Consider the following 72089-nt stretch of genomic DNA (forward strand, 5'->3'; position numbering starts at 1 on the left):
ATAAATGATTTAAACTAACAGTTTCGCCGGGTGTAATTATTTGTCAACGGATTTAATTGTTTCTTTTGAAATATGAATTACTTTGGCTTTGCAATAATTTGTAATTAATTAAGCATATAAATGGCTTACATTTTTATGGTGGATTTCATAGTTACTTTTTCCAATTTATTTTTAATCGATGCGTATAAATGTTTGCTATGCGTATTTTACGGTAAAATCTTATATGCGCCTCTTTGACCAATGATGAGCCAACAGCTTTACTGCAAAATAAAAATATATTGTCCTTGTTAAAGAATTGTATATTAAGCATACATAACAAACTTATTCAAGAAATTTTTAGAAAACATAAATATTGATGTGAAATATCGAAGAATAACTGTTTAAGAATGTGCAAACATGACGTATGGAGCGGATTGCACCGAAAAATGCAAGTGTCAGAAAAATACCACAAAGTCATGTGACCGGATGAATGGGACATGCACATGCAACCCTGGTTACTACGGCATTTTTTGTATGCAGGGTAACGTACACAATTTCCATATTAATACTTTGTATGATTGCTTTGGTTGGTTATAGGAATGTCCTACAGTAAATATGGCATATTTAAGACGATCAAAATTCAGGTGGTTCATGTTTTGTTAACCGGATAGATCGTTCAATGAGCATAAATACATGTTAAAAGAGAACATATTGACCTTTTCTATACCATAACAAAGCGAAAATCTTGAGACATTTACATTACATTGATGAGCTGTGTGTTTAAGATCATACTAAAACATGCTAATGCATACTGAATAATAAAGGAAGATGATGGTGAAAGTAAGATGACATTTTATAAGAATTTGTTTACACTGTGATACCACAAAAACATACTTCCGACATTCGATGTGCAAAAACTTCTATATACAGTCTTACAGCGACACTAAATATCCAACTTAAGACTCTATAAAAGCTCTTCAAACCACTTCAGGATGTACAGCGACGTGATCGGGCTTGTTTTAACAAAGGTTCTCAGAGCAATTGTATCTATTTAAGGAAGTCAAGATTGGATCGGTTAGTCAACACATCACATATATTTCCCTAACATAGTAAACAATCCCTAAGAAACTTAAAAAGGATAATTGCAGAAATACATGGTAGATGTTATGATGGAAAGGGAGAGTAATACTTGGACCGAGTGCGTACGCATAACTGCGCTGAATTGTGCGTTATTCCTGGGTGTTATCTACATCAAGTCTGATTTTTGCCACATGTCCTTACTGTTGTTGCACTGCAAAGCACTGTAATATTACCGTCAGTCCTCATATCCCACCGTCAGTCATTCCGTCCACAAAAATATTTTCTGCGGTTATACGAAAGGTACTGAACATGATTTAATGGAACTATGTATAACTCCATATTAACAACGGTAATAAGATGCTTATGCATGCACGAATTGCATTTGAAATCCGAAATCAAAGGTCTGGTAACTTTGACAAAAACACAACAACATTTAAAAGCTGTAAAAGCTTACAGTATTATGAACGTTTGTATGCAAATAATCATCGAAGACAGAGTCATGCACGACATATCATTTTCATAGAAAGGTGAATCAAATGATAACAAAACACGGTACACATTAACCGTAAATTTAACGTGTATTTGTATTTTTTAGCCCAAGTATGAAACATGTTTAAAAAAAATATTTAAAAAAACGCTTTTGAACGTAATGAACACGCTTTCATAATAAAAGTAACATTCACAATTTGGGTACTTTCTAAGTGTGAGCGTATTCTTTCATATTTGTGTTGTCATAGATGCTTTATTCATGATGACCCAGATATGATTGGTGTCAAAAGTAAAACCGATACCCAATGACTGCGTGTTGTTCAAACAATAATACATAAACATATGTCTAATTGACAGAATGTGACCCTGGGTATTATGGCAACAATTGCAGTATGAATTGCAGCGACAATTGTATCGGGACACATTACTGTCACCACGAGACTGGAGTATGTATTTGTCTGGGAAAGAAAGGAAAAAACTGCACTGAAGGTTGGTCAATTTAAGTTATAAAATATATATAATAGAGCGAGTAAAATTATAACAAAATATATTTAATCCTTATTGTAGGGAAGCCATTGAGGCCTAGTTAATGTTTGCGTTTTGACTTCTGACCCATTACTTGCAACTTGCGACTTATGACAGGAAATGAGCTACTTGCAACATGGCATATTACGCGCTGTACGAGTTGCTTTTTTGAGATGGTTAACGAGCATAAATACAAGTCTGACTGAGAAGCTATTTTTATTGTGTGATGTGTGTGTAATGCGTGCATGCGTGATATCATTAGTTTCGTTCGCATTGTTTACTAATCTTGTTTGACCAGTGTTTACAAACACAAACAAAGGATTGACCTCATCCGACGATGCACGAATAACATTTATGTCATTATTGCATCTAAATACCTTAAAGGATTTTAATGCAAGACTCGAGTATATATTTCCGTTAAATGTAGGCACGTGTGAATCAATTGCAATTAAAACGCATACACAAGAATGAAATGTGACGTTCTGGATTGTGCAGACATACATATTAAACGTGTTAATAAAGTCGACACATTTAGGATTGGTTTCCCAAATCCGATTGCAAAAATAAATATGCTCGCAAACGCGATATTGTGTTTTATTATTGTGTTATATTAAAGTTACCAAATACACTCATTTTACTCTGTTTGACAACCTTGGGAGTTAAGGTATGTGCACTGCTTTATGTATAATCATTTGATTGGCATATTCCTTCACAGAGTGTGATAGTGGTAAATACGGCGAGGATTGCAACAGAAAGTGCATGTGTCCATGTTCACATGACCAGAAATGCGATCCTTGCAGCGGGGTATGCGAAACAGAGTGCTCGAACGAAACCCACGTAAATGGTAAACTTCCAAAGTGTATTTGTTATACATGTTTTTTTAAGCTATAAAAATATATACCATTTGAGCACATGCTTTATTAAAGCTTATCGACAGTACATTTATTAGATGTGTAATTGAAAAGCTAAAATGTTTAAACGATACGTCATGTATAAGCTATCGCTGATACTGTTATTGAGAAGGTGCATTGGTTGCTTTTGACTTTTTGATAACAAAGGAAAATACATTCATTTGAAATTCAGGAAATTCAGGAACAAAACTCGACTCGTTGACACTGACTTGTACCGCGTAATAGATTTTCGTGTAGTCGCGTTATTCCTTTTGATATTAACAAGAGACATTCGACATCTATTCATTGAGAAATATGCGGTTTAAGTATACTGTATTTGGTTTCTAGTGTGCTTGATTCTATTGTTCCGATATGTATCAAAGCAAAATGATTATTTTCAGTGACAACACTTGTTCCAGACAAAAAAATGGTTAAAGAAGACTTCCTGCAAAAGAATCAACTGTCAATTGCCTTTGGTGTAGTAGGAATAGTACTGCTTATCGCAATCATCGTAACTGTGTGTTGCTGTTATTATAAAAGAAAAACATGCTGGTAAGGGAATTCCGTTTTTACAGTTAAAAACGACGAAACTACTCGTAAAACTACACAACCACTACACCATCACCACGACCACCACCGCGACCACCACCACGACCAACACCATGCCCACAACATCAAAAACCACCACGACAACCACCACGACCACCACCACGACCACCACCACGACCACCACCACGACCACCACCACGACCACCAACACGACCACCAACACGACCACCACCACGACCACAACATCGATAACTATCACGACCACCATCACGACAACCATCACGACCACCACCACGACCACCACCACGACCACCAACACGACCACCAACACGACCACCAACACGACCACAACATCGACATTTATCATGACCACCATCACGACCACCACCACGACCACCACCACCACGACCACCACCACGACCACCACCACGACCACTACCACGACCACCACCACGACCACCACCACGACCACCACCACGACCACCAACACGACCACCACCACGACCACAACATCGACAACTATCACGACCACCATCACGACCACCATCACGATCAAAACCACGACAACCATCACGACCACCACCACGACTACAACATCGACAACCATCACGACCACCACCACGACCACCATCACGACCACCACCACAACCACAACATCGTCAACCATCACGACCACCATCACGACCACCATCACGACCACAACCACGATAACCATCACGACCACCATCACGACCACCATCACGACCACCATCACGACCACCACCATGACCACCATCACGACCAACATCACGACAACCATCACGACAACCATCACGACCACCATCACGAACACCACCACGGCCACCATCACGACCACCATCACGACCACCATCACGACAACCATCACGACAACCATCACGACCACCATCACGACCACCACCACGACCACCATCACGAAAACCATCACGACAACCATCATAACAGCCATCACGATCACCACCACGACCACCATCACGACCACCATCACGACCACCATCACGACCACCATCACGACCACCATCACGACAACCATCACGACAACCATCATGACAACCATCACGACAACCATCACGACAACCATCACGACAACCATCACGACCACAACATCGACAACCATCACGACCAACAGCACGACCACAACATCGACAACCATCACGGCTACCACTACGACCACAACATCGACAACCATCACGACCAACATCACGACCACCGTCACGACTACCACCACGACAACCATCACGGCTACCACCACGACCACAACATCATCAACCATCACGGCTACCACAACGACCACAACATCGACAACCATCACGACTACCTTCACGACCACCATCACGACCACAACATCGACAACCATCACGGCTACCATTACGACCACAACATCGACCACCACGACCACCATCACAACCACCACTGCAACCACCACGACAACCACCATGACGACCACAACATCGACAACCATCACGGCTACCATTACGACCACAACATCGACCACCACGACCACCATCACAACCACCACTGCAACCACCACGACAACCACCATGACGACCACCACGATCAACACCACGGCCATACCACGGCCACCTCCACGACGACCAACACGACAACTTCACGACCACCACCACCACCACGACAACACCACAACCACCACAACCAACACCGCGACCACCACCACAACCACGACCATCACCATGACCACAACCACGACCACCACCACGACCATCACCACCACCACGACGACCACAACGACGACCGCCAAGACCATCATCACGACCACCTTAACCACGACGACCACCACGATCACCACCACGACGACCACCACCACGACCACCACAACCATCACGACCACCAACACCACCACTACCACTGCAACCAGCGCCACCACCGCGACCACCGCGACTACCGCCACCACCACCACACGACCACCACCATCACCACCTCCACCACCACGACGACCACCACCAACACCACCTCAACCACAACCACCACCTACCCTACTAGTACTACAACTACTGTTGCTACTACTACTGCTGCTACTTGTACTTCTACTACTACTATTACTACTTCTACTACTACTGCTTTTACTACTACTACAACTACTACACTACTTCTACTACTACTACTACTATTACTTCTTCTACTACTACTTCTACTACTACTACTACTACTACTACTACTACTACTACTACTACTACTACTACTACTACTAGTACTACTACTACTACTACTACTACTACTATTACTACTTCTACTACTACTACTACTACTACTACTACTACTACTACTACTACTACTACTACTACTACTACTACTACTACTACTACTACTTCTACTACTACTACTTCTACTACTACTACTACTACAACTACTACTACTACTACTACTACTACTACTACTACTACTACTTTTTCTACTACTACTACTACTACTACTACATCTACTATAACTTCTACTACTACTACTTCTACTACTACAACAACTACTACTGCTGCTACTATTACTACTACTACTACTACTACTACTACTACTACTACTACTACTACTACTACTACTACTACTACTACTAGTACTACTCCTTCTTCTACTACTACTACTTCTACTGCTTCTACTTTTACTACTACTTCTACTAATACTACTACTACCACTACTGCTACTACTACTATTACTACTACTATTACTACTACTATTACTACTACTACTACTACTACTACTACTACTACTACTACTACTACTACTACTACTACTACTACTGCTACTACTACTACTACTACTAGTACCACTACTACTACTACTACTACTACTACTACTACTACTACTATTACTACTACTACTACTACTACTTCTTCTACTACTACTACTACTACTACTACTACTACTACTACTACTACTACTACTACTACTACTTCTACTACTACTACTACTACTACTACTACTACTACTACTACTTCTACTACTACTACCACTACTACTACTACTACTTCTACTACTACTATTACAAGTACGACTACTGCCACGCTTACATTATTATACACAGGATCGCGATGAAATCAGCGGATGATGGAAAGAGGGAGCGGCTTACCTCTCTGGTCGTAGAAAATGTAGGATACAGCCCATGTAAGAAACTTCATTATAAGTTATGTTTAATAGTTTTTCTCGTTTTACTTATTTAAACATAGTTTTATTAATTCATTGAATCATAGTCTTTTTTTGTTTAATTGTGTTTTACGGAAACTCAATTCATATGTTAAATTGTGTCATAGACATATTATAATGTTGTTCAAATCAAAAGAAACATATATATTAGTTATTAATTACGTAGTTATCTCATTTAAATATTAAAAAATACATGTTGGCAAATAGGTGGAAGTAACGTACCCTGGATAGTATATGGGCCCAGGAGTCCAATATATTCAAATAAATGTATAAAATCATGTTTAATGAGAGAACATTGACAAAGAGCCATGAAAAAAACACACCCTCTGATATTGGAATCATAACAAGGTCATTAACTTGAATTTATCATAGACCTGTCTTCGCGGGCCGAAAAAATTTCAAAAATAGCTTTAATCCAAAGCATCCATTGGTCCTCTTGTGGGCAATCGGACAACCTTTCAAAAATAAATTACTTTAAAGAAATCTGTCCAGCCGTTTGCTCCCAGTCGGCCGATAACCAAGCAATATTTCGAGCCCGTTTGTTCACCCGAATAAATCTTGCACACACTTGCAAACAATATTTTTTTTTAGTTTTCTCCCCTTAATCGATAGCTTGCGTCCTAGTCCTTTAAAACAACGAGTCATGTCACATAATGCATGCATATGCAACCACTTACCACTAAAAACTAATTTTACCCTAAGGAAAACATAATATGAATCATTTCCTTTGAATATGTTTAATACATTTTCGCCCAGACTAAAACATATTAACATTAATCGAGATAGACCTGTGTATGGAGAGGGGCTGTGCTCATGAATAAATGTCGTTTACTTTTTATACTTATGTTTTATCCAAACTTCTTCGTATGCACCGTGTACTTTGCACCATAATCATCCATAGTTCACTTAATCTTTATTGCTTTGGGCACAACTGACTTTTTGAGTTCCTGTTTTTATATGTACTGTCTTTCATATCACGCCTAGATGATGATGATGATGATGATGGGCACATACCAAGCAATGTTGTTCTTGAAACGATTAAAGTGCCTGTGGAATCAAATTTGGAAAATACCATTAAAAAGACAGTTGGTGGTAATAACGTGGACAGGAAAAGCGACTCGCCAGCGATCAATAGAAACATCACAACAGTAGCATTAGAAGTAAAGCTTGGTAAAAGTCAAGAAGATAGTGAGAATGTAAAAGATCAAAGGAAAGACAAAAATGAACACATTGACGATGAATCCGACAAGATTAAAAAAGAGCGTAATGTTGATATGAAAAATAACGAACAGGTGGAAGACGACTACGCTATAGGCGAGCCTGATGACGATGCTGGTGAATCAGTCGTGATATACGAAGACGCTGATGTGTCTTCAGATGATGATAAAATGACCAATCAACACCCTGCTGTGCCTGAAAACGATTACGATTACGGTTATCATGATAAAGCTCCGTTAGAGAACGTATCTGCATATAATACATTTGAAGAAATAAGAATAAAGAGGAAATTGTCGGAGGCTTCTGGTTGCGTAGATGACGAAGAAGAGAATTACGATCACTTACAAACATCTGTCAGAAAAGAGAGTATGAAAAAAACATACCAAGAGGCTTATTCCACAATGAAATCTATGCGCGCGATGAGTGAAAGTGGCCACCCTCGAGGTGGACCATCAGATGTCGAAGAAGATGAAAATTACAACACCCTGGAAACAGAGCCAGGAAAAACCGTTCGATTTTCCCACCCCGATTATAACCGAGTAACAATTGCTGATAAAATAACTGTTGATGCTGGTAATTTTGTAACGGACAGTCAACGGACAAGTATGAAACGAGTAACAATAGGCAATTGTAAAGAACCAATCGTGTACAACAATCTTAGTGCCGTTCCAATCCAACCAGTCATTTCAATTGCTGATCAGTCTGTTCAGTCAGATGATAATGAGACTTATCCATTCTGTGAAATACCAGAGCATGAAGAAAAAGATGAAACCGACCATTTTTATGAACATTTTACTGACGACGAAAAACATGATACGACTGCAAAAGTTTCAAAAGCTATTGCAAATAATCGATCAGTAAATGATGAAGCTATAGCGAATGACAATTACACAATTTACGAAAACCTCAATGAGAGTAGTGACACACAGAGTTCAAATATAGATACTGTTGTCACACCACAACGATCTACAGATCAACATGTGAATAAAGGATATCCTCTAACAAAAGACAATGTTGAAAAGGTGGAGACAAATGTTAAATCTCAAAATTTTGAAACCGAAAATAGCTTTCAGAAAAACGGACAGTCAGGAATTCTCAAGGCAAAGGATAGAAAGTTACACGACTACGAAGATTTTAAATTGAAATTTTAAGGTGGCTGTTATGGCCCTATTCCACTACGAAAACAAGCCCACTATTCGCCACAATTTCTCACATTTATTGAAACGGGAAGACTCGTTACAGACTGCGATTCAGTTACGACATTGGTACGATTGAGTAACGACGAATCGTGGGGTTCGGTTGAAGTCTTGCGTATAGGGTCGCGACATCACTACGATGTGTAAGAATCTACTGCGACTGTACTACGAACGATGCAGATCGTTCAAGACTTAGCTAGGACCTCACCGAACGCACCCATGAATTCGGCGCCAATATCTACTGATATTGATTTTAACACGGCACGCGACTTGTTTTCTATAGACAAAGAAGAAAATAAAGTGTGGGTTATTCTGCATTAATTTATGGGCGGAGCTTATTGTTTCGAAAATAGTTCAGAATAAATAAAGAAAATATTGCAGTAAAATTTACGTGCTTAAATCCCGCTCTTAAAGAAATGTTAAAAAATGTAGCACGTATATAAATGTAATGAAACAACAAATTGTATATTTGGTGATAAGTGGCATGACCACGCCTGCTAAGAATTTGTTTGTTGAGAAACGTAATTAAGAAAACATTTATAGCAGGTCAGCCTTTCAGAAGAATTAACACATGTGACGTCATTTAGTTTCTATGAGTGTTGTTCTCAATGAAAGTGACGTAATTTGCAAAATATTTATGAATGAAAACGACGTCAAATGTTTGTACAATTCAATGACGTCACTAAATAGTGAACTTTGTGCGAAGAAGGGCGGAGTATTGAAAAATAAAGTTCACGTCCAAAAGCTTGAAGCAAATCAATCAGAATCGTGTAAGAATAGAAATAATATTTTTCTTTGATGGCTTGTTGTCGAATAACCCACAGTAAGGAGTATAGATTCGTGTTATCAAAGCACTCGTGCTCCGCATTCGTGATTTAATTCCTACGCATCTATACTCCTTACTGTGGGTTATTCGACAACAAAACATGATGGAAAAATATTATTTATTTATCATTCTTTACAAAATCGTAACTGTTTCGTAACTAAATCGCGATAAACTCAATCGGGGTGAACTCTTGAGAGTCTTGACAAAGTCGTAAATGATTCGTAGACAGATCACGTGATCACCGATTCCCCGATTGAGTCACGAATTACCTAAGATTCCATTACGACGCCCAAGAACGCAGTACGACACTGTTACGAGTCAACTGCGATTAAATTGAGTCTTGGAGGTCTTGGTCAAATTTTAAACACGTTTAAAAACTGGCCGCGAATTTTTAGGAGCTCACGGCTCGCCCGCGACTAGCTACGAATGAGTTAGGACCTTCGCCGATTGAGTTACGAATGTCCCCGACCTCAAAATATTGGAAATCGGGACAAATCGTGGGGAATCGGGTCGTAGTGGAATACCCATATTAGGAGCTATAACATAATTATAAAATTGTATGTAATTATATTAGTTTGTATTAGCTCATATTTAAGTTTGGTTATCATACCGTTGTGGTACAAGACTTGTGTAAACATGAAAACAAATCACAGTTGATATATCATGGGCTAACTATGCAATTTTTAAATGTAACGTTTTGTTTACTGACTTAATTGTATATGCCTGGGACGAATGCGATCAATTTTTAAGATGTATTGGCACTTTGTATTAAATATCTTATATATTATTTGCAACGTGTGATTTATTTATTTTTCGCTTTTATTGACTTGACATAAACAAGAAATTATGCTTTCACTCTTCTATAGTTTCTTGTGATGACTTCAGCCTATACCTATTTCCTTGAAATACTTTACGGTTATTGGAATTTTATATCATGTTATATTACAAAATTACTTTATACAATTTTTCTATTGTTATTGTTGTAAACTTGCATTATTACAAATAGAAAGTTAATAATATTTCATTGTATCATACAGACGACCACCTTTAATTTTGTTTTTATTTGTGTATATCATGTATACGCTTTGACAGTAGTTGTATTGTACATATAATAAACAATAAACAACCCGTAACAGGAATTCAAACATTAGTTTATAACTGGGTTTACTTTGCAATATTAATTGTGTATGTTTTCTTTCGTGCATTTGCATACTGTAGCCACTGAATATGTGAAACGGGTTAACTTTGCCATGCTAATATTGATCATTTTTCATAATATAGCCGCTGAGTTTTCAATTCATTTATACTACATTTTTTTCAATATGACAATAAATCGAGTATATCCAGTTTTTTAAATGTGTTGATTTCTTAAAAACATTAACAACGTTGATGAATACAAATCTAGAGTTAACGATCATGAAAAATAATAGCAGAAAATAAACGAAGAAAATCTGTTCAGTTGCAAACAGTGGTAGCTGTACAACAGATAATTCCTTCATCACCACAAGGTATGTGGTCCTCTGGGAAGTCCCCAATAGTCAACTCACTTTTATTCAGAGTAAACGTGTCTGTATCGACGATTAATTGCTCGTAAATTGAACTGACGTAACATTTATTTGATTAATGAGGCCAAGTTGTTGTCTAACATTCCTTGATCATATCCTTGGTCAGATCATGCATTGGTTTAAGTAAACAAGAATAAAGATATAAAGTTTAAAACTTTTATAGTCGCTTTCACAAAACCCGCAGTGGTTTCCGCAGGCCGAGGAAAGAGTATTTTGCTTGTCATATACAACTACTGCATTTATTGACGTCCAATACAATTAACTGTTTTAACCATAAAGAAAATATAAAGGTAGACCGATCGTGTTTACTTTACCTACTTGTATTTTTTTTGACAATGTTTTATGCCCATAACCAAGTTTGATATGCATGTGTTTAAATTATACTACAAAATGGTGCTTTTTATTCATTTACCAGAGGAATTCACATCTTCAGATTAGTTTCATCAAAATAAATTAAGTACACCAAAAAGTGTTCGGATTGCACTTGGAAAATGTACGAGAACACGTATATTTGCACATATTTTACAATCCTAACATCTATCATTTTAAAATGTTATTGTTTAATTGATTCAATATCAATACCCATTGAATAAGTAGTTTTTTTTATCTAGCATTGGTTTGTTCACCTGACACTTCATTTATTATTGTATACAAATGAGCACGGAAAGAGTTTTGATGACTTTTAAACTAGCAAACAGTGATGCAGAGTCTATTTGTTTTTTAAGTAAAAATTATTTCTTTTTAATACTTCGGGAGTCCCTTAAAGTGTTTCATGGCAAATCTAAGATCCATCTACCGTATTACTGTATTGAAACTTCCTGTTTACTGTTTTGTAGATAGCTCAATACCCCAATTAAAAATTAATGTCACACAACTCTGCCAAGACTTTTCAAAGGGAGGGTTTATCTCAATAGCGAGTGCAGCCATCTTTGTATTTCTCAGCCTACTTTTAGCCTTGAGTTCACTGTGACACTCAACCAAACTGCCAGGCCCTTTCAAAGTGCTGACATGCTTATTGCTTGCTTGGTTATCGGCACATTCTTCAACATTTCGATTATCGATGTGTTGGAAGAGTACGACGCTATTTCCGCTAAAATACTTGATCTTCAGAAGCAGCAACAAGGAAACTTTCGGCCTTATTGCCCTTCCACTAATGACTGCGGTGGTATTGTTTACAGTTGCTGAGCTTGTACAAGCTGGTCAAAAGCATAATACCCCACATTGTCATTTTATGGTGCAAATAGCAGTTTGTGCCTACTCTCAACAGCTTGCTTTATTCTCATCGCTGACCTCATATTGAGCAATGACCGTGGGCTTTCTAGAAAAATCAGACAAATGACATTGCCTCAAACACATATCGAACTATCTCAGACAGACGCAATTCTAAAATGTTGTTTTTCTGTACCCTTAACAATTGGTGTCCACTGCTCTCTGCCAAGTGTGAAAGCATTGGAATATACGTAGGACGGGGTACCAAGTTTTGGCGCCGTATGTTTATGCCTTTTTATCGTTTTTATCAATGGTATTGTATTCAACATATGGTTTGACGAAGCTCGATTGCATTTGAAAACCATCAGTATATGACAAAGATTTCGCCAAAATTTCAATCTCTGTTATGACTTTTTACTTGCGCTTTCTAAGTGTTACATGGACCTGTGGGGAGGGGAAATATGTGCTACATTCAACACGGCAGTTTATAACGGTAAAGGTTGATAAATTTATTTTTGCACAGACGTACAGACACAGGGTGTGACTTTTTTGAATGGGAGGGGGCCCAATATGGCACTTTAATGTGAAAAATTAATGTGTAACTCGGTTTCCTACTTCACGGACACTGTGTCACAACTTACGGGGTTCTTAAGAAGCCGTTACTAATATTTTATTATTATGTTTGCACTTGATTCACTACAAGGATTATAAACACCAACCCTTTGTAAGCATTGAGATGTGATGGTATAATTCAAGATGTTAATTAAAAACAAGCTGTAGTAATCTTACATGGTATTCAGTCGGAATAGAAACAACACAAATGCTTTATTAAAAATAATGCATTAGATATAGGCCTATGCAACTTTGGTAACCTACAATGGATATAGTTTCATACTTTATTAAAATGACACATAGTACAAGCATATTATAGTCATTATATACAATTTCAAATCAATCAGTACTACCCAGCAATGCAAATTGGGTGCAAGTCACTAATGAGACAAGGATAAGTGTAGCCGTCTAATGTCTGTTAATGAGTATATAGTAAATCAATCACAGATTTGATATAGGCTAGATCTTTTATAAGTGCCATGTACAATTTTTGTATAATAGCCATAATAAAGTCATATCGCCACACGCAGTATACTTTTTCGATGTAAATATCAATCATTTATAAAGAAAACAAATTTATATATCACTCGTTTGTCCGTCATTAAGCATTTTAGTCTGTCACTATAGTCCATACGAATTAGGTCTGGTATAATCGTTATGATGGAATGATGAAGCATAAGGTTTCATGAGGTTTGTATAACAGGAACATTCAAATAAGAAGTGTTACTCGGATTCGATTTGATTTGATTCCTTGCAGAGTAAACACAGTCTCTCTTCATGTGTCGGAATCTCCCGGCTTCATTGCGTAGTGACAAGGTTCCAGTTCTGATCTGTGCAATAAACGATCTGAGACGTTTCGGGAGGCACATTGTCACGGAGTTTTAGCACTCATATTGATGTTTTATTTGCCGATAGGTTCTCAGTTTCGAGGCCTTGCGTACATTTGTTGATGTCGTCGAGGCCCTGCATCCATTTGTTGATGTCGTTTTTCTAATATTGTTCGCTGGTCCGAATGAGAAGACTATATAGTGAGATGTTGCCCATCAATCTGGATGCAAATAAGTGCTGGAGTTTCAGTGAGTCAAAGATGTGTTTAATGAAGGAGTTCCAGCCCTTCCACCACAGGTATACCACTGATGTTTGGTGTAAACGGTCAACGTAAGTCCTTTTATTGTTTTAGCTTTATTTAAAATCCCACAAAGAGCCCTGCCCGCCGATTCCGCCAGTGTGTTTGCGGTTACGGAGAAGACAAGCGTGTATGATAAAATGCACCCGAGGTTTCTGTAGCTGTTCGTTATGTTTATAGCGTGCTCTCCTATGTTAAAGGTACGCATTGTTTGTTGTTGACTTTGTTTTCGGAAATGCATAACGCTCGTTTACGAAGGATTTATTTTCATGCGCCATCTTTTACACCATGTATCGATTCTTTTTTTACTCGCTTTCGCTTAAAATGTATGTTTCATCTCTAAATATAATAGTTACTTCTTAAGTTATCAATATATGCTATGACCCTATCTTTTACTCTTCCGATAGTCCCGTTATTCTTTTGTTAGGTCACTCCCTATAGAATTACCTTTTCGCCAATGGCTGTATATATCGATGTTCATGAATGCTGGAATGCATCATTGCACTCGGTATTTATGTATCGATTTGATATGTAATAAATTATCTATGATATTTATCTACATTGTTTCAGCTTAGTGCTTGTCATTATGTTTTGTCATTGATTATATTCTGTGGTTGTTCTAAGCTTGTATGATTAGTTTATTCAATAAGCTATACGTCGTTAATTATTCTTTTATAATCTATCCAAAAACATCAATGCACCTGTATTATATGTACTTGTTTACCTGTCTTATTTATTGTGGATGTGTATATATGTTTATATAATTTGATGATGGCGCTCAGTTTTTATGTTTCGATGTATACAAACATTATTTGATATGTAATAAATTATCTATTATCTAATAAATTATAAATTATGATATTTATCTACATTGTTTCAGTCTTCGGAGTTGCGATTTTAGAGCTGGTAACCAAGAGGAACCCACTTCTTCTACCTATCATTAATACTTGACCGTCGGGGCACGAGCTGGTCGGCAGCCACAAACCCCATAAGCATCGCCGGCGACACGTCTGTGAACTTATGTGCAAGCACAATTATTTTACGTAGGTTTATGACTCTCCTTTATAGTCGGAAGTTGCATATGGATTGGAGAACCCTGAATTCCCCTGGTCAAATAGAAAATAAAAAAGCCCTTAACCTTAACCAGTGAGGAAATGTATAACAACATCAAGGTTAGTAAACAAGTCAAGTATAAGCGCCAAGATATGTTATAGGGGAGAATCAGCTGATGAAATGTATCATTATGTTCTATATGAAACACTTAACCAAATGTTAAGGAGTGTAACTATGTCACTATTCCCTGTTTCGACGCAATATTGATTGACGGTAAAAAGATATTCAGCTATAACGATCCTTTTCCAATTGTGTGACCAATCAACCCTTCAGTAGTAGCATATAATATATTTTTAATTATACAATATAATTGTAAAAAAACAATAACAACGTTTGATACAAATTATCACCAATATGCGCACATTAATACATTTCTTCAAAAGCTTATTATTTAAAAGCAATAAAAAGTTGAGTTTTAATTCCTATTTACCAAGTCTACTTATATCTTAATTTTTAACAATTGGTGAATTACATAATTAAGTAAATATATCAATACTATAAACCTAGTAACGCTATCGTTACCATCATAAGTCTTTATTTTAGGCAAATTGTATAATTCCGTAATAAGTCTTCATTATTTTAATGTGTTCGTATAACACTGTTTTATCAAAAATGAGAGGTTCAAATGCCACTAAATCTTCGTTTCAAGTATAAACACTTCATGTTGTAAATAGAAATACAAAATAAACACAACCCATAAATTGACGAACAGTGAGAGACGAAGTGGCCCCTAACCTGATGGTTCTTGTAGATATCCGTGTGTGCTCCAGTTCTTGATGTTCATGTAGCAAGACTTTACGGAATACTGCCCTTGGTCCATCTCCTTGAAATAATCAAAGCGCTGAAGGCATTGAAGTTGTTCGCTATTGCAAAATTCAAGTCGCAAATCATTTTTCAAAATTTATCGCAAGTTTGTAATGAACACACGCCATTCAAATTTATAAAGAGTGTGCCATAACGCACGGGTCGAGATTTGTGTGCACTTGTTATCATCCTATTTATTTCATAGAGATAACTTAGACAAAATAACAACAACATGGCTTTTTTTGGACGTTCTGAAAGCATACAAAGTATGATGAAAATGGTAATGAGAACGGAATATAAAGACAATTTGCAATTACCATCATATTAAATGAATTTTGTTGGAATATCGAATACATTTCTCACTAAGAATATAATTTCATGATGAAAATTCCCTGTACAAAACTTCGATTTTTTCCACCATATACAAATTCAAAGTATACAACAAGATAATTGATCAAAATAAAAAATCAAAAAATCTGCGAGCAATACTTTTTACTCACGAAGGTAGTCATAAAGACAGCCCTGTTGACCCGTACTTTGCTTTTTATGCATTACTTGTTCCCTAGCAGTTCTCGGGGTATCAACAACTCTGACCTTAACATAGGCATAGAGCACTTATGTGCTTTTTCGGCATAGCTGTTTTACCCAGCTTTTCACCTAAAATGACTTTTACATAACGCCAGCAGACACGCATGAATATTTTCGAATATTTCATAGGCTAATACGAGATAAAACTTCTGAACTTTGGCTACATCACTATGTCTGTGCTCAGCGCAAAGGATGTAGCACTGTTCAGTGTAAGAAATGCCGGACTACTCTCTGTATGTTCAAGCGACACAGTTACAATTACGCGTTAAAATCAATCTCGAAGAATTTCAAGTCAGTACTCGTTCACTAAATCGTCCGGGGAATATATAATTGACCATCGATAAACACAGTTATTCTTTCAAGATGAGAAAACAAACATTACCGAAATAGTATAGTGTCACGATAAGAGGAAAACCGTTCCATTATCCAACAGCAATGTTTGCCGTACTCGGTCAGCACGTCTAGAAATCGTTTTTGAAAGCCTGGATAGGCTGCCCTTATTAACAAGTTTGCTATTTGGAATTCAATTTTGTCTCGAAAAGCATTATGCTTAAATGTGCCATTTACAATTCTCAATGTGATTTTTAATGACCCTCGTTATGCGAAAATGTGTCTTAATCCATATGCGCCCATCATATATATAGCCCACTCAGCCTGCGCATCTCTCAGTCTGGTCAGGAGATACATAATGAGACCAAACACATTAAGTGATTTTATAGCGAACAGCATCGCCTCTGACCAGACTGTGCAAATGCACATGTTGGGTTTAAGATACGCTAGCCGAAACGCATAAGACCCATTTTCGCATGACGCGGCTATGATTTAAATGTGTCGAAAGAAAACTGCGTTTAAATCAAATATAAAAATACGATATATTTCGATAGTGAAGAAATATACTGATAATAAGGCATGTGAGGACACATATGATGTGCACTCCCGTAGTATAATTTTTATCTACTAATGTTTGGTTTGTCAATGATAACCCACATTTCATGCGGTGAATATGCGACCTACAGAGTGAAAAAAAACCCACATTAGTTGAACTTTTGTTTTTAACTTATTTATTCAGAACCGGTAAATTGCAAACTTTATTTCAAAGTCAGCATTTACGCCGACTACCTTTTTAAAAGATAGTACTTGTTACATTTAGTTTTTTGTTTTTAATATTCGGTTTCAGCGATTATAAAGCATTTTTTGAGGTTGTCTATAGTATACCTGTCGTAACTGGTGAACTCATGTGCAACGTTTTATAAATTGAGAACTGTGAATGTAAACAAGCTTCACCTTCTATTATTGCGTTGTTAGCACCCGTTAATACATAAGATCGCCGCTAACTGTTTAGAACAAAAGAAAGTTTCCCAGAAATATCAACTTTAACCCCGCTGTAGAAGCATGAACAACCTTACGAAACAGATAATTCTTGTTATTTTTTTTTATATTCGGTTTAAGCGATAATGAAACATTTTTGTTGTTGTCTATCGTATCCCTGAAGTTATGGTTGAACAAATGTTCAATGTTCTATAAAATGCGAATATAAACAAGCGTAACCTTATATTATTACGTTGTTTTTCCCGAATCTATTAATAGCCTCAGGTTATGAATAACCTGTACTACGTCATAAAGACGCAGAAGATGGTGGACTATTTTAATCATTCATAAACAATCTCTGCCGCTACACGTAAAATACAAACATTGTTTATTGATTCTTTTCTATATAAGCTCCGTTAAAAAATTATTCCATTCCATACGATATTCACATATTTTTTCCATTCTTGAATGCATATAGTTGAAGAACTCAAACCTCTGGCATATTTTTTACAACTCTTTCTCGCGCGGATACGGCAGATGCGGCACATGAGGCGGGTAGTAGGCTTTCCGTAGATAACAGCGAACTGACTTGAAATTTTCGTCAACAACATATGCTGTTCGCTACGCGAACAACTAAAAACAAACATGTTTTGGTTTTTACTCTCTCGAAATTTGTTATTAATATGCAACATTTCGCGCATTTTAAGAATCAATGGTAGAAAGGCATGAATTGACAAAAAAGTGTTTATTTCGTATAAGATTGTAGAAATGTTACATTTGGTGCAATATTAAACAACTATTTCTATTCGATCACCATTTGTTTTATCGGGTATATACGATTTTTATATGTGCTGAATTGTTAAATATTGATACAAATATGTTATAATAACACACAATATGCAAGAAAAATGATACATTTAAGACGAATTTCATAAAATACAGCAAATACAAATTAGGGCCCTGAGCCGATTGTGACGAAGATAATTCGTAATTATTTTCCTACAATAACCGATGCATTCGTCTTTTTAGTAAGTGTTTGTGTGTCGTATGAATCGATATCGCTGCAGGAATTTCAAATGAACCGTTAAACTAAATTTAGATTCACATCGTACATGCATGATATACATGCTGGCGAATTCGGCTGTACAGCCTTTTTCGATTTCAGAATTAAATATCTGGCTTATTTAGCATTTTTCGACACATGTTCTTCTTAACTTTTATTTTAGTTCATATTGAAATATATGTATAATAAATTTTTACACATTTTATATTAATAAATAAATATTTGACAAGATCGTATATACCCGCTTTAATTAAATGATAAAACCTTATACTTGAATCAACAAATATCCTTAGTATGTTTCTATTGATTGATGTTCGTCTACTGGTTTATGTTCTTCTACTGATTAATTGTCACCCTACGTAACATGAGTGGTGGGCCCCTTGAATACGATGAAGATTGAAATAGTTCGAGCACGTGTTCCTCGGGCCACAGATGTGATTTCCCTGAGATATGGGTTCGGGTAACGACTGCTTGAAAAAACCTGTATAACAAGTAAGTTTCAAAAGTGTATATTACACATATGACACGTAACAACCAGCATTAATGTTTAAACAATAAATAGTTAGGTGCTAGGTTTGACAATAAAAAATATATATGTTCCAAATTATAAAGATAAAAAGTGATCAAAAACGTTTTTCTAATTTGAATATGTGTGGTGTTTTGTTTAGGTTAGTTGCAAAACATTGATCTCTTACATGTGAATAAAATAACAGTGTTTTTATTATACATTTGGGATAGCTAAGTGGGTAAGGTTTAAGTCACTACAGTATTATAATTTACACAAATTCGAGTCCTAGAAGTAAATTTGTTTTATCTTTATTAATCTTTACATCATATTTGCAGAATTAAAGGGGCCTTTTCAAAGATTTTGGCATATTTTGAAGTTTGTCATTAAATGCTTTATATTGATAAATGTAAACATTGGATCTTAAAAGCTCTAGTAAAAAATCAAGAATAAATTTAAAAAAAGGAATAAAAAGTAGCCGGTACCAGGCTCAAACCAGTGACCCCCGGAGACCTGGAGTTAGTCTGAAGTAAAAACGCATAAGCTCTCTCGGCTATTCCGCCGGGTATACACAGGGCAAGTATTTTATACCTTATATAAGCAATCTTCGTAGTTTCGTAAATTTAAACGACAACAACAGAACTCTCCAAATTATTCAAGGTTACATTACACTAAATCATTGTGAAAGTAGTGCCTATTTCTAAAGAGTTCCTTTTCTCTTCTTGAATATAAGCCATTTAACAATGTGAGACATGTCTTTTGTGGTTATTTGTAATATCCTGTATGTGTCTGGAGTACTTTGATGCCTTGGATTGGAAGCTAACTTAAAAGATGAACTTTTGAGGGTGTGTTTTCTATTGTGTGGGGCTTTTGTCGAAATTAGGATTCCGAAACGCGTTTTTCTACGGTGGGTTCATTCGACAGCGATTTACTTTCTTAGAAGTTGCGAGACGGTATGTTTTTGATTGCAATTATTGGAAGATGACAGATCCATCTTTAAAATGATACCAGGTTCGGAAAAATTGATACGTCGGAAAGGCAAGAAAAATGCTGTGAAAGTTGTCAGTTTTATAATGGGACCCTATGGGAATCGGAATTAGTGTAATATAACCTCAATCGTTTCGCGTTGCAACGCTTTATAATTTTTAGGTTTTCAAATCGTCAAAAGATACATATAATGGTTATATTGGACTACGGTAAATGTTGAGTAATACTGTTTCCTCACAAATATCATAACTAAAACGAAAATTTGCGAATCTGAAACAACTTTTTTAAATTTGTCAATTTACCAAACCGTGAAAAAGATCCCTTTAATGTTATTTAAACATTGTAGATTTTTTCTCATATCACTCAAGATGAGATTGTGCATGGCATACATGTTCTTCAAATAAACAAACATCTGCCAACGAAACCCTTTTATGTAAAATCCCAATGTCGGAAAAGTGATACAGTATGTCACTCGTTGATAAAGCATTTCAATGCATAAATCCAATAAAATTCCCTGTTGAAGCATATCAATTTAACTACCGCTGATAAGGCTTTTAAAGAGACCTTTTTACACATTTTGACATGTATTGGAGTGTGTCATTAAATGCTTTATATTGATAAATGTAAATATTGGATCTAAAAAGCTCCAGTAAAAAAAATCAAGAATAAAATAAAGAAAGAAAATAGTAACCCTCAACTGGGTTCGAACCACTGACCCCTGGAGTAAAAGTCTATCTTAGAACACTCGACCATCCGTGCCCTTTCAATGAATGATGTATTTTACACTTTATATAAGCAATCTTCGTAGTATCACAAAACATAACGACAACAACAGAACTCTCCCAATTATTCAATCGTTTCGCGTTGCAACGCTTTATAATTTCCTGGTTTTTAAATCGTCAAAACATGCATATTATGGATATTGTAACATGGTAAATGTTCAGTATTACTCTTTTCTCCCAAAACATCATAACTACAACAAAAATGCGAATCTGAAACATTTGTTTTATTTTTGTCAATTTACCAAATCGTGAAAAGGTCCCTTTTAAGACATGCGTTTATTCATGTGGGGTTTTCAGTGACCTGCACTGATAACAGTCAGAAGATACATAAAACATTCTTCCGAAGTTCAGAACCAACTTCCGTGTTTACCCTTTCAATCGAATTTTACCTCTTGTTTCACATTTGTGGTGATCTTTTTCTCCCTTTGTCATTCAAGTCAGACATTCGAAACCTATATTATATGCACATGGAACTTAGTTTTATTCTGAATTTATGTTAATGTAATTTACTTTGTCGGAATGTTATATCGATCTACTTAAATGTTCTAATATCATTTATGTTTCCTGAAAGAAATGGATTTAACGGATTTTCTGAAAGAACATTTGTTGTACGTTGTATTGGTTGGAGTCGGAATAATATTGGTTATCGCAATAATCACCACTGTATGTTGCTGTTATCTGAAACGAAAAAAACGCAGGTAAGTGACTACTTCAATATTTATATTACTTCTACTTTACGTAACACGTATTCTGTCACTAATTTCACAAAGTTTCCCTACTGTTATTGCCACTTTTCCTACGTAATCAAAATCAACAACAATTCAAACTACTACTACCACCGCTACCACCACCACCACTACTACTACAACTACTACTACTACAACAACGACTACTACTGCTACTACAACAACAACAACAACAACAACTTCTACTACTACTACTACTTCTTCTACTACCACTACTACTACTTCTACTGCAACTACTACTGCTGCTAATGCTACTACTACTACTACTTCTACTACTACAACTACAAAAACAACAACAACTACTACTACTACTACTACTACTACTACTACTACTACTACTACTACTACTACTACTACTACTACTACTACCACTACCACTACTACTACTACTACTACTACTACTACTACTACTATAGACAATCCCAGAATCGATAATATGGGCGCCGCCATATTGGCTATTACGTAACCCGCGATTGAAAACGGTACTGAAGAATTTGACAGATTACAACGTTATCATAGTGTACACCCGCTTTATTCCAATAAACAGTACATTATGACTTCGCACATTAGGATTGAAAACAAGTGAAACATGAAGCCAAGTGTCGATATGTATCACATCGTAAATCAATATAATTTAAATTAAAAATATACACGATAGATTCATAAAATATGTGTCTCCTCAACAATATTCAGTGACAACACGTAATGTTTAAGGCCGAGTTGGCACTTTTAAGCATACCTTTCAGCATAATGCCTTTGTATAAAATTTAATTATTTCTCTATGGAATAAAATTATTCAAGCATTATTATAAAGGTATAAAAATATCTAAAGTGTGAAGTGAACGTTGTGATTTAGCGTAAATAGTGCCGGAGATATTAACAAAGATCTATCAATATATAAAGATTGGAAACATCCATTCAGACCATATTTTTTGGATAGATCTTTGATATTAATTAGATAGATTTAAGATCGATGTAGACAATTAAATTGATATCTGCCTTTGTTTAAGCCTGTATTATTTCTTATTAAATGTCGTACTTTCTATACTTTCCGGAGATATTCATTAAGAAACGTTGTAAGATTAAAGACTTAGGACGACTTCTTTAATTGAATAATACATCTCCTTGTTTGTCTAAACAGTTACCATTTCGCTATTAATATTCCCCTTGTAAGTGTCATTTTAAAGGTAATATACAAATCTATAGCCGAAATGAAGTTTGTGATTCTAAAATTGTTTCGTAAATCTTTGTTATCGAAACTCTGTAAGATTTTCAGGTAGAGATTTAAAAAAAATTAAAATTATGTTTCTAGTTTAGTCTAAAACTAAAGTGGTTTTTAGCAATCTTTTATTTAAAAATCGCTCTCAAGCTAATACAAAAATAACTAGTCGGAAATGATTTTTTTTATTTAAATGAACAAGTATCGGAGTTATTCGCTTGCAAAACTGTGTAAGATGTCAGGATATGTCATACTTTTTTATTGAAAAGGACATATCAGCTTTTGTCTACAACTTTCTTATATTATTATTTAAATAACGTTTTACATGTTGCCTGAAATATTATTAAATTTTCTTAATAACATCTTAATTCACGATTGAAATGTTCAACATGAAAATTAATGAGCCTTAAATAAACTTAAATAGTTCCAATTGTGTTCTCTAGATTTCCTAAACGTATGTCTTTATTAAATGTTCGTAAAACGGTCTAAATTTACGCTTGAAAAAATAAAAACAGGCACAAAATAAGTGATTTTTTTTCTTTAATTACGGATTATAAATGACAGCAACATACATCTCTTGAAAAAAACATCAGCGATAAAGGCGCGAACGAATTCGCTCAATGGGAGGCGATGTTCCAAGAGTGGATTAAAAGCGTTTATGGGTTTGCCCGTGACACCACATGTCTGCACATGTGTTGATACCGAAATTTAGATAAGATATCACGCGTCACCTTTAAATAACATGTTAAATGACAATCAAGACCTTATTCATGCCAGGGACCTACACAAATAGGTCCTTGTCCATGCTGTGTGTTATTACTCTTAAACGAATGCAGATGAACCTTATTTCTACTAATTACGTTATTTATATTAATAAAAAAACACGAACTAATATGTGGTTGTCAGATCGATAACATCTTTAAACCCTCAAATATATTTGATAAACCCGTTTCGCTTCCTTGTTTTGCGTAGGGACCTATACACACATATATAGGTCCATGTTTATTTCTTCAGTACCGTTTTGGATGCGCGCGAGAGTATTCAGGGGCGGGTAATCCGGGAGATATCGATTTCTGGGATTGTCTATACTACTACTACTACTACTACTACTACTACTACTACTACTACTACTACTACTACTACTACTACTACTACTACTACTACTACTACTACTACTACTACTACTACTACTACTACTATTACTCCGTCTACTACTACTACTTGTACTTCCTAACAGAAGTAATAATTTTCCTTTCCGTTGATTTAACCAGGAATATAAGGAATATTAAGTTTTTGATAAATGTATCAGTGATGCTTTTTTATTGGATGCATACAGGAGGGCGGAACACGACGTGGATGTGGAAAACAGGGATCGAGTTACCAGTCTGGCCATAAATAATGTAGATAACCTCGCATGTACGTAATTTGAACAAAACACTTTATACTAATAACATGCCTACGGTAAATAAACATCACATTTTAATTCTTTCGCAGTGTATAAAAGTATTTTTATTAAGCCATTAAAAATATGCATTAATTCTTTGAATAATTTATAAGACTGACGTTCAAACGTTCATACCATTATTAATTTGTATCCGATTTAGATAATCAGATTAAACGTTAAAATTGGTTATTTCGGGATTAACAACACAAACAACCCAAAATTCATTCAATGACATTTTAAAAATTTGGAAATTCGTGTAAGAATGTGCATGAAACATGTCCAAAACGATCAATGTCCCAACAGCGCCAAACATAACATAATAACATGTCTTTATTCTGGCATAAAATAGCACAATGCCTACGTATAGCCAACAATACAATTATAGCGTGGAAAGTGATAGGAACATGAAATATTATAAACATTAATCTGAGAAAGATTAACAGAGATGTAAGTGCCGTGCAAACAGAATTTGCATAGTACATATTTTATTTATTTACAACAACAACATGTATTCGAAACTTCAAAACATTTTAACAGTATGTATTCTTCTGTGAAATAATATACGTATACAACATTTTATATTGGTCCAAAATAGACTTAAATATTCTTTGTAAGGTTAGAACTTAAATGGAGAAAATTTCAGATAAATTAAAGCAATATTTATGCAGACAAAATGTTGCAGTATAGATATAAAATGAGTTACAAATAGTTTAATACACATTGATTATAGCCGATTTTTTAGCGTTAAAGGCAATGTGATCTTAAGAAAAATATATAAGTTAGTTGCACATATCAATGACGGCTTTATTATAAATAAATACATACAATTCGATTAAAAACAAAAACTATATTATTTAAGTCTCTATTTATCTTTAACCGTTATATTAACAATATGTACTCAGTTCTATCTTAATACATAAAGTTAATATTACGGTTAAAGTTCATAAATGTATAAAGTTTAAGTTAAGCGCTTCTATATTAATTTTTTTATTACAGATTAGAAACTATATTAATTGTTTATTTAACTTTTCGGAACCTACCTTCAATACAGGAAAACAATAAACTATGTGTAAATATAATAATTATACGTAACGACATTTCGATTGCAAAGATAGATTGTAAACATTAGAACACGAACAGTTATCATATCCATGTTGTTAATACATGCAAATAAAGTATTAAAACCCTAATGCCTCTTGCTAAACATTGTTTTCATAATATATTTATACTAAATTATTCAATGGGGGGGGGGGGGGTAGGGTGGTAGGGTGAGTGAGAGGGGGGTATAATGTGGGGTGGGGTAATTTATTAGATGTTTAAAAAAAAATTGGGGGGTGGGGGTTGGGGGTGAAAGGGGGGTATAATGTGGGGTGTGGTAATTTATTAGATATGTCTTACTTCATCGCAATTAAGTTTACATGTGTGAATATAAATTGAATTACAATCTTGAAATAGATCAGATATATTTTCTTGTTTGTTTACATGGACTGTTTTCTGTGTGACGTTATGATTAATATAATATATAAATTGGAAAACATTATTAATTCATATTTTATTGAAAATTATTAATAATATAATACTTGAATTTTGGAAATTATTAATATATGTTCAATTATAAAGAAAATGAATTTATAACAAAATTATAGATTTGTGCTTGAAATATTTTGCAAAATAAGACGTACCTTTAAATTCATTGTACAAATATTTAGATCAATCATTTTAAAGGTCAGAGAGTGTCAAAACAGATCAAATATGTGATAGCGACCAGAATAATTGCAGTACTGAATTTTGAGGTGAACGGATCGAGAATGATCCAATCATTTAGGTGTCAGACTGTACTTATATATTTGAAAATATGAATTATATTAGATATTAAATCGGACTGGAATTCACATATGGCGATGTTGTTGAGTATTTCATTCCACGTTGATATACGGATAAATTGACATTAAAGGAAAGGGCCTGACTTGCCCTATTCGCAATGTAGCAAAATGCAGTTAATGCGTGTCACGTAATTATGGCAATACGCGCATGACGTGAAATTGAACGATTATGTGACATCTGTCTTTCATTCATATCACGACAGACAGTAAGCAAACTCACACTTTTCTCGTCTAAGTTGGTTTATCATAAGGCCATACACATTTACCAATTGTTCGACTTTGGCACTGAACATTGGTGCGAGCAGGCACAGAACACGAGTTTATTTAATTATCGATATGACCTAAGGCGTGGCAATACGCGCATAATAAGATTTTAAAAAAGACAGCGAATAAAAAGATACTTCGCGCCTCTTCCTTTCGAAGTAATTGTATTTAGTTTAATTTTCACTCTTTACTCATTTTCATACTCTATAAATAACAAGCAGTATCTTAAGGTTATTAATATGAAACAGCATATGTAGTTATATTTCATGGAGGTTAGACATAATACACAAAACCCGTTAGTCTGAGTCTAAAGCTTTTAGACTAAATTCCTTTGTATGTGTTTCTACCTTTTTCCGGACTATGAAATATATCAGCATGAAACTTATAGGTATATTGATCTGATTAATTGTAGGTATAATGCACAAGACGCGTTTGTCTGCGCTGCATAATTTAAGAGATAATGTTCTTTATTTATTGTTATGCTATATTGTTGCCCAGACTTTTTGCATGCCATGCGCACTTTGCGCAAAAATCATTTTAAGTTCACTTTAACGTTCTGTTTCAAGCACATCCGACTCGCTGAGTTCTAGTTGTTATTTATTTATTTTTTGCTTTCCGATGGTTTACAGAGAAATATCCGTGAATTAAAACTGTTATTTAAAAAATAACAATGGCAATATTCGATAATTTTCATTGTTTTACCAGAAATACGTTTAGATATCTTAGGTTCCCCCATTGTTACCCCAAAGGCGACTACTCTGCATAGAATGATTATAAAAATATACGATATGCTTCCTTCGAGCATACATGAAATACTACATCGATTCGCCCAATTAATTCCCGGGGAACTATATTGTCCGCAACGGCAAAACTAAACAACTATTTACGTGTATGCTTAAAATAAAAAGAAAAGTGGAGCATATCATGTTCTATTAACACTCGTGAATTAAAATCGATATTCCACCAAATCCAACGAATAATCTCTATTTATTTGATTTTACATAACATTATTTCGTTTCGCTTTAGTTATATCACGCAAGGGTATAATTTCTTTATATAACTCACAGGTTATAATGATGATGGTGAGATATCAAGCAACGGTTTTCCTGAAACGGTTAAAGTTCGTCAGGAATCCAAATTAGAGTATGAAATTACACAGGCAGTTTCTGATGATAACGCAAAGGACGATTCGCCAGCTGTAAGTAGAAGCATCCAGAAAGAAGCATCAGAAGTAAAGCTTGATAAAAATAGCCATGATTCAATATATCAAAGGAGTAACAATAATGCACAGTTGGACGATGAATCTGGAACGCGCAATAAAGAGTGCGATTTTGATATACAAACCAACGAAGAGATGGACCATGACTACGACACAGGTGATCCTGATTACGATGATGGTGAATCAACCGTGATTTACGATGATGCTGACATGTTGTCAGATGATGATACCGGAACAATTAAACCACCTGCAGTGTCGGAGAACGATTACGATTACGGCTATCATGATAAACGTCCGTCAAAGACCGTGTCTGCCTATAATACATTTGAAGACATAAGGAAAATGAGGAAATTTTCGGAAGCAGATGATAACTTGGATGCCAAAGAGGAGGATTACGATCACTTAGAGATGTCTGTCAGAAATGAGCGTATGCACACATCAGACCGAGAGGCGTACTCCACAATGAAATATATCCGCACGATGTGTGAAAGTGACCATCTACAAGGAGGAACATCATATGTCGACGCAGATGAAACATACAACACCCTGGAATCAGAGCAAACCAATATCGATCGATTGTCCCACCCCGATTATAACCGAGTAACAATTGGTGACAAAATAAATATAGAGACTAATAATTATTTTTCGCAAAGTAAACATACACGTATGAAACGGGTAAATGAATGTAATGGTAAACATCAAAGCATTAACCACAAATTTAGTACTATTCCAGTTGAACGAATCGATCAAAGTGCTGAACAGGCAATCGAGTCAGATGACGATTATCCGTTCTGTGAAATACAGGAGCATGCACAAAAAGAGGAAACCGACAATTTACAAGAACATCGGACTGGTGACAAAAACGATGATACGAATGCAAACGTTACCAACGATATTCAAAATAATCGATCGGCTTTTTATGAGATAACGGTTGACAAAGACACAATTTACGAAGAGGTCAGTGAAAGTAGTGCAGAGGTCAGTGAAAGTAGTGACACAGAGTGTAACAAGAAATGGACTGTAGTCACAACACAACCTACTTTTGAACCTGTGAATAAAGAAAACTCTCTAACGAAACACAATTTTGCAATGGTTCACACCGATGTGAAAACGCAAAATCCTGAAACAGGAAAAAGCGTTCAGAAGAACGGTCAAACAGGAAGATTAATGACAAAAGATAGAAAGTTACACGATTACGAGGAATTTGAGATATCATATAAATGATGTTGTTCTAGTTACTTAAACGGCATTTTATGTTCGTTATAAAATAGTGATACACAGTAGGACTTATATGGAAAATGTGTATGTTTTGCTGATTTACTTACATATTAAGGCTCGATTGTTCAAACGGCTTTAAATTACATGGCGACGATCGGGGTCAAACGTTTACATATAATAAAACTTGTTTTACATTACGTTTTTTATATTCATCGTGACATTTGTAGAATGCATTTTGTTAACGCATCCACAGTTTCTTTATTTCCCGTGATAAGTATGTTTGCCCTATGGACAGACATGAATAAAACAGACAAAGGCAAGACATTTGCACGATTTCGAGGGAAGTTGTTTTCATTAGACTTATAAACGGGCATTTAAACTAATCTTTACGGACACAGTAGTATTAATTTAATATGTGCCGAATTTTCCCATATCGTCGTGTGTTTGTAAAATATACAGGATGGGTTCGATTTTTAATTTATAGAAAATGGGTTACTTTGCAATATAAATAATTAACTTCATGTTTCTTTATGTACATGTTCATACAGGATCGTTTGAAACAACATTAATTTATACAATTGTGATGACGATATGATAATTGTGAAATTGTTTTTTATCTTTATTATGCTATGCCCGTAATAAAACTTTTGTTGAGTCGAGTCGTCAATGAGACTTCTTGCACTGCTTCTTTGGTAAACAGTGATACTAATTGCGAAAAAAAAACATTTGTATTTCATCTTGGCATATTTATTGTTCAATGTGTTAACGGATTTAAGCATGCGGACCAATTTCGAGTACACAGTCAGAATCAAAGTACTGACAGTACTGGTGTGACGACGCTTTTGAAAAGGATGGATATAAAAGCATCAATTTAAGTTTATCTACATCAACACAATTGTGTATGTGGATACGAAAATTTTGGGTAAGAATAAAATGTGTATGAAAATTTTGGGTACAAAAAATATGCCCAAAAAATTGGGTACGAACAAAAATTTGGTTACGAAAAAACAAATTGGGTACGAAAAAAAAGTGTAGGAAAATAAATTTGGGTAGGAAAATAAATTTGGGTACAAAAAACATTTGGGGGTACGGGGAAGTAGTACCCGTGGGGCGAATCTGGGAGGCGGGTTACATTCTTGATCAAATATAACAAGAAATATCTTTAAAAAAAATATTCGACGTGTTTTTTCTGTACCCCTTATCTTAAAAAACGTTCTGTTACAGTAAAACGTATGTTGGTAAAAACATTACGTTTCAGCAGATATATTCAAAACTAGACATGCTCTTTAATTACACCATGCTCTTTAATGTCACAAGTATGTCATACCAAACTGTATATTTCGTTGTTTCCTTTCTTAAGTTAATGATAATTGTGTACGGATGTGATTTCGCATGCCCATGTGTATGAACATGTTTTTCTCTTTTGATTATTGTTTTTTTCTCTAATTCCATAAGCTTGGGCATGTTTGTTCGTTAAGTACGACAATACTTTTATGAGGATGCCCGAAAGTCGTAAGAGCACTTGAATACGTGAGTTCGCCCATGAACACATGGTAAGATTAACTAAATCTCCGCGATATGACCTTATATGTGTTTAAAACAGCAAACAATATCCAACAAACAAATGAATTATCAAACATATTATGTGCAATGATGTGGCTCTGTAATTTCTGTTTGAAAAGTTTATTAAATATGCAAAATGAGAAAGCACGCATAAAAGCGAGTTTCATAGATATCGTATAATATATACCATATTCGCTATAACGTTTTCAAATGGCAGGTTCGAAATAATTCGTTTTCTTTACACTCATGATCGCGTTAAACGTTATTTATACACGTTTTAATTTGCAATTTATTTACAAAATCACGACAAATGTCAAATACAATACAGAAAATGCATAGTTGTTTCATTGATCAATAACCATATAATAGATTGAATATAACTGATTTAAAATTAATGTTTTCAAACTATTATTAAATCTTTTCCCCAGAATATGCTGTCCTATTTATAGCTGAGCTTCCTTTACCTTTATCAATGATAATCAGCGAGGTATGCAGATTAGAAAAATCGAGCTATCTCAATCGGACTGGCTCGGTCTTTTACATAGGTCGCCATTGTGAAGAATTGTTTCATGGTATGATAACTTAGACGAGCTGCTTCGCAGCATCGTCAAAAAATATATATATAAGGCTTTCACATTAAGAAATCCAAAAACAAGTATTTTTCTAAGCAGGTATTGCTCACCAGATTTTACTACAAACATGATTGGTGACATTTTAGCCACTGGCGGCCATACTTTTTAAACGATTGGAAACATTTGCGAACTCAGCCGCAATATGCAGAAGACAGCAATTCATAGCCACGCATGAAGTTGGGTTTACAGTTAATCGATTGGATTCTTTTTTCTGAATCTATTACGATTTCGTCGATCGCGTGACTTGCCCTTTAAAATGTTTTGTCAGAAGATTTGTGAAATCTTTGTTTTTAATATACAATTATAGACAAACAATTAACCGTGTGATGGAAGAAAAATGGAAGAGGCATGTCGTACGGCATTCAATGAAAGAAAACCTCGTCACTCTTTTAACGTTCTATGCTTTTAACCATTGATCGATATATTCAAAAATACTACTTGATGAAAACCTGTATCCTCTGGTAGTATTTAGACAAACATATAGGTTAAGAGGTGACTATAAATCAAACCCACATTATTTGCGTGTATGATTTTTTTTTTTACAGTTTTCGCGTGGCTTCAACTGAACAAAATGGCGTCCACTTTCAGCGTAATTCAATGATAACAAATAAAATTTAGTCAGAAATCCACGAATTAATCGAAATTACTGATATGTAAGCGTAGTATATAATTGGAATAATTAAAAAATATCGAATTCAACTGAGACTGTAGTGAATATTAGATTGATGATAATATTTTAGTTTTAACAGAAGTCATCCAACAACAATCATGACACACATAAGGAAACTTGCATCGACTGCTAACCATTCTGTTCAAAACACAGGATTTACGAAATCGAATGATTAGTCGGAGCGATTTATTGTATAATATTTTTACAGAAGTTTCAATTATGCTGAATAAATACAGAATCCGAAATACGTTTTGGATTTGTTCGATGCTTAAAAAAATAAGTTACTGTCAAATAACCCCCCTCGTTCACTATTGTCGTCACTAAAGTGCATAGTCTAGCTAATATAAAGAAGTGGCACTCCAGTTGCTCCAGCAGCATTGTATTCCTAGTATACACACGTTCGTGATCCTTTATTTATTGCACGTGACCAATTGCCAACACAGTACGGCACAACACGAAACAATATAAACACGTAGTAGAAAAAAGCTGGGGTCGTGCCTCCTTGGAACGGTCTATGCTAAGCGGTCACGTGATGAAGGTGTGCGCGGTATCAGGTTTTAAGCGGGAGAGAAAAATAATAAATGTTAGAAAATTAACAATGTTATAGTAATCATTTTGAGTGGAAATTGATTGGATTATATTTGCAACTGTGATTTATATAGGAATATGTTGATAGACAATGCCAAAATTGAAAAGCAATAGAAGAAACCAAAGAAACAGTAGTGACTATAACGATGATGATGATCCTCAGACTTCAATATAGGCAACGTGTCAGTGAGCACTTATATTAAATAAGGCGAAGTCAGTGATGTTTGGTGAAAAATCTTTTGAAAATAGTGTGTTTATAAGCTCTAGCGACGGTGAAAGTATCAGCGGTATTCCTATCAGTAAAACCGGAAGTCGATTATAAAATAACGTTGCAGATAGCAGCGCTGAGCCCACTTTTAAAGATGTGATGGTTCTACTGAAGTACGTCTCGTCTCGTCTACAGCGTCTATAGACGAAGATGAGTGTTATGGATTCCATCGAGAAGCGGATGGAGAGCTTCGGGAAGGATATAAAGCAGTTGTGGGTGGTTCTTGAGGAGAGGGCCAAAAGGTGTAGGAGCGGGTATCACGTCTAGATGGGGCAGATATCAAGACGGAGATGTGTTCAAGCTTTTACAGGAAGTAGCTACCTCAATTGGATTCAAACGCGTCCACCGGTCTCCGGGATCGCCGTCACATGGCAAGATAAGAAACATTGTTGCGAAGTTTTCTTTCTTTAAGACAGGGAAATGGTTTAGAAAAATGTGGAAAGAGCCTGATGGCACGGCGTACCGGGTGTTTGAACAATTTCCTTCGGAAGTCATGATGAAAAGGCGTAAATTAGTGCCGAAAATGAAGGAGGCGAGGCGGCTGGGTTAGCGGGCTTACCTGGCCCACGACACGCTTTATAATGATGGCGCCCCGGTGCGCGCGTAGGAGCATGGCAGTAGTGAAATATCTATCCTGTAGTGGAACATCAACGCAGTAACTGATATAAAGAAGTCATCTTCCAATTTTATAAATATTTTAAGTTCTCATAATGTATGATTTTCGTACGAATCTTGGGCAAATAATTTCAGTGATGTCAATTTAAATGGATATGTGTCTTAACTTCTTCATACATTTTCAACACAAACAAGCGCGTTGAAATGGTGGTGGTATTGTAATATATATAAATGAAGATTTAGTTAATGGTTTTAAAATTGTAAAAACCCATTTTGATACAATTATCTGGTTGAAACTTGACCACGTATATTTTTTAATATATCAGATTTTTATATATGCGCAGCATACATATGGGGACATGAGTCTACAGTTTATAACACTTCTAATGTAGAATTGTTTGAAATTTTAGAAAACGATAACTTATGTTTCTGAATTTGGTAAAACTTTTTATTCCAATAACGGTACCTCTGTCATTGATTATTTGTTGGAAAACGAATACAGCTTTTCTAGTTTATCTGATTTAACCGTTCATGATTTTAATGAATTTAGTGATCACGGCCATTTACATTTTCCCTTATTAAGTAACAATGTATCATCTGTCTTACACTGATGTCAAGTACAAATGGGACGATGCGTTACGAGGTCATCTTCGCTCAGGTATTATTTCTATGTTACCTGTATTCAATACTATTGTACAACATGTAGATTACTCAAGTAGAACGTCAGTTATAATGATGTTTTGAATAGATTTATTGAAACCATTCTCAGTGTTGCGAACCCTAACCGAAAAAAGAAAGCCTGTTGTTACAGGCAAAAAAAATGGAGATTGGACATTTAAGAAGACACAAACAAAGGGACTTTTGGCGATTTTTCAAACAAAAAATAGCGTCATACAATTTTTTACACGGTTTGTTGAAAACCTTAGTAGTAAAATTTCTGGCTTTCGTAATACTGAAGCAGAGTATTTCTGTTTAAAGCATGATAGACAATTCTGCTATTCCTGAACTTGACGTACCTATATACCTGTTGAAGAATTTAAGTTTGTCATAAAACATCTTACACGAAATAAATCATCGGGTAGCGATTGTATATAAGGTGCAGTTAATGATGCCAATAACTATAGAAGGATTGCCTTAGTAAGCTGCTTTTTAAAATTATTGACCACTATTTTAAATAAACGCATTGAAACATTTTGCTATGCAAACACTATTATTTCGGATGCGCAGTTCGGATTTAGAGAAGGTTATTCAACTGTTGATGCTATTTTACACTGATTTCAATCGTTCAAAATTATTTAAATGATAATAAACGTTTGTATGTTATATACGTAGATATGTCAAAATGTTTTAATAATATTTACTACAATGCATTATGGTTGAAAATGTTAAAGTCTGGTATTCAAGAAAAATTGCTTAGAATAGTTAAGGATATATATGCAAATGTCAAGTCTTGTGTTAAATCATGTTCATCTTATTCAGATTATTTTAGTTATGCTGTTGGGCTGAGGCAAGGGGTGGTAATGTCGCCGATTTTGTTTTCTTTATCTTTGTTTAAATAATATTTTTTTCATATGTTTTATGTCAGTAAGCTTTGCAGGTTTTAGCACCGCTCCAATCAACTTAAACAGTAATACTAAAATTGGACTATTTTTAGTAACGAATAATTTTGATAGAACAATTGTTGATAGACTATGACTTTGGTATTGGATATGATTGCATTACGCTATTAGAGTTGTGTTCTGAGAAAACTAGACATAATGCATGTGCGTGAAGTGTCGTCCCAGATTAGCCTGTGCAGTCTGCACAGGCTAATTAAGGACAACACTTTCCGCTTTTATGTCATTTTTGGTCTAAATGAAGACTCGTCTAAGCAAAAATCCAACTTAGACGGAAAGTGTCATCCCTGATTAGCCTGTGCGGACTGCAAGCCTAATCTGGGACGACACTTTACGCACATGCATTATGCCCAGTTTTCTCAGAACACGACTCATTAAATGGCCTTTTTCGGACCGATATTGTTAGGTTGTTCCTAAACTTACAACATTGCGTGAAGGACATGAGTACATATTGTCAATCATTTACGCACGATTTTACACGATTAACACGATTTGAAAAGGGTGTGATTCTAGCTGCGTTTATGGCGTCCACGTGTCCAATCGGGTGACATCTACACGGCCCCGGTCTCTGACTGCGAGCATTGCTCGTGTACCAAAGGGGCTATGGAATGCTGTGGGTAAGATATAGTTATATGACATTGTTAATGACACGCTGTGTATAAGATCTCGTGACGGGGAGGGGAGTATATGTGGCGGATAAGTATGGCGTACCATTTGAGTCGAAAGTCAACAAGACCTACCAGGTAAAAAGAGAAATGTACTTCGACATACACAATTGTACTACGAGGTACAGTTTTTACCGACCATTGAGTGTTAGCCAATCGGAAGACGCCTTACATCTGTTGCTTTTAGAGATATTTGACCTTGAACATTATTATTATTATTATTATGTATACCAAATTATGCGAATATCGACCGCTACCTCATATGTATTGTGCGTATTTATTGAACATTATTATATTAAATATTTCGAAACAGTTATGTCAACAAAGTCTGTAAAACGTATCCGTAAAGTATCGAAATTTATATATTTTGCAATGTTAAAACGAAAAGAAATCATTGATTCGTCTGTTGCTTCTTAGTTGTCTAAATTCCTTCACATAATAAGTATTGTGTTTTTTTGTGCTACATTTTCCTGTTTCTTTTGTGTGTTTTTGTGTGCGTGTGTTTTTTTTAATAAATATTATCTATGGAGATTATTTGTATGCTATGATTTAGCCAATCTTCATCTCACTGTGTATATGTATTTATCATATGATTTATTTTGCCAAAAGCATGTAATGCTGATTATGCGAATAAATAAACCGTATTATTATTATGATTATTAAGACCAAATTATGCGACTATCGACCGCTAACTCATAGATATAGTGCGTATTTATTGACCTGGCGTGGCGGAATTAACCTTTGACTTTTGCAAATAATGGTTATCACAAATGACGACAAAACCATGGAGGTTATTTTACATTTGTAACCCCGTAATCGTTTGGTAACTGTTCGGTTACCATTGGGAATTTGCTACACAGTAATGCGCTGAACCGTGATACTCCGCCCCGCATAAATACTCACAATGTGCTTGATAATTTTAATTTAAAAAAAGGTAACCTTGAATCTTCTTCAAATTGGTATATATAATCTATTTCAATGCATTAAATACTCGATACTTCTTTTTTTCAATTTGATATTTTTTATTCATTGTGTCCTCCATTAAAAAAGAGATTTTAAACATTTATTATGAATAAATCTTAAGTTAAAGCGGCTCAAGACACGAGTGGTTTGATTGGCTGTTCAGAAAATTTGTACGTCGAAGTACAAACATGTACGTCGAAGAACAAATTGTACTTCGATGTACAAATATATACTTCGAAGTGCATTTCATATTTGTCATTCTAAGTACAATTTTTGTACTTTGACGTAAATATTGTAGGTCAAAGTACATTCCTCTTTTTACCTTGTAGGTCTTGTTGACTTTTGACCCAAATGGTACGCCATATTTTTTGTACCTCAACGTACAAAATGGTACTTCGACGTACAGTTTTTACCGACCCTTGAGTGTTAGCCAATCAGAAAACGCATTTCATCTGTTGCGTTTAGAGATATTTGACATTGAACATTATTATTATTAGTATTATTATTTATACCAAATTATGCGACTAGCGACCGCTAACTCATATATATTGTGCGTATTTATTGAACATTATTATTTTTTATACCAACTTATGCAACTATCGACCGCTAACTCATATATATTTTGCGTATTTATTGACCGGGCGTGGCGGCATTAACCTCTGACTTATGAAAATAATGGTTATCACAAAGTTTGACCAAACCAGGGAGGTTATTATAAATTTTTAGTTGTTCGCTTGCGGACAACTAATGTAAGTGCAACGCATTGAAAGTCTGTCTGCTCTTAACTACGCTAGGAACGATAACCGCCGCTTTGCTCAGCACATGTCATTCATAATCTGAGGCTATTAATAGATGCTTATAAACAAGTATAGTGGGATGTTGTGTAACCTCGTTCAAAGTGCATGCTGCTACAGCGGGGTTAAAATGCCTTTGAAACATTCTTTTGTTCTCAACAGATAGCGGCGATCTTTTGTATTCACGAGTGCCAACAACGCAATAGTAGAAGGTTAAATTTGTTATCATTCACAGTTCTCAATTATTAAAACGTTATACATGAGTTCACCAATTTCTACGGATATACTATAGACAACAACACAAATTCTATATAATCGCTAGACTTTGAAATATAGTTTGCAATTTACGTTTCTAAAAAAATAATTGAAAACAAAGGTTTAACTATTGTGTTCGTAAACTTATTAGTCGCATATTCACCGCATAAAATGTGTGTTATTATTGTCAAACCACAGATTAGTGTAAGTAGATAAAAAAGATACTTCGGGAGTACCACAAATTAGTATAAGAAGATAAAAATTACACTTCGGGAGTGCACATCATACATGTCCTCGCATGCCTTATTATGAGTGTATTTCTTCACCATCGAAATCTATCGTATTTAAATATTTGATTTACACGCAGTTTTCTTTTGACGCATTTGAATCATACTTTCATAGCCGCGTCATGCGAAAATGGAAATCGTTCCTTAACGCCTGGATAGGCTGCCCTTATTTACAAGTTTGCTATTTTGAATTCAATTTTGTATCGAAAAGCATTGTGCTAAAATGTGCCATTTACCATTCGCAATGAGATTTTTAATGACCCACGTCATGCGAAAATGGATCTTATTCCATATGCGCCCATCATATGTATAGCCCACTCAGCCTGCGCATCTCTCAGTCTGGTCAGGAGATACATAATGAGACCATAACACAATGTGATTTTATAGCACACAGCATCGACTCTGATTAGACTGCGCAAATGGACAGGTTGGGCTTATGATACGCCGGCCGAAACGGTTAAGATACATATATATGAAAAAACCTAACGCGACTGGTTTGTCAAGCAAACAGATGCTTATGAAAACGCTCAAAAAGCTATATTACACATGTTTAAGATAAAGATATTTATAATAATTATTTAAAACATGAAGAAAAGCATTTTCATATAAGACATATTGCGTAGCATTCATTTCGATCATCTTGAAAACCCAAAGTGTTTAATAAATGTCATTATATTACATAAATGAATTTTCATCCGAAGCGCAGTACTTCATACAGGTCTTCTCACTATGGCCATAAACACATTTGTGATATTACACTGATGTAAATATGGGGTGGTATTTCACTGACGTAAATATGGGGTGGTATGTCACTGATGTATTTCTGGGATGGTATTTCACTTCATGATGTCAATATAGGGTGTTATTTCACTGATGTAAATATGGGGTGGTATTTCACTGATGTCAATATGAGGTGGTATATCACTGATGTCAATCTGTGGTGGTATTTCACTTATGTAAATTTGGGGTGGTATTTCACTGATGTCAATACTTGAGAAGGATGAATTGTAGATTGTTCTCAAGTTGTTCAATACATAAATACATTAATACAAATTAATACAGCTCTATTAATTTGTTCAACTATTTTTTGCTTATCCCATGTGCTAAAATCTTTTGTTGCAAAATGAACAATTTTAAAATGTTAATGTTGTCTAAGAATTAAGAACTTTTTTTTAAATTATCACTTCCTACTATATACGTTTTTATTACTTGTTGTATTTGTTATTTGGTAATGTTGTTCAATATAAACTAGTATTTAGACTCCTTTAATAACTGCAAATGTATGGACATTTTACATGTATTTTCTGCCAGTTATTAAAACATCGCACTATGAACTTTATCTTAACGAACATTTGGCCATGGAAATAAGATTTGAATAAACTATATCTCCTATATTAGATCTGACCTTACAGTGGTTTATAGGGGAATAAATTTCACCCCGATCACATGCTTAAAAGGTATTTACTTTTTCCCATATAAACTTTATTTTTTACATTAACTTGACTGCATTTGGACCAAAATTTATTCAATAAACTCATAATTGTCAACAGTGTAAGCTATATTTATGCCGCCTGGTATGGTAGCACATAGCAGTCGGACTGTCCGTTCATTCGTCTGTCCGTCCATGATTCTATTTTCCGTTCCTTTTCCTTAATAAAGATTAGATATTTGGTGTGTGAGACTACCTACTTGACTTACAGATGAAGTGTGCCTTTTATTCCAGTCCATTGATATTTGGCAAAAATATGGGCATTGGGCGTACATATGTTCAATATAATAATTGTTTTCCTAATGTTTTTTTGCAAAACGCTTTCAGATATTTAGCTGATTTTGTTATATGAGTCTACTTACATGAATTACAGATGAAGTGTGAAATTCGTTTTGTTCCATTGAGTTTTGGCAAATTTATGGGCCTTGGACTTATAATTTTTCACCATAATAACTATTTTTCAGATCTTTACATGACTTTCAAGTGTGTGAGTTTACCTAAATGACTTTCATATCAAGTGAAAGTTTCCTTCAGGTCCACTGATATTTGGCAACATTACAGGCCATGGACTTTTTCCTTGAATAACAGTTTTCCAGACGTTACTCCTAAACGCTTAAAGAAATTGACCTGATTTTGGTGTGTGAGTCTACCTACATGACTAACATATCAAGTTTGACTTTTATTCTGGGCCATTGATTTTGGACGAATTAACGACCCTTGGACTAAGGAATTTTCTTTAAAATAACACTCTGGATTTATTTTCAAAACTTTCAGATACTGTCTTAGGCCCATAGTTTTGTCAAATATCAATGAACTGCGTCATGATGTTTTCATTTAAGATATCGCTGCTGTGTTGCTTTAAAAGTGAAGAAGGGGCATTATGTTTCACAAACACAGCTCTTGTTATAAACTAAGTATTTGCTCACTATATGTAAGCATTTGTTACAAAGAATTGCATTTATGTTTTATTTGTAAAGTAGACAATAAGCGTAAAATATATTCATTCTAAAAAATAGCGTTATGCTTTCTTCATAACATTCCACATCTGAAGGGCTCCGCTACCTTCCCACAAAAAGAAAACAAAATCGAATAAAAAACAACAGGTGATGACATTTTTAATTGTCAAATGCCCCTGTATGGTAAATTAAGTGTATATTTTATTACAACGTAAGAATGTTATTGTTCTTATCTAAAAACTGCGATTCCCCTTCAATTTTCATAAAATTTCCCATCGAAAGGGACTTGCCACCTCCCCCAAAGTGGAAAAAAACGCTGTCTAAAATACAAACATTCCCATCAATATAAAGATGATTTTAAAACATTGTATAGATTGTAAACCAAATGTTGGCAGGAGTGAGACAGAGATGTCAATGGAATAATTTAAGAAGAGAAATAAACAGGTTGTAAAGAAATACATTAAATACCAGCTGAAAATTGCCAAGTACTGTTTCTTCCAAGGGCCTGAAGTGAGTCGCACTTCTTGTGACATTTGTCTCCCTTGACAAAGGCTCTACTTAGTGGTAGTTGAACAAGTCTGTCGAACTTTGTAAAAAGGTTCAAGAATGAATAATTACTGTTGATATTTTGAATGCCTGGTCTATTATTTGAGAAATTTTAAAAATTGCAATAGAAAACTTATAGACATTACTACAATGAAGTCGTTTGTGCAATGTGCAAGTGTTATATCCATTAAACACATAATAGTTGAAATGAAACAAGAAGTTTTTCAAATATTCTAAAGTGTACCATGGTATTTTAAGGCACACTGTTCTACAATCAATGTGTACGCTGAATGACTGATAAGCAATGCAGTTGTATTCATATTGTAATAGCAGTTGCATTTTCGATAGTTCAGGAATGTGGCCAACACTTTTACACTACATTTTTTAATTGTTTATGTTTTTTCTTTAATTAGAAATAAAAAAGAAGATGAAAGGGTTTTTTGCCTCCATTAATGCGGGGGGGGGGGGGGGGGGCATATAGCAGTCAAACCGTCTGTTATTCCATCCGTCTGGCATTCTATTGCGGGATATATTTTTTTTTAAGAAAATAAGATTGAGTTTTGTAGATTCCATCATTCAATTATTTTGCATGACATCAATTCAAACGCTATACAAGAGATATGAGCATTTATTTCAACGAGATGAGCTGTTGAGTGACCTTATCTTATTACACTCTAGACGAAATTTTAAATTTTTGAATTACTACAAGGCAAACACACGTTTAAATAATATAGCTTGAACTATATGAAGAATATTTGAGAAAGAAATACAAATTCAAAGTCATCGTAATTAATAATAATGTATAAGCAAATATAGGCACGTACATATTCCTGTTTTCAAACTAAAAATATATTTAACAAGTATAAAATACCCAAGATTGATTAACCAAGACCTATATATAATAAAAAGTGGTGTGCCAAATCGCAGCTTTCCCAAAGATGACACAGCATTGACATGAAGTATATGTCGGATTAATTTTCCATTTTACATCGATCAAACAGTGAATGTGGTTGTTGTTGTTTTTTTTATATGCAGTTTACATTGCTTTCTTATTGAGTGTCATTTTTGCTAATGGCATTTTCTTGTCATTAATATTTTGTTTGCCAAATTGAATGCTAAAATTGTTTAAACATTATCTGATAAACTGCTGTGAGTTAACCAGTACAAATATCCAGTGTTTAGGCCAAATAATAAGTGTTAAGTTTTCAGGTCCCACTGCAAGGATTTCAAATTTTCTGCTTTGATTTTTTGTCAATGGCAAAAAATTATGTATCAAAAATAAAGTTTTTAGATTTAGGATTTAAATGTCAGATCAATTACTAGTTCTTTAACTCTGATTACAATTTGAAACTTCATGCATGTATTTTGTGTTATCATTTATGTGCTCTGGCAAAGGCTAATAACTCTGACCCGTAATTTAGCAGATTTATTCCCCTTTCATTCTGAGACAAGTCCGGAAATTGCGTGCAACATTATATCTGTATGTCTACTACAGTTATTAAAATAAAACTACACAAATTGGTTCGGTTGTTTTTAAAACAATCACATACTAAGACCCAAAACTTTGACGAGCCTTTAAATCTGATTATACCCGTGTGTTACTTAGAGAAAAGTCAGTAAAGTAAGACGCAAGTTGAAATTCATTTGAGGTCACAAACAAGGTCCATAAATTTGTTTGCGCGCAACAACTCTTTTTATGAGGTATTCTTTTTGTCCCCTTTGGTCAAGGTCAGTCTTGCACTCATTAACTTAAGATAGGGTGAACAGATTGTGCTGAAATTTTGTGTTAAGGTAGGTCACATATTGGTATAGTAAAGGATTGCATTTGGGGACAGTGGGTTGAAGTTCACCATTACAAAAAATAAAAAAGGCTTTGCACTGGATAACTTAAGTTTGGATGGAATAATTGTGCCTTAATTATGTTTGTAAGTAGATTACATGAAGACCTAGGATGGGATTGCATTATAGACCATTATGATAAAGGTAATGGTTTCAGCTCAATAGCGTGAGTTATAATGGAAGACATGCTTCAAACTTTATTAACTTAATTAATGTTCAAATAGTTAAAAATCAAGTTTCTTTACATGGTCACCTTTCTTTTCCTTTTTCTGAGTCTCGTTGTTACTTTTTAACTAAAGGGGTGTCATTTAACTACTGCTTTTGCTACTGTTAGTGCTGATCCTAAGACAAAGCCTGCATTGCTGCTGCCTGCTGTTACTGATGATTATAAATGCTGCTGTCAATGATAATGGTTTCAGTTATACAAGCACTTTTTACTGTTGCTACTTCTGTTCCTGCTGATATCGGCAGTGGTCCTGACACTGCTATTGTTTCTTATGATATTGTCACCTTGTTGTCATTTTGAGTTGCTCACGTGCGGACAACTAATGTTAGTACAACGCGTATAAAGTCGGTCTGCTCTTAACTACGCTAGGAACGACAAACGCCGATTTGGTCAGCACAGGTCATTCATAATCTTAGGCTTTAAATAGATGCTGATAAACAAGTATAGTGGGATGTTGTTCTCAACAGATAGCGGTGATCTTTTGTATTCACGGGTATTCACGGGTGCTAATAACGCAATAGCAGAAGGTTAAGTTTGTTTTCATTCACAGTTCTCAATTAATAAAACGTTGAACATGAGTTCACCAATTGCTACAAATATTCTATAGACAACAACAAAAATGCTATATAATCGCTAGACTTGCAATTTAAATAATTAATTAAATAATTTAATTGAAAACAAAGGTTAAAATATTGTGTTTCTTAACTTGTTAGTCGCATATTCACCGCATGAAATGTGTGTTATCGGTGTCAAACCACACATTAGTGTACGTAGATAAATATGATACTACGAGAGTACCACACATTAGTGTAAGTAGATAAAAGTTATACTACAGGAGTGCACATCATATGTGTCCTCACATGTCTTATTATGATTGTATTTATTCACCATCTAAATTTATCGTGTTTTCATATTTGATTTACACGCAGTTTTCTTTCGACACATTTTAATCACACTGTCATAGCCGCGTCATACGAAAATGGGTCTTAAGCGTTTCGGCCAGCGTATCTTAAGCCCATCCTGTGCATTTGCGCAGTCTGGTCAGAGGCGATGATGTTTGCTATAAAATCACCCAATGCGTTATGGTATCATTATGTATCTCCTGACAAGACTGAGAGATGCGCAGGCTGAGTGGGCTATACATGTGGAATGAAACAATTTTTGCATGACCAGGGTCATTAAAAATCTCAAGTGTAAATGGTACGTTTTAGCACAATTCTGTTCGATACACAATGGAATTCAAAATAGCAAACTTGTAAATAATGGCAGGCGTTCAGGAACGATTTCCAGACGTACTGACCGAGTACGGCAAACATGTGTGGTTGGATAATTTTGCTCTTAACGTGACACTATACAATATGTTTGTTTTCTCATCTTGAAAGCAAAACTGTGTTTATCGATAGTAAATTATATATTCCCCGGACGATTAAGTGAACGACTACTGACACCGAAATTTTGCGAGATGGATTGTAACGCGTAATTGTAACTGGGCAACAATTTGCGTCGTTTGAACATACAGAGAGTAGTCCGGAATTCCTTTCACTGAATAGTGATACATCATTTGCGCTGAGCACAGGCACAGTGCTGTAGCCAAAGTTAAGAGGTTTTATCTCGAATCTGCACATGAAATATTCGAATATATGCATGCGTGTTTGCTGGCGTTATGTTAAAGTCATATAAGGTTAAAAACTGGGTAAATCAACAACGCCGAAAAAGCGCATGATATCCATGTTTAGGTCAGAGTTGTTGACACCGACTGAACAGCTAAGGTAACAAGTAATGCATTAACAACAAAGTTTAGGTTGACAGGACTGTCTTTATGACTACCTAATTCGTGAGTAAAAAGTATTGCTCGCAGATTTATTTTTTATTTATTTTCATCAATTATTTTATTGCATATTTAGAATTTGTATATGGTGGCAAAAATCCAAAGTTTTGTACAGAGAATTTCCATAATGAAATGATATTCATAGTAAGATAGGTATTCGATATTCCAACAATATTCATTTAATATAATTTCAAATTGTCTTTATATTCCGTTCCCCCCTCCCTTTTACCCATCTTCTTATTTGAAACAATTTCAAATATATAACTAAGGTTTGTATTGATTTTTGCGATATAATCAAATATGCTAGAAACGCGTTAAACTACTAGATTTCTATTGGCTTTAAAACACTTATGTTTGTGCCTTGTGTTTAAACAAAACACATATTGCATATTTTATAGTTTGTGAAATTCGGAAATAATAATGCATTGAATAATGAACGTTAATCCGTGTTTTACTTTGCATGATGGCACTAATCTGAAAAGAATGAAATAAATAAAGAAACATACCTTTTACTTCATAATATTTATTTTCTAACAAGTATAAATAATTGCTATTATATTTCTGAATTAATGATCAATTAAGAAGCACATTTTATTCCAAAACATCTCTTTATAATTTAAATACGGTCTAAATGTTTTGTTGCGTGATATCTTGTGAATTAGTTTTCGATTTTTTTCTTTTTAGTCGAGGCATGCACCGTGTTTGGACTGTATGTTAATTGTATGTATAATACCTTCAGGGATTGAATCTTGAGTATTGCAAGCAATTACAATCAATTAAAAGCAACGGAGATGAAAAGATTAGATCGCATACATAGTGCGGCTAGAAATGACACGTTTGTTCAGAGTAATGAATTAAAAATATATAATTGAATACCGTTTCAATTATTCGTAATTCTAAAGACTTCATGCAATCATGACAAACGTTTTGGTCTTTATTTTAAGAGGCGATGAATCTCAAAATAATGTTTTGCAAGACTATTACAGCAGTAAATTAATGATGAATGCTCAGCGCTAATTAGTTTGAAGGGGTATATCTTGAACCTCGGTGGTGCGTTTGCCAATTTGAACGATTAAAAGCTTTATTTGGTTATGATTCTGAGTGCAATTCCACTTGAAGTATCAATGTTGTCAATATTGAGAGGTTGCTAAAAGCACAAAATAGGTCCAATAGCAATACTTTGGTACATTTGATCATTCAATTTAAATGAAATGAAACACTCGTCGCTTTCTAAACAATTTTAACACAAAATTGTAAAACAATATCTTCTTTAGGAAGAATTCAAAATTCACAGGAAGAATTAAGATGACGTGGCTAAAAGGCTCATAAGTCACGAATTCGTCCTTAGGAAGATTAAAATCTTCCTCAGTAAGATTCATTTATCACATGCCTTACCCTGTTTTCCATGTAATATAACCATTACGAATATTGTTTTCCTACACATGTGTAATATAATCTTTAAGCGTTTTCATTGGCCTCGTTTAAACGGTTAGAAAAATGTCGGATCACAGGTGGAAGTACCCTGGATAGAGATAAGTATTTTTTTTTTAGGAGCCCAATATATTCAAATAAATATATAAAATTATGTTTAATGAGAAAAAAATGACATAGAGTCATGAAAAAAATTCCCCACCCTCTGATATTGGAATCATAACAAGGTCATTAACTAGAATCCTCATAGACCTGTCTTCGCGGGCCGCAAAAATGTCAAAAGTAGCTTTAATCCAAAGCATCCATTGATCCTACTATGGGCAATTGGACTACCTTTCAAAAAAAGTTTACTTCAATTATACATTAAAGGGATCTTTTCACGTTTTGGTAAATTGACAAAGTAAAAAATGTTTCAGTTTCGCAAATTTTTGTTGTACGGTAGTTATGATATTTGTCAGGAAACAGTAATACTGAACATTTACAATGCTCTAAAATATCAATTTTATGCATCTTTTGACGATTTAAAAAACTAAAAATTATAAAGCGTTCCAACGCGAAACGATTTAATAATTTGGGGTTTTGTTGATGTCGTTAAATTGTGTGACACTACGAGGATTGCTTATATAATGTATACAATACAAAATTCGTAGTATCAGCACGGATGGCCGGTTGATCTGAGCAATCGACTTTTACTCCAGGGGTCAATGGTTTGAGCCCAGTTGAGGGTTACTTGTTTTCTTTCTTTAATCTTATTCTTCTTTTTCCTACAGCTTTTTAGTTCCAATGCTTACATTTCTCAATATAAACCATTTGATTACAAACTTGAATACATGCCGAAATCTTTGAAAAGGCCCCTTTAACAGCGCCAATTTTCCTCAATCAACTCACAAACCTCATCCATAGAGGGTATTGAAATATATGTACCTTCGCAATTGTGATTTAATTGATTGCGGTTTCTGTTCAATCGGTATTATTGTCTGCGAATATAACATCAGGTGTTTGCTAAGTAATACTTATACATGTATTACGGCGACCTTTGTGTTTCTTTACGTCCCTTTAACAAGCTCCCCATTTGCATTTAAAAGATCCAGTAGCGAAAGTATACACAATCCAGTTTCCTATGGAAGGGAATATGCATTAGTCCATTTATATTGCAAAATGACAATTGCATATTTCTTAATGACAATTGTATATTGCGTTGATGCTATAATACAAGTGCATGTTGGTATCCGACAAATGGATCATGCATTGCTATTCGTTCCCGGCATAACACAACTGATGCAACGTCCATGCGCCTTTGTGCTTCTGTGCGTCATCTGGTAGCACATGCTTGAAGCTTAATTGCATTTGTCGTTACTTGATAATGGTAAATGGCTTATTCTCGTGCGTATAAATGAAAACACGTTCTTTCAACATCGTGTTAATTCTAATTCTTATCGTTTTAAAGCGCGTACATAACAACGCAACACTAGAAATAACACTTGTAGCTAGCGATTGCACGAGTTACTTTTCATCTTTGTAACGTATAACACAAGGAGACGTCATGTGTTACACAATGCTCATGCTTCAACAAGTGCTTTAAGAAAATCTTTTAATCTATTAAAAATTAAAGCGTATCATAGCATCCGTTATTTATATGTTACTTTTAAGTGAGTAATCAATTTCTTTACTAAATTGATCATCTTCATTTGCACAAATTCATAACGTTGTTGCGATTTCGCGACAAGGAGCTAAGATGCGTCATGTTTTGAATATATATTTCCCATATTGCCTAACAATAACCCGAAATGATTATGAACTCTTATGTATAGCGATACTAAAACAAGGTACTTATTGGGAAGTGTGTACGTGTATAATCGATGCACACACCCATCCTCCCCCCCCCCCTCAAAAAAAACAACAACAAACAACAACAACAACAAACCCACAACAACAACAAACAAACAAACACACACGTGCACACACGCCCGCTGATACGTTTTGCACATACAATTATATATTCATATGCATTATATGTACTGTGTATTATATTACTATGCTGTTTTCTACCTCATCATCATATTCGCCTGTGGCGAGTATCTGCGGCTGGGCTCTCTGATTTTTTATACTTAAACAAGTATTTTTTTTCGCAATTAAAGCTCTGAGTTTTTAACACGATAACATTAAGTTGGAATATGCCTAAGTGAATTGTTTTTTTTTATGCAATCGCACATTCTCGGCGGTTTCCGTCAAACATCGGATAAGTACGATAAATGGTAATCTGCGAGGGGTACCGAATGTTGTTTTTTGTTGAGTTTGAATGTATATGAAAGAAGTTTGTCACCGAAATAAGAGGCTCTGCACACTTTCCGATGTTCACTCAAGTCAATAGCCAAAGCACTAGAATATTTGAGGTCGCACTTGGGCCTTTTGACAATATTACTATGTTAGGAATTCACATGTCTGGATACTGATTTATTGCTTTGAAACGTGCGATTAAGATGATGATGATGATGGTGATGATGAAGAAGAAAAAGAAGATAATGATGATGATAATGATGATGATGTTGTTGTAGTAGAATTAATGGTAGTTTCATAAGTAATTGTCGTAGTTATAGTCGTAATTTGTAACTTAACATAAAAAACAAATTAACACAGCTGAATGACCATTTATTCGTTATTCTTCCGACAAAGGCATGGACAGACGAACATATGCCCTCCTATATGCACTTGTGGGTTGAACTTTTGGCTGCCTGAAACGAAGCGAAAGAAAAATAGGTCGTTGATGAAATGTCGATGTGTGTAGGCTAAAAAGCAATAACTTATTGTCTGTTTTGACGTGCAAAGCTCGTTTTTGGATGATCGTACATCGCCTCTAGACCAAATTAAAACATAATTATAGTTAACCACACTAAACTAGTGTCCGGTCAGGTTTTTTTTTATTGCTGCAAATATTATGTGAAGCGCGTTATGCGAAATTAGGTTTAATGAATGCATGGCTCAAAACAAGATGCGCATCCGCAGTCTGGTCAGGAGCTACCATGTCCGATTATGAGACCACGAAACCTTGCGTTACTTTATAGCGGACAGCGTAGCTCCTGACCAGGCTGAGCGATTGTTCATGCTGGGCAGGAGCTTCACCGGCCGCATGTGGCATGAAGCCAATTCACGCATGTATCGGTTAGATATTTAATACGAGCCGAAATTATTGCAAAAACATTTACATTCATACAAATATTAACTTTAATGTATAAACAAGGACATATTAACTTATATGTATACCGACAGCCATAACTTTTGTTTACAACCACATTGGTTTAATGAATTTCATTTACATGTTGATTGAATCTCATTTTTGCTGTATCAATACAAACCTTATTTCCTTAAGCATGTGTAGTCACAACATTCGGTTTTGGATCTTTCCACTTCCATCCCGGCCGGACACTGAGGCCTTGCGCAAGAGTCCGAAAAGCAGGCTAGAAGTCCTCCTTCCTCGCATACGCACTTAAAACAAGGGTCGGTTGGCGAGGCCCATTTTTCTCCGACCGCTATATAATGAGTTCCGTCGTCGATTGCACACGCTACTGACAATGCTTCGACCCGGGAAAACAGCCCCACTGAAGAAAGAAAAAAAAACAAATATAAGTACGATTTTGTTTTTATTTCAAATGATACTAGTTTCTTGATACCATGTCTTTATAGTTAATAAGTTCACGAACATTTTATTTCAGTAGACGTTTATTGTTTAAGAGTTGTATGCGTTTCCGAGTTTTACGCCAAGTTTAAAAAACGTGTAGGTACATATACATATTACACGAATGTACGCACCCAAACACACAGCAACTAAAGTCTTGAGTAGCATTTTGATTAAAGTGCCTTCAGAAATTGCATTATGATGCGCTGTTGCGCTTTATCATTTTATATAGTCTGTAAATTTCACCTACGGTGTATATATCGATCATGACATGTTCCATGATAAAAAATGATATTGCAACATCTGCACAATACGAGTCTAGCGAACAATTTTAAAGTGCCAAATATGATACATCGGATCAACAATTCGTGGCATTATGACAAATTACATAAGTACTTCAAGCATATGTCGCGATCATATTTAATAGTGTATATTTCTAAATTTGTCGCAGTTAATTTAAAGTCAGAGTCGGCGATCATTATTTTCGTATGCACGCCTTTCCCGAAGCAATGTCACGCCAGATATAGCAACAGCAGATGTTACAGAAAATAATTTTCGAGTTGAATGCGAAAAAATATATTTTTCAACGCACCCGAACGACTCTTATTGTTTGTGCCGACCATCAATAGTGGTTACCTAGGTTACGTTTCGATCATGGACGTTAAATTACTTCATAGTCACTTAATCAAAGGTTAATTAAATAACATAAACCTAAGAAATAATGTTGTTGTTGTTGTTTTTACTTAAGTGGGAAAGAGTATGTGTTTAATATTACTAGTTAAAACAAAGAACAAGTTAAGGCAACAACCCTACTGTTATTGTTTGGACGATGTAAGTGGAAACAAGTGGCTTTTCATATTTAACCTTATTTCAATGGCGCATCTGGCGATAAAGTTTTGATTTCAAATCAGGGAGCGTTCTTAGATCTTCATTTAAGCAACAAATACTGGTTTTACATGGAAACAACTTGGGTGTTCCAATAAGTCTCAGTCGTTTAATGCAACTGAAACTAGTATAAAGTATGCAATACCTTAATAAGTTCACACTTACAATCATCCTTTGCAGCAAATTGATATCCCTATCACAAAGAACAATATCAATGTCGTTAATCAAGGGCGCCACCTCTTAGATGCATTAATACATGAGCCAATGCTACTTCCGATGCGGCGCTAAGGGCCGGAAGTTAAAAGAGGGGGAAACATACAGGGAAAAGCGCATTAAACCGTGTCACAATGTAGCAAAGTGAGTGTGTTCGGAAATGTTAAGCGCTGAGGGCACTTCAGTTGTTTGCTCTTTGAATGTATTTAATATTACTTACAGTCACAATACATGAAGTTCATCTATTCAACGTAGGCTAATCGAATGGCCACGAAAATGAATGACCAATGTAATTTACTTTTAACTGTCTACAGTTGTGAGATTTTGATAATTAAGTAAAGGAGGAAATGATAACAAAGATAAAAAAGCTATTCACCGTATATCTAAGTTGGCGCTAAGCCTCTTCTCTACTCTACCCCCTCCCCCCCCCCCACGTCAACAATATTTAATATTTTTACGAACTTACTATCTACTGCAATGTATAAAAATTGACGCATTTTTCCTGCATTTATTCCGATTTAAAGTGTTCACCATATAATACTACGTGTACTGAATCGCAAGGCTATATTGAGTTACAGCGCCTGGTCTGTTGCAACACGCACGCTTTTCATGCGTGGAACTTGACAGACGACAGCAACACTGATGCACTCTTATAAAAACACGTTCTTGAACATCATCGATGGATGCGAACGAAGGGACTTGAATCAGCACATATTAACGCTTTCCAGCGTGGAACTTGACAGGCAACTAGTTAGTTCGCGCTCTTATTAAATCACGGTTTTTTCATGACGTACATGCATTGTGAATGATGTACCCTGTAGATGTGAACGAGCGGAGTTAACCCCGACCTGATAAGCATTATCGGAAGCGATAAGACGGCGAAAATCACAGGCGACTAGAAAGTAACCATAAAATTCTCTGTTATTTTGCTTGAATATTCGATAAGTTCGTCATGCTTGCTCTTATCAGTGGATTATATATTGTTACATGGGCGTTAATGGCGATTACTTGCAACTTTGACCTTACAGGGAAAAATATTTAATTTCGAGCCAAAGTAGGTCAAATTTACCTCGGCTGTACATGTATTCGCAAAAGAAATAATTTTGAGCCAAAAAGACCAAATAGACTAGTGCACAGTGGCCAATGAGATCTTAATGTGCACTGGTAAACTATTTAAAGACAATTCATTTCTGGTTGTCCTTAAATGGACAAAGTTAGTACGCCAATTTAGGGCTAACAATTAAAAAGACCTTCTTCCCGCTCTTCGCGCGCTGCACCGCTTTTATGGGCTCTCAAGACGTCACATGCCGTCGACCCGAACACCAGAACAGTTTACCTAGCATGTTTAGCACAATAAGAACCGCTGTCCTGGGGCACTTCCACTATCTTCATTGCGCAACTCCCTTAAAATCCTGGCCTGCATCTCTTCCCAACGTCCGCCCCGTTCGTCATCTTCGCTGCCACCTCCGCTACTCACGTCCCTCTACCGGCGATGTAGTGATAACACTTACGGACAATTACCATTCCGCTTGGCGATCCTTCCAATTTCTGGGAGCCAGCAAAGTCAGCGGGAGAGGACGTCCGGCTTGAGGAATGACGGCAATCGCTGAAAAAACAGAGTCGCCCGCAGAAGTTCCCCTATCCGACCCTCCTCAGACGATGAAGTGAAACCACTATCCACTTACGGACAATTACTGTTCTGTTTGGCGATTCTTCGCAGAACTCTTCATGAAAATGTCCTGCGTTTGACGTTCGCCCTGGTCGCAACGTGCAAGCTCCAGCTGCAGACCGAGCTCTGTTAAAGTAGGAAATACAAATTAATTTATAGAGTAACCTTGATTTTTTACAATCGAATTTTTCTTTTACATTTTCAACTTAAATCGCCAGCTGAAAGATTCGATCGCCATGAGCGATTTTGGCGATCGGAAACGCTTAAATATAATATCCTGACTTTTAAATAAAGTTAGATAAAACTATGTTTTAAGTACTTAAATTTACACAAAAAAAATGGTTTCAATTGTCGTTTTTGTCACTAGTTAGTCGCATATTCACCGCATGAAATCTGTGCTTTTAATTGCAATTGTTTTCAAACCTAACGTAAATGTTCGTAAATGCAAATTACACTATGGGAGATCACATCATTTGTGTCCGCACATGGCTTATTATGAGTTTATCTTTTACCATCGAAATATATTGTAGTTTAATACTTATTTACACGCAGTTTTCTTTCGACTCATTCAAATAATACTTTTAGAGCCGTGTCACGCAATAATGGGTCTTATGGCGCGTTGGCTAGTGTAGCTGAAGTCTTGTCTGCGCAGTCTTTACGCTGTGCAAGGACACAGTGATGTATAGCCAAAGTTCACGGGATTTACCTTAGGTTACCTTAGGTGGTTTACCACCGCAGGTCTTTGGAACCTCTGTAGTGGCCTCTTCTTCGTCCTCACTAATTAATAGTCTCGGTGTTTTGCTTCCGGTTATTACATAATAGTCACATTTATAATCATACATCATCGGGTGGTTGATCCAATGTTTATCCAGACGTCTTTTAAATGTATCCGTGTTCTTGGATGTGACGACAGCACTTGGTAAATTATTACATATGTTTACAATGCGGCTGGAGAAAAAGTTGTTGCGAATGTCACGTGCACGTCTGTGTTTTAAAAGTTTCAATGGATGCCTTCTATTTGTGTTTGTGTTCAGAGTAAAAATTCCAACTGTTGTTCTTTTGTCATAGATATTATTCAAGATCGTGTACGTTTCAATCATATCCCCCCGTAGTCTGCGAAATTTCAAAGTGGGTAGTTTAATAAATTTAAGTCTTTCCTCGTATGACATATCCTTAAGTTTGGGTAACATTTTGGTTGCTCTACGTTGTACGTTTTCAATGCTATCAATGTCTTTAATTTTTGATGGACTCCATACACTGCTCGCATATTCCAGATGTGGTCTTACAATGGACTTGAATAATAATCCGAAGCTTCTAATATCTAGAAATTTAAATGAACGTCTTATTAATCCCATCGTTTTGTTGGCTTTATTTACTCGGTTTTGTATGTGTTCATCAATTTTCAATTTTGTGTTTATTGTTACACCAACATCTTTTTCATTTTCAACTCTTTCTAGAGAAACGAGGCCTCCTTCATATTTTGGCATAGTATATGATCTTATTTCTGGGGGTTTTGTTGAAATTTGCAATATTTTGCACTTGTCTGGGTGAAACTTTTACAGCCATGTGTTGCTGCATTCAAAATGTTTATTCAAATCACCTTAAAGAATTAACTGATCCTCTTTGGTGGAAATCTCACGGTATATCTTTGTATCGTCAGCGAACATAAAAACACTAGAGTTCACACATTTTGGTAAGTCATTTATAAACACCACAAATAGGATAGGTCCTAGTACGGAACCCTGAGGAATGCCGCTGGTGACATCGTGCCATTGTGAATAGCTCCCATAGACTTGTACCCTTTGTTTACGGTTGGTTAAAAAGTTCTGTACCCATTTACATGTTTGTTTGCTGATGCCATATTTTTCCAATTTGTATATTAATCTTATGTGTGGGACCTTATCGAACGCCTTCATGAAATCTGTGTATATTGTGTCAATTTCGCCTCCTTCATCTAAAGCCCCCCCGCCCCCCAGCTGGCTGGCTAGACACGATTTTTAATATAATTAAATGAGCCCCTTACAGTTTCAATCCACTTGTGTATTTACTGTCATATGTCCCTAATTAAGCCATAAACAGCTGTCGATTTGTGTGATTAGCCCCCAGGCATGTCTACAGACGATCTAACCTTCGTCAGCTAATGTGCAGACTTCATTGAATGTAAGTAATAAACTGCGCTATTTGATTGGCTGAAGAAGATACATTCAACTAATGAAATTCATCGATACATTCAGCTATAGGTAAATATTTACAAATGGCTGCCGCGTGAGACTTGTGAAAAACAATATTTCAAGTTGTAGCAATTAAAGAGTTTAGACGAACGCAATGGACAATCATAATTATTTTTTCGGTAATTTCTTTGATGAATTTAATTGGTATTAGCTCTTTAGAGTGATAATCCTTTTGAGTAACAAATTATTGCCAGTAAAATTCAACTGCACACTTAATGAATGGCAATTATTTTTATTTATTTTATTTTTTTTACAAATCGGGCTAACTGCTTTGATGTTCATCCATAGTTTTTAAAATTAAAAAAAGACTCAAAAATGAAGAATTACTTTGCTATATGAAACTAAATCATTTCCTAAAAGCGTGACAACATCGAGGCAGCAACACCCGAATTAAACTACACAAGAAACCTAACGACTCCCTTTGTTAACACTTTTGTGAACAAAATGGACCCCAATTCAGTTATTTGCAGACTAAGGCAGCCATGGGATTGAAGTTTATACCTGAAAAAATGTGCTCCTCTCCAGTCAGTGCTAGTGACCTTGAATGGTTCAAGGATGATCTCCCTTCCCCTAAGTCCCTGCCTGCTGAGTTGCACTTCATATGGCAGGCTAGGTGGAAGGGTGTACCCAACCCACCTACTACCCTTCAGGGCTCTGTTGCACATTGTGATTCCCAGCTATACCCCATCATTTACACTGTTTTGTCCATATCATGTGTGTTCCCTGTCACATCATGCGAGTGTGAAAGGAGTATCAGTGCCCAAGGACTTGTTAAGACAAAACTAAGATCATCAATGGGTCAGGACAGGTTTTCCGCTGTGTGCCTGCTTTCCATTCATAGGGACATGGACACAAACATTTTAATGTTGTACCTAAGTTGACCTAGTAGGATATCCAACAAGGTTAAATAGAAGGTCCACCCATCTAACTCTGTTAAAAAAGTTATGGATAAAGATAATGTCTCCCACCACTTTAGTGGTTTGAGAGACATTTGATTTACCCCTGTGTGTCTGTCTGTCCGTGTGTCACACTTGATGTGTGAACTCAAGTTCTTATTTGTTTTACATGCACTTTTATCATGCAAAATGCTGATTAGGTGGCAGGAAATCGCATCATTTCAAGGTGCCATTTAAAAAAAAGTTCGACGAAGGAAGGACACCCCTCCCGCACCCTCCCCTGTTGAGCCCCCCCCCCCCCTCTGAAAAATTTCTGGATACGCCTCTGCTGTAGATTGGTTGATCGGGCTCCAATAAATCCAAACTGCTTATCACTGAATAAATCATTAGAGTTCATATGGTCAACTATCCGTTTACGAATTAATTTTTCCACCAGTTTGCAGATAACACTAGTGAGACTGACTGGTTTATAGTTTGAGGCTAGTTATTTTATCTCCCTTCTTAAATAATGCTGTAATTTTGCCAATTTTCCATTCATTAGGCACAATACCTGACTTGAAAGAGCTGTTGAATATATGGCACATAGGTATGTGGATTATATCTGACAGTTTTGACAAAACAATTGGGTGAACTTGGTCTGGACCTGGAGACTTAGATGTGTTGAGTTCGTTTAATAATGTTTTCACTTCCTCTGGTTTAAATTCATCGTCAATTGACAGTTTCTCAAAGTTAATGTTCTCCATTTTATCAAAGTTTTCATCGGTTTGTTGTGTGAATACACTAGTAAAGAATGTTGCTAGAACATCTGCTTTTTCTTGGTCACTATTAGCTATAAATATTTCCCCATCTTTCATTTCGTGTAATTCCGATATTCCACTACGCGTTTTCCGTTTTGAGTTTATATATGTCCAGAATTTTTTACAGTTAGATTTGGATGTCTTCGCTATTTCCTTTTCGTATTTTTTACGCGCCTTTGCTATTATTGATTTCACTTTTTTCTAGTCCTTGTATATATTTTGTAGTTTTCTTCGTTGTTATGCTTAACGTACTTTTCCCATTCTCGATGTTTTTGCCTAATTAATTTTCTTATTTCTTCACTAAGTGTTACGCTGTTTTTCCTCACACTGCTCTTTCTTTTTGGTATGTGTTCGTTCATTTCATTCTCTCGAACCAGCCTATGAACAATTCGAATGTATTCATTCGTGTATGCTGGCGTTATGTATAGGTCATTTAAAGTGAAAATCTGGGTAAAACAGCTACGCCGGAAAGCGCATTAGTGTTCTATACCGATATTAAGGTCAAAGACTGGTTGACACCGTGTAAATTGCTATAGACCAGTTGACGAGTGACGTCACGCGCACCTGCAAATATTAAACTCCGCCCACTGGTTGGCAAAAAGAGGTGAAATTCACCAATCATCTTATTGTTTATTTTGAATTTGAATATGGTGTTAAAAATCATAAGTTTTTTTCCATGGAATATCAATCTGTTATTCTTAGTGTGATAGGTATTCGACGTTCCAACAATATTCATTTAATAGGACGGTGATTGCCATTCTTCTCTATTTGGTTCTCATTATACCATTTCCAATTTCCATCATACTTTCTATGCTTTCAGAACGTCAAAAACGGGACTTAATTGATGTTGTTATTTTGCTTAGGTTATCTGTAACATAGATATGATGATAAACAATGCACAGACAGCTCGACCGGTGCGTTAAGACACACTCTTTAAAATCGAATGGCTTGTGTTCATTTCAAGCGATTAAAAAAACTATAACCCATTTTGATAAAAAAATGAGTTTCGTCTAAGATAATTCAATAGAGAATAACTTCAGTGCTTCCAGCGCTTTGATTATACAATACCAAGCATAACGACGTTGTCCGTACACGCGGTCATTGTGAACTCTACAAAAAATCGATTAGTCAAATAAAACGAATGAGAACAGCTCTACATAGTTCTCACATTGACTAGGTTTATTTATAAACATAAGCGAACTGTTCCCATTTTGTTTACGCGTAGTCAATGGATATCGTATGCTTGTAAGTGTATACACGGTATGTACAGAAATTTAAGTATATATTATACGTCGTGTTTACATGTCGATTTTTGCGCATGCATGCAGGTTGTTCTGTCTTCCAGTATTTATATATTTAATTTTCAGACTCAGTTTCAGACTGCGCAACTCAATTCTGACTACTGTTAAAACTGTTTGCTGAAATCCATTTCGCTAATTGATTGTGGCCGGGTTATTTTATAGTGCATGTTAACAATCATACTGCTCTCCACGATTGATTGCTCTCCACATATCGAAAGTAGCTCGTATTCAACATACATGCCAGATTTTTTAGGTCCAAAGCGGGACATTCCATAAAAAATTGTCGGGACATTTGACCAAAAAGCAGGACACCTAAAACGATCTATCATTCCACCTTTACTGTAGTCAGTATAGTATTAACACAAACTCTTGATACTTTTATTCAAGACATAAAACATCTGATATGAAGCATTAAATCTAAAACATAACAATAACAGCTTTATTAAATAAGACAATAGCAAACAACGAAGATAATATTCATCTTTTTATAGTACAAAATCTGGAACATACGACACAATACTCATTATACTACCTTCAATAGCAAACATTAACGCAGGGGAGGCTATCCAGAACACTGAAAGTACCACTCTGGATCAGCAGACGATTTATTTCATAAATCAATCTCTGGGTTAATGGTCGCCATCTTTCGAACTACTTTCAAAAGAACAACAACAACAATAACAGTAGAAGACAAGTTTAATTGCGAAAAGTTGAAAAATTTAGTACATGTGTCACGGTTGTTGAGTGAAATAGTGTTATTTTCAACTGTGTATGAAGCATGTGAACTGGTAGTGGAATAACCGAATTGTTGGTGGAAATGGAATTTAGAAATATATCTAATAATTCATCATCGTGTAGAATTATCATCAGCATCATTTCTGTGGAACATTGCACTATTCAAAATACAAGTGTTTCATAGATATGGTGCTTTTGACATAGTTCACTAACCATCAAGACTGAAATGATTCATGCATACAGGTAAAGTACATAATTGAATTTGTGCAGAATGTTTATTTTTTACAAATTATTATTTAATTTGACCAATTTATTTAAGATTGAGTGCACTGAAACTCTATCTATCTATCTATCTCATAGTACTGCCTCACGCCTCTCGCGAGTATTATGGGCAGGGTGCGCGTTGGCTGTTAGTAAAGTAAAAGAGTAAAAGCTGAGAAAGGTATCTTTCAGCAAATTAAGAATTTGTACAATAATAAGGATAGTGTTGTTAGGTTGTTAAGAGATTTAAAAGTCATGTAGTATACAAGGGGTAAAAAAATGGATAAAAGCAATTCCCATGGGTTTAGTGGCTAAGTTGGGCTACTGCCTGCTTGAAGCTCTCAAGGTCAGGCAGAATTGCGACGGGGTGGGGTAACCTGTTCCAGAATACTGTGGTGTGGGGGAAGAAAGAGTACTTAAAGTAATCGTAACCTGTATGGACTTGACGAAGACTGAGGGGATGCATGTGTCTGTTTAACCTGGTTGGGGCTTCAAGATAAGATGGGAGGGATATGGCCACAAGATGGTGGTAGACTTTGTAGAAAAGGACGAGTTTGGCATCTATGCGTCTGTTCTCAAGGGTGCGCCAGTTGAGTGTATTTTGAAGTTGTGTGACACTGGTGTAATGGGAGTAGTCATTTTTTACCCATCTGACTGCTCGCCGCTGAATCATTTCTATGTTGTGTTTGTTGACCTGAGTGTGTGGTGACCATATGGGGGAAGCATATTCAAGTTGGGGACGTACTAGTGTTTGATAGGATAGTGATTTGACCTTTTCATGTTTTGTCTTGATGTTACGTTTGAGGAGACCTAATGTTTTGTTTGCATTTGTTGTGATCCTGAAGATATGTGTGTTCCAACTTAAATCATGGCAAATGTCAACACCAAGGTATTTTGCGTCCTTAACTGGGGATAGGATTTGACCATGAAGCTTGTATTGGTGCGCAATGGGCTTACGATTCCGTGTGACATGGAGAACCTGACACTTGCCAGGGTTAAACTCCATGTCCCATAGCTCTTCCCATTTCTCTAGTTTACTGAGATCGTCTTGTAAACTTTGACAGTCCGCCTCGGATGTCACTGTTAGATAGATGGCAGTGTCATCAGCAAAGAGGCGAACTTGGGATGTAACAAGGGAAGGGAGGTCATTTATGTATAGTAGGAAAAGGAGGGGGCCAAGGACAGAACCCTGAGGCACTCCAGAGGTAACTGGGACTTGGTCAGACTTAGTACCATCTACTACGACTGATTGGGATCTGCCGATTAGGAAGGATTTGATCCAGGATATGGTCTGGTCAGAAGCACCATGTATCTTAAGTTTATGCAGTAATTTGAGGTGATTGACTTTGTCGAAGGCTTTACTAAAGTCTAGTAGGATTAGGTCTGTCTGTTTACCTGATGCAAGAGTTTTCGCTATGTCATCTACTAACTCTATAAGCTGAGTCTCACAGGACCGCCTTTCGCGAAACCCGTGTTGCAGCTCATAGAGTATGCTGTGTTTGGAAAAGTGTGTGGATAGGCTAGATGCAATAATGTGTTCTAGTAGTTTGCATAGGACACATGTGAGTGATATGGGCCTATAGTTTGCTGGGTCGCTAGTGTTACCTTTTTTAAATTGAGGAGAGACGTTTGCCTTCGTCCAATCTGATGGGAGTTGACCAGAGTCTAAGGACTTTTGGAAAATCAGTGACACTAGGTCAAGGATCTTATGCCGGAGTTCCTTGAGGACAATGGGTTTGATCATATCTGGGCCAGCAGCCTTATCTACTTTAAGGTTTTGGAGTAGTTTCAAGACTCCTTTGGGGTCTATTTCTATCTTGGGCATGGTGGGGTACGGTGAATTTCCTAGGGTATTTCTGCATAGCTGGGATAGAGACAGAGGGGAGACTCCTGAGAAAACAGATTGGAATTGCCGGTTTAGTATATTGGCTTTACCAAGGCTGTCTGAGATAAGGTTTCCGCTTGTCTCACAACTCAAAGTCTAAAGCTTAGTAAGACACTTAAGCCAGTTTTCTGAGAAGAAACAATACTTGTTCAGAGTATAGCAGGCTCATGCGGCCTCTGGTTTATTTATTTTGCCTCGGCCTTTAACCTGGGTCGCTTTGATTTCAGGTGTTTAGCCCCCATATCAACAAGGCTCTTGACCCTATATGTAGTTATTCATATTGTTTAAAGATTTTGAGAACCCTCACTCGGTGCCAGTGGGGATAAAACAGGGACCTTCTTATAGCTAGATGAATGCATCAAATATGCCAGCAACACTTTATAATCAATAACTTTATAATTGATGATTCTGCTCATTTAACTACATTACTAATTTACCAAAACAATGTGAAACACATTTTTATGCCCCCAAAGGAGGGCATATAGTGATCGCACTGTCCGTATGCATGTGTATATGGACAAGGCCTTCCCATACACACACAAATTTTGACCCCTTTGACCTTGAACTTAGGGTCGGCGTTTAGGTTTTGAAAAATGCTCATAACTTCTATTAAAGCGTTTATCGGGGGCGTATGTCATCCTACGGAGACAGCTCTTGTTTTTGCTACTGTCCTCTGCACAAACCATGATATATCTGCATATATGCATCCAACCAAATCAGTAAAACTATTTGTGCTTTAATTACAGTAAACTTATTGCATGTTAACTTTTCAACAATATATATATATACATGTATATATTATTATATATAACAGATCTTGAAAAAAACACACATCAAACTTCAAATTGATTTAGTAAATTATAGGCTTTATTTGGTATTGTGACATTGACACCACTCATGCATGCGACTATACAATTATACAACTATGGAACACATTATTTATGAGAAATTCCAATACATCAACATATCGTCTCAGATTTAAGGCAGATAATCTAGTGCTTTTTTGCTGCCATTTTTACTATTACACATATTTTCATTTTATGTTATGATGCATTGATCTTGTTTCTAAATTAACCAAGCAATCATGTTAGACTTTTGAAGAAAGATGTTGTCTGATAAATATAGAAAATATAATCACTACAAAGTGAACAAAATTCAGTTGACTACTGTGACCAACAAAGATTTGCCAAAGAGCAATTCAGATCATGATTTAAATTAAATACAAGTAATATGAAAGTCTGCCTATTGGATCCCAGTTAAGACTTATTTGTCAAATCTGAACATTAATTTTCCCTTAGCCATGTAGAATTGGGGACTAAATACCATTAAGTCATGTAAAAAGGAGCAGGGTATAGCACGCTGCTATTGATCTCTTGAGCTTTCACATGAATTTTACGGGCAATTTTCATACAACAAATGATATTATATAGTGTAATGATAAAGCATTATGAGCACAAATTATATCTCTTACTAGTGGTGCAAAAATCTATTAAGTGTCATATTTCAAAAGAAAATTTATATAAAAAGGTATTATTAATTGTTAAAACGTTATAAAAGGTTATTTCAATTCACTAAAGCATTTAATTTTGGGGGCCACAAAATCAATTATATGCTTATATAGTGCCTATTTTGTGAACATTTTAAAACTCTTCTTGTCCTTAACCATAAGGCATAGGGCTACCAAATTTGGTATGTAGTGACATGTTATAGTTCTCTACCAAGTTTGTTCAAATTATGCCCCTTGGGTCAAATTTGACCCTGCCCGGGGTCACAAAACTGAACATACACTTATATGGGGCCTATTTTGTGAAAACTTTAAAAATCTTGTTGTCCATAACCATTGGGCCTAGGGCTACCAAATTTGGTATGTAGTGACATCTAATAAACCTCTACCAAATTTGTTCAAATAATGCCTCTGGGGTCAACTTTGACCCTGCCCCAGGGGGGGGGGTCACAAAATTGAATAAACGCTTTTAAAGTGCCTATTTTGTGAAATCTTTAAAATCTTCTTGTCGAAAACCATTTGGACTATGGCTACCAAATTTGGTATGCAGTAACATCTTATAGTCCTCTACCAAGTTTGTTCAAATTATGCCTTTTGGGTCAAATTTGATCCTGAACCGCATGTCACAAAATTGAACATTATATACGCTTATATCTTGCTTATTTTGTGAAAACTTAAAAAATATTCTTGTCCTTAACTCTAGGACCTAGGGCTACCACATTTTGTATGTAGTAAGATATAGTAGTCCTCTACAAAGTTTTCTCAAATTATGCCCCTGGGGTTAAATTTGACCCAGCCCAGAAGGTCACAAAAGTGTACATGTGCTTAAATAGGGCCTATATTTAAGTATTTGCACATGCAGAGAAATTTGTTTCAACCTTTTTTCAGCAGTGGAGCGATACAGGGCCATCATGGCCCTCTTGTTTAAATACTCAAAAAAATGAAACCAGTTTCATGCTTGCATGAACACAGTTTATAAATGCTGTCAGAATTATAAAATATGTAAGTACTATAAATACAAATGCCAGGGAAAAGTGCTTTTTGTACTAAAAAATTTGAATGAATATTACAATAATACAATCTGAATACTTTAGTATGTAATAAACAGTTTTGTCTGAGAAAATCACTAAATTTTATATATTTATTCAAATTCACATAGATCTAAATCATATTTCAAAAAAACATAATTACTTCAAATCCTTTCACACAATACTGAAAAAAATGCACAGTTTCTGATTGTTATTGATTCTTTATTAATTTATACATGTACCATTTTTTAATCTTGATGCATCCTCAATTGTATAATGCTCTGGAGGTCACTGGTGTGATCCCCAGTGTGGGAGCATTCTTAAGAAATCTCCAAGAGACACCTAAGTACTGGTTCTAGGCCCAGGAAACGAACTCAAGAGCATTTTACATACATGTACGTAGTTAGTACTTTAAATTTAATCGAACTAAAAATGGGTTAAAACTAACAACTGAAACCCTTATTAATACATTTTATTTTGAATCAAGCAAATGTGCAAATTCATTAAAAATAATGAGTAAAATTTAAAAATTCTACTTTAAAGTAATCATGATAATTTAGATCTTCAGAATATTTAATGATGATAATGATACAATTATATATTCCCTAAATGATAAAAATAAAATATGTAATGTTAATTTATGAAAAAAAACGTTTTAATTTTATCAATACCATGGTAATTACAACTAGATACAGGCAATTAGATCAGAAACGTGCATTAATTATATTAATGAACAACCCAGACATTTGTAGTGATTTATGGTCACTATTTGATTAACGTTCTATACATGACCTGTCATAAAAGGTATTTTTTAGCCAGTATTACAATCGGCAATGATAGTCTGTATTGCATACATATTCCAACGTCTATTATCGATTAGCTTCCTCAAACTTAACAAATATTTAATGTTTACATCGCGAAACGTAATGCATCCAGTTTCACTTTCGGTTTGGTTGGTTTTGTAAACACCGTAATTTCATCTTAAAAATTGGATGATAGGGTGATTAAATAATAATGGAAAAGTAAATCGCTTGGATAATAGGTCAAAATGCAACACAAATGAACGTTAATAGTGCTATTAATATCAAAGTTTCGGTAAAAAGTTTGGCGCTAGTTCAACGCGCATCGTATATAGCCTCATAACAATAGACTGACAACCTTTTGGGTAGTAAAGTAGTAATACAAGGCAATATGGCGACCGTTAGCCACGAGGCCTATCTTACGGAGGAATCCGAGATAGCCGATGTATCACGATTGTGAAAGTACGGGTTACAGTAAACTATCTACCGTACAGTTACATCACCTTGACACGGAATGCGCGGCCGTACACATTTCCGAGGTAGGTTTTTGGTGGAAGCAAACCGTCTCTGTGTTCATTTTAACTATATATTCTTTATTTCCTCCGATATCGAAGATTCGAACTACATAGTTATACAATAATCACAAATAATCACAAAGCATGTTTAACGAAGCAAGGGTGGCATGATTTACAAAACATGTAATCATGAATAAATATACAGAATAAAAACTTAATGATATCATTTCACCTGTTGTTAAGTTTACAATATAACATACCAAAGTCGAAAGCGAAACTTGGTGTTTTAACAACAACGCCTCAACCGTTCTATGGCCCAGATATTCCCTTTCTTCTTTCTGATTTTTTTTCAGTGCGCTGAAACAACGTTCTGGATCGGCGTTTGAGTGAGGGATTGACAGCGCAGTTTGTTACTTGTCAATTGTCGCGGCTTAATTGGAGTAGGGTCAAACTGTCATGCATAGCACCTCGTTGTTTTTAGCTTAATTGGAGTAGGGTCAAACTGTCATGCATAGCACCTCGTTGTTTTTATTACAATTACACCCAATTACACTAGACAGGATGGGTATCACTTATTGGACTGTTTGTTGCGATTTTGGTATATATATTGCACATTCAGATTGGAACTAAACATTGAATGTTAAAGACTCATTCATGACGTTAATTTTACAAAACAATTGTTTTGTAAACCGTTTCAAACAAAGACAAAAACAAACACATTTTCAACATTTATTTCATTATAATACAACTATCGATAGCAATAAGCGACCACTATCTTGAAGACCACCATGGTGTGAATGCCTAATAAAATCAATAACTAGCCGATAAATCGCTGATGAGGTGTCATAAACAACACTAGTCAATATAAATTGCCGCCATATTCTTTTGATGATTTTTGCTTTGGCAGACTCTTGGCGTCAATAGTCCACTCTATCTTTTTAATAGCGAGAGTTCCGACACGAATTTCGGTCGCATCACTCCTGAATTTAAATACACACATATTTGTGACTATTATGAAAAAACGTTGCCTAGATAGTATATATTGAGCAAAATATATCGAAAATTTTTCCTTTTAATAAACTATATTTCGAGTTTGTTTCATCCAATATGCATCCTTGTATAGTTTTAGTAAAGGTTATGTTATCGGGTGTAAGACAATTCACTCCCAAGACAATTCACCCCCTGGACAACTGACCCCCAGAATTTGATTTCCTTGGACAACTCACCCCAATAGACAATTCACCTCCAAGACAATTCACCCCCATATTTTTATGAGATTTTAATGTCATTTTCATTTGTCATATTTTTTTGAACATAAGTTGTGAGCAGATGTTTTGGTGTTATAATTTTGACTTGGCAGCACAATTTTGACGTAATAATAAACTGTAGTATGTAAATGAAAGATGACATTGTGATTTTTGTCAAATGCAATTCAACCAATTTATTTATCTATAAACTGTGTTACAGCATATAAAATTGAAATAAATAAAGTATTTTGTGTAATGTTTGTGCATGGGTTTTAAATAATATTATTGGGTTATTTTATTAATAGAACTTTGTTAAATATTGAAGTTGATTAAATAATTTTATTCAATTCTTCGAATTTTACATTTTCACAATAATTAATTTATTCGTGATGATAGGATAATTAATTTAATAAAATACAATTGTTTAATTCAGAAAACATTAATTACAGAAAGGAAATTTAATCTGGTGAGAGCGTGCCATTTATGGGTATTACAATCAAGCATTCACACCAATTTTGAGGCTTAATAAAATTGTCAAAACAGATTAATCAAAGTGTCAAAACAGATAAACAAAGACTTCAGTTACACACATTGACAAATAATTATGTTGGGGTGGGCAATTCAAAAGGTCTATTAACATCTCAGAAGATAAAACAAACAAGTTCATAAATATTAATTATGGCTTTTATTGCAAATGTCTATATAAATTTCACAAACATGATTTTCAATAACATATCTTTTATACATCTACCAAGAATATTTACATAAGACAAACACAACACATATAACAAGAGTAAGAGGGTTTGTTCACAACGTCGAATGTTCCATCCAGAAACCATCGTTTGGCCTTCTGCAGATGTCCTAACTGGTTGGAGGTGGTGAATAGCAAATGGCGTTGTTCATCTACACGGACATCACCAACAAGAAATTCTTCTTTCAGGAATTCTGCGTTAACCTGCAAAGAAATATTAAACACTACTGACCACCACTATTTAATGTATTATTTTATGTTATTCATGTTATTATTTTAAGATTTATAGAATCCGATCATTATAACCCATTCAGTCACCTATTATGATCCTTAAGTGAGAAGTGTAACAAATGTTTATGCTGATTTCGCATCGTTCATTCATTCTTATATTCATTTCACCTACCTCAAAATCCAAGGAATCTGGTTCCTTTGGTCTATATTGTGCTCTGGCTCTGTTGACGTTACGCGCCAGAGTTGAGGGTTTAGGTAGATTGAAATCACCCTGTTGATTAACGTCCTGCATCAAACCTTCCACTATTGTACCGGCGGGCTGGTGTACATCTCGGACAGCTTCTCTACGTATCTGCAAATCAAACACAACTTAAGGCCATGCAAACTGCAAGTGTAGGTACTCAGTTGGTGTTATATTATCTCATGTAAGATATAAGTGTTAATTCCAGTTTGCACAAAAGATAACATTTGAGATACAATAAAACTTACATCTCTATTCAGTGTCACCCTCTTGCTCGCGAGTCCATCTGCCGGATGGCAGTGCTTCACGGTTCCTGCAGTGAAGATATCGCCCTGCTGATTAACACAGGCATAACACCTCAAGTTCTGGCGCCGAACAGAACACCTCCATTGAACGCTCCTGGCAGTAGGTTTCTGCTTCTGGACGTATGTGTAACCATCAGAAGATACCAACTTCTTCTTTCGACGCTCAGTGCCCTCTTCCACGACCTCATACCTAATCTCTCCGTCTTCTATTATGGTATCTGTCAGAGGTGCATCAGGTAGTGGGTCTTCTACAATGACCTGCACAAGGGTTGGTCCATCTCGACTGAGGTCGAAGTAAGCGGGGGCGTTGTCAGGCTCATTCTCGGTGTTGGTGTTCTCGGTGTTGTCATAGTTGTCGTCCGGCTCAACCCCTGTTGTGTCCGCTGCAGTGGTATCAGTGGAGGTTAAAGTACCAAGGCTGAACTCCAAGTTGAATGTAATACTTGGTAGTGGCGGGAGTTCTTCACTGGCATCTATCATGGTTGAGTGGGCAACACCTTCCATCTGTTCGGGCTGTTGAGCAGCCCCGCTGTCTTCCATCTCATTCTCCTTACATGCGCAGCACGTGAAGATGAGCTCTTTCTTGCCTCTCATGGCCTGGTTGTAATGTCTCTTGGTAATACCTGTATTACAATATTATATTTTTGTTCACCTGATATTTTAATTATTATTTTTATAAAACTGCCTGTAAACATGAGTTTTTTTATTTGTTATTATCCATTTAGTTGTTGGATTTTCTCTCATAGAAGGATTAGTGATAAAAGTTGCGTTAAGTAATGTTGTGTATTGAAACAATTCAAGTCCACTTCATCATATGGTATGTTTACTCATTCCATACTATAGCTTTATCTCTAGGTTACTCATATCAGTAATAATCTTATCTGCACCTAGATAATCAGGACCCTCATCAGCTCTGAAAGCCTGACAGATTATCTGTTTATTGTTACTTTTAGAGGTATGAAAAGGGATATGGTGTTTTAAGTTGTTGTTACTTTGTTGACTGTTTTGACAAATATTTTATTATCATATTTTCCATTTAAACAAATTTAGTCTTCAAAATCTTGCATAACTTATAAAATAAAAAACATTGCATTAATGTATCCAATACCATAAAGATTTATTTAAACACTTTTTACAAATATAAACTGTTTTATTGAATTCAAACAATCTTAAATAAAACCAAACACATACTTTATTATTTAATGACAAAAAGACAATAATTAAATATTGTTAATAATAAAAACAAACATCAATTGATAAAAAGTACAGTTTTGTTTCAATTGCAAGTAATTTTATGACAGACAAATAAATTCTGAGAATATCTTAATATGCTTTGATTATAACTTTATAAAAATTAAACAGAATACAACTATCCTCAGAAAACAGATATTCGTAATGAATAAATCCTTAACAGCTACAGAGCATTTTTTTATTGGGAATAAGACAACAAACTGGGAATGGGCTTCATGATTTTGGTGATGTTTTCAATCAAAACTATACATTTCATAATCTGATTTTATTTGTTTACTTGTTCTATATTTCAAGCTTAATAAGCAATTTTCTATGACTTTTTATTAAAAGTAATTGTTTTTTATAATTTAAACTGTATTTTATAAGGAATTAAACAAATCAATTAGAAATCCAGTTTTGTAGTAATTATATATGCAAGTTTATATTTTAATTATAATTTGAACTAAATAAATACAAATTGTAAAGCTGCATATTATGCACTGTTGAAAGACTCAAATTATACCCAAATTAACGTCTTATTCCAACTTCACATAATACTGCGTTATAAGTACATTGAATATCAGGATGTTGTACGAGACCCACTTGAGGCAAAAAATCACAGAAATATTCAATTTATCGCATTATATTTTCTTAAATTACAAATAATGTTATAAAACTATGTTTTTAATTAACATATTTATAATGATGAAAATACAATTTTTTAATAAAACCGTACATACCTGTATCGCATATGCGATGCTGCCATTTTGAACAAAGATCACAGGACACAGCCTCATCATCATCACCCACTAGTTCACTACAATATGCACAATAGTAGTCCGTCATTATTATCCAATACCACAAACCACTTTAAATTATATGTCCACACTAAAATTATATCAACCTTATTTGAAACTATAATATCAATTAGCACAATTTCCCTGAATATTATCAATAGCACACTTTTAGTTATAAACTTAATAATTTTTTGATAAAAAGTTGAGTGTATATACATTTTCAACAGTATTACATGTACTCAATAAAGTATGTGAAAACTAATTTACATTTCTCCAAAGATGAAAGACAAACTTGCTCTTTTAATCTCATATAATTATATGATGTGATAATACAGTTTAAACTGCTGAACGTAGACGTCATCAGCCAAGCTCCACCTGTCATAGGTTGTTTCGCCTCATTATGCTCGGTACAACCTCAAGGTGGCGGGGCAGGTAGTGATGGCCAATCACTACCTCGTCTACGATGGCTGCCAATTTGGTTCGCTGCGTCTTAACCAGAGCCAACTTGATGCTCGTTCAGCTGCCTTGCCCAGGGCGTGGATTGTAGTCTTCCTGACTCTTCCTTCAGCGCCCAGTGCTCCAAACATCTTCCACACCGACTGTGATGGAAATCCTCTGCATCCAACTTCCACTGGAAAGATCCATGTCTTCCAGCCTCTATCTCTGCATACATTTGCCAGATCCTGGTATTTGGCTTTCTTCAGCTCACAGGCCTCCTCGATCCTTTCCTTCCATGGCACAGTTAGCTCTACAAGGATCACCCGCTTCGCCGCCTTTGACCATAGCACTATGTCGGGTCTGAGAGTTGTATGGGCTACTTCCTCGGGAAAAACTAGTTTCTTCCTTAGGTCTGCACGCATCTCCCAGTCGTTTGCATCTTGCAGAATACAAGATCTGGGACTGATTGTGGCGGTGGGCTTTGTTGTACCCTCCTTGACGAAGCTGGTGAATTGGGGTCCTAATTTCTTCCGGGGTCTATCCTTCTTCCGCTCTCTTTCTAGGGCGTCGGCCAACGTTCTCAGTACTTGGTCATGGCGCCACCTGTAGCGCCCTTGTGCAAGGGCTGTTGGACACGATGACAGAATGTGCCGCAACGTTCCTATACTCCCACACAAAGAACAAGTGGGGTCTTCTGTCAGCTTCCATCGCTGAAGATTTGCGGGGGTTGGAAGCATGTCGTATACTGCCCGCAGGAGGAAACTTAGCTGAAGTGGTTCATATGTCCACAGTTCTTGCCACGTGAGCTTCCTCTCTGGTGTACTCCACTTCGTCCAATCCCCTTGCGGTCCAAGCTGGACCGACCTGGCAGACCTAGCTTGCTCTTCTGCGTTTCTGATTTCTCTCTGCACCAGGTCTCTCCTTTCTCTTTTCCCTGCTTTTTCCCACCTTTGAATGTGTCTGGTGCCAAGTCCTTCTCTTCCCACGTTGATAGATCCCACAACATCCTTGTGCTTTAGACTGCTCTCTGCAGAGTCTACAGCCTTGCTCACTGACCACTTTCTCCCTGTCCTAACCTGAATTCCTGTATTGCTGACTTTCCCATCTTCAGAGTCTCTGAGGGTTACCATAAGACGTGCTTTTGCTACTTTAAACTCCTCTACTAGAGAGCTGATTGGCATCTGGAGCTTTGTTGATCGGCCATACAGTCCAATGTTGGTGAAGGATGGCGGTAGGCCTAACCACTTTCTCAGGTGCTTGCTGATCTTCTGCTCTAGCTTCTCGACGGTGTGATAGGGACATCATTGACCATGAGTGGCCACATCACTCTTGGCAGGAGACCGTGTTGAAAGACCCATGCTTTGAACTTCCCTGGGAGTTCCGACTTGTCTATTCTCTGCAAACCCTCAGCTACCTGCTGTTTGAGCATGTCCTGGCAATGCGTGTCTCTCAGTGAGGAATCATACCATTTCCCTAGACATTTAATCGGTTTGTCCTCTAGGGAGGGAATCTCTTCTCCCTGGATACGCAGTTTGAACTGGCTTGTAACCTTTCCCTTCCTAACCACTAAGCTTCTCGACTTCCCCGGCTTGAACCTCATTCTTGCCCACGTTGCTGTTTCATCAAGGGCCGCCAGAATCCATCTAG

The 72089-nt window shown here is 35.7% G+C and overlaps 5 protein-coding genes and 1 long non-coding RNA gene across 6 annotated transcripts in view; 2 read left to right on the forward strand and 4 right to left on the reverse strand.

Moving 5' to 3' along the window:
• The window catches only part of LOC127877086 (multiple epidermal growth factor-like domains protein 10), a 31971-nt gene extending 29057 nt beyond the window's left edge, over nt 1–2914 (forward strand). The window contains exons 11-13 of the mRNA XM_052422715.1: nt 386–520; nt 1906–2037; nt 2874–2914. Coding sequence (XP_052278675.1) covers nt 386–520; nt 1906–2037; nt 2874–2914 — 308 coding nt within the window. The remainder of the gene's footprint in view (nt 1–385; nt 521–1905; nt 2038–2873) is intronic.
• Nucleotides 2915–3419: 505 nt separating this feature from the next.
• LOC127877088 (uncharacterized) lies at nt 3420–5103 on the reverse strand. Its single transcript, XM_052422716.1, has 2 exons — nt 4001–5103; nt 3420–3423 (listed from the first exon to the last, which is right to left on the reverse strand). The coding sequence occupies exons 1-2, from the start codon at nt 5101–5103 to the stop codon at nt 3420–3422; spliced, it is 1107 nt and encodes a 368-aa protein (XP_052278676.1).
• Nucleotides 5104–21968: 16865 nt separating this feature from the next.
• Nucleotides 21969–30245, forward strand: LOC127877571 (uncharacterized). The gene is made up of 3 exons (XM_052423547.1): nt 21969–22283; nt 24887–24966; nt 28209–30245. The coding sequence occupies exons 1-3, from the start codon at nt 22159–22161 to the stop codon at nt 29582–29584; spliced, it is 1581 nt and encodes a 526-aa protein (XP_052279507.1). The 5' UTR covers nt 21969–22158; the 3' UTR covers nt 29585–30245.
• Nucleotides 30246–49445: 19200 nt separating this feature from the next.
• On the reverse strand, nt 49446–50706 carry LOC127877580 (uncharacterized). The gene is made up of 3 exons (XR_008048485.1): nt 50617–50706; nt 50163–50405; nt 49446–49541 (listed from the first exon to the last, which is right to left on the reverse strand). It is a non-coding gene; the product is annotated as an uncharacterized LOC127877580 (long non-coding RNA).
• Nucleotides 50707–68161: 17455 nt separating this feature from the next.
• On the reverse strand, nt 68162–70190 carry LOC127877092 (uncharacterized). Its single transcript, XM_052422731.1, has 3 exons — nt 69948–70190; nt 68209–68600; nt 68162–68167 (listed from the first exon to the last, which is right to left on the reverse strand). The coding sequence occupies exons 1-3, from the start codon at nt 70051–70053 to the stop codon at nt 68162–68164; spliced, it is 504 nt and encodes a 167-aa protein (XP_052278691.1). The 5' UTR covers nt 70054–70190.
• Nucleotides 70191–70462: 272 nt separating this feature from the next.
• LOC127877093 (uncharacterized) lies at nt 70463–71623 on the reverse strand. Its single transcript, XM_052422732.1, has one exon. The coding sequence runs from the start codon at nt 71621–71623 to the stop codon at nt 70463–70465; it is 1161 nt and encodes a 386-aa protein (XP_052278692.1).
• Between the last annotated feature and the right edge of the window lie 466 nt (nt 71624–72089).

The sequence above is a fragment of the Dreissena polymorpha genome, chromosome 4 (genome assembly GCF_020536995.1).
Source record: "Dreissena polymorpha isolate Duluth1 chromosome 4, UMN_Dpol_1.0, whole genome shotgun sequence".
Taxonomy (NCBI): domain Eukaryota; kingdom Metazoa; phylum Mollusca; class Bivalvia; order Myida; family Dreissenidae; genus Dreissena; species Dreissena polymorpha.

Bases quoted from the DNA above. Each gene is read 5' to 3' on its own strand.
- LOC127877088 (XM_052422716.1), bottom strand. From the start codon at position 5,103: ATGGCCGTGGTGTTGATCGTGGTGGTCGTCATGGTGGTTGTCGTGGTG.
- LOC127877571 (XM_052423547.1), top strand. From the start codon at position 22,159: ATGGATTTAACGGATTTTCTGAAAGAACATTTGTTGTACGTTGTATTG. The intron at 22,284-24,886 runs GTAAGTGACTAC...GGATGCATACAG, and splicing joins CTGAAACGAAAAAAACGCAG to GAGGGCGGAACACGACGTGG. The intron at 24,967-28,208 runs GTACGTAATTTG...TATAACTCACAG, and splicing joins TAATGTAGATAACCTCGCAT to GTTATAATGATGATGGTGAG.
- LOC127877092 (XM_052422731.1), bottom strand. From the start codon at position 70,053: ATGACGGACTACTATTGTGCATATTGTAGTGAACTAGTGGGTGATGAT. The intron at 68,601-69,947 runs GTATGTACGGTT...ATTGTAATACAG, and splicing joins GCATCGCATATGCGATACAG to GTATTACCAAGAGACATTAC.
- LOC127877093 (XM_052422732.1), bottom strand. From the start codon at position 71,623: ATGCCAATCAGCTCTCTAGTAGAGGAGTTTAAAGTAGCAAAAGCACGT.